Genomic DNA, 64,356 nt, shown 5'->3' on the forward strand with positions numbered 1-64,356 from the left:
GAAGTACTGAGTACACCGTGCTACACACATCGGTGTATATGGGTAAAAACCAAAAATTAATATAATAACAAAATAGTTAAAGTTGTTGGGGGGTTGTCTCCGTCTACCCCTTTTGTGACGTCAATCGAGGCAGACTGTGTATTGATGCGTATAGTAAACACACGTGCAAAGTACATGCAAGTCCAAGTCATTGAGTTTGTACGTTTCGAAAAAGTTGTTTTCTTGCATTTGTATTGCTGCTGGATGCAGCAAAACAACTAAAGATGGGGTCAGTCTGCATGGCTGGTCAGACTCACAAGAGCAATAGTGCCTAGTGGTCCGGTCTGACGTCTTTTTCAGCACTGTGCAGCATTTTCTCTTCAAATATCGCGCCTCGATTGACGTCACGAACAGCGCCTTTTCGGGTCAGACCTCTTAAATTTGTTAATAATATAAAAACTAATTTTTAGGTCAACTGTATATTTTTTTACAAAATACCACTTCCACGTGACTTTAAGATACGTAGTAAATACGTTTTACATGCTAAAACTGACGACACAAAAAGGATTTGTATGACTTATTTTAAGCACCCCAGGAAGTAATATTCTGAGGGAAAACTGTCTACTATCATTATCTTAAAACTGTGTGACTGAGTTTAAAGGCAGTGGACACTATGGTAATTAATTACTCAAAATAATTATCAGCATAAAACCTCACTTGGTAATGAGTGATGGGGAGAGGTTGATAGTATAAAACATTGTGATAAACGGCTTCCTCTGAAGTAGCATAGTTTTAGAGAAAGAAGTAATTTTCCACGAATTTGATTTCGAGACCTCAAGTTTCTAATTTGAGGTCTCGAAATCAACCATCTGAAAGCACACAACGTCGTGTGACAAAGGGTAGTTATCTCGCAACTCCGACGACCAATTGAGCTCAAATTTTCACAGATTTGTTATTTTATGCATTAGTTGAGATACACCAAGTGAGACGACTGGTCTTTGACAATTACCAATAGTGTCCAGTGTCATTAGGGCAAGTATGTAGACATTGTGTTGTGTGTTTACAAAAGTACGCAAGACCCTTATTCACAGTCATTTAAATTATTATGTGCATTAATCGTATTCAGCTCATGGCAATCCTTAACTATATTATAAGCAACTCAGTGAAAATGACAGTTTTATTTCCTTCACCACACTTAATTTGTTTTGTAAAATGTAGGAAAATATAGTTTACCCATTAAGTCAGCTCTTACAGCAAGCAATTAAAACAAATTACACCAAAACATGTCGAACAAAAAAAGTATCTGCACTACTTACATGAGATTAAACATTGGTTAAGAAACTCCAACATACAATAATCATTACACTGAATACGCCCCACCCCCCCCCCCCCCCCCACAAAAAAAGTATATATCCTACGGGGCAGAAACATGGACAACAACTAAGAAATTGGAAAAGAAACTGAGAGTCACACAAAAAGCAATAGAGAGGATCATGGTTGGAATTACAAGAAAGGACAGGGTCAGAAATGAGGACTTATGAAAGAAAGCCTGCCATGGACATCATACAGGAAATAAAAATAAGGAAATGGAGGTGGGCAGGCCACCTTGCAAGACGCCATGACAAAAAAAGGACACATTGCATTACGGAATGGACCCCAAGCATACGTTGGATGGACGACATCATAGAACTCGGGAGAAGACACACAAACATGATTTAACCAGCAACACTAATTAAAGGCAGTGGACACTATTGGTAATTGTCAAAGACTATTCTTCACAGTTGGTGTATCTCATCATATGCATAAAATAACAAACCTGTGAAAATTTGAGCTCAATCAGTCATCGAACTTGCGAGATAATAATGAAAGAAAAAATACCCTTGTCACACGAAGTTGTGTGCTTCTAGCTTGAGACCTCAAGTTCTAAACTTGAGGTCTCGAAATCAAATTCGTGGAAAATTACTTCTTTCTCGAAAACTATGGCACTTCAGAGGGAGCCAATTCTCACCATGTTTTATACCATCAACCTCTCCCCATTACTCGTCACCAAGAAAGGTTTTACGCCAATAATTATTTTGAGTAATTACCAATAGTGTCCACTGCCTTTAAAATGTATAATACAAACAATATGTGTTCTACCAAACAATTTCAAAATCTAGGTGACAGAATATTTACATGCGTAGCTATTGTCTAACATTATTTGGGTGCTGTATTCTTTCTCTATTTAAGTCAAAAAAATTGCTTTTATTACATTATATTTACATACATTTATTATTCCTTTGATGTTCATATCCATATATTTTATTTATAGTACATTACTTTTAAACACACTGTGACATGAAAGTATGTCAATCCTAATTCAATCCTATTCAGCTGTTTTTGCTTATCCTGAAAATCACATGAAAATTTGGTTGGTAATCCTGTTTTTATCAAGGAAGAAATTTCATGTTTAACCATTTGTTTCTGCTTAGCAGCTCTATGACATTTAGGCCCTGTACTGTATTAATTGATTAGTCTGTGTGACTAAATGTGTGACTACATGTAGTTCTTTAAAACATGGTGTTTTTTGAACTGTAGCTAAACCTTTGTTTTGCAAATTGTGTTACTGCACTTTGTGCAATGGTCTAATAAATAAATAATAATAGAAATGATAATAATTTCCAAAGCTCAGCTCAACGGGCGTGACAATCCCGACCCCCGACTATCCCGACGATCAAAAAGGCCAAAGTTTCATACAAACCATCCAATACAAATATATAAATTAAATATTTACTCTCTTTTTTTCTTCTTCTTCTTTACATCGAAGTTACTTGTTAACATACCCAGCAATTGTCTAGAATTTGTTGACTCAGTAATTGATATGAGTTATGTAAACTCTTACGGCCATGGCAACACATAGACTTTGTACAACGAGCACAAGTTAAAGGAACACGTTGCCTTGGATCGCTCGAGTTGGTCTTTGAAAAGCGTTTGTAACCGTATGTTATAAAATGCATATAGTTAGAAAGATGTTTTAAAAGTAGAATACAATGATCAACACAAATATGCCTCGAATATGCGTGGTTTTCCTTTTAGTTTGCGAACTAACATTGTCGGCCAATTATGGGAGTCAAAAATTTGACTCCCATAAATGGCGACCGTGTTAGTCGACGAGGTAAAAAGAAAACCACGCAATTTCGAGTGATACTTGTGTGGATCATTATATTTTACTTTTAAAATATCTTACTAATCATAATTATTATGCGTTTTATAACAAACGGTTGCAAACGCTTTTCAAAGACCAACTCGACCGATCCAAGACAACGTGTTCCTTTAAAGTAAACTATACCAGACTTTCAAAATTATTTTGAAAAATTCTAATCATAAGTATGGATAAACTGGTACATCAACGGCCATACACAAACTTACACATCCCTGGTGCTACAATCACACTGAGACGTTGTGAAAGTGAAAATGTAGGTAGAATAACAACAACAACACCAACAACAAAAAGTTATCTCAACGGCCCGGTAATTTAACAGCTGTTCGCACTTGGATTAATTTGTGTCCGGTAACTTTAACATGGGCCTTTCTCAAACCTCGGCTTTTAATTCATGTCTATGTTTTAATCTGACATTTTCGGAGCAGCGCGTATTGCACGCGGTGGTTCGTACGTCAGCAGACATTTTAGACAGAAGTCACGTGACAGTATTGTCAAGTTACCGGAGTGGCGCGTTCGCATTGGAATTCTTGTCCCTGTTAAGTTAAAGGCACCTGGAAATAGGATTTTTTTTCTGTTAAAGTCACCTGGAAGTGGTATTTTTTTTAAATAAAGCTTTTGTCACTAAAATATGTGTTTTTACGAGAGGAATGTGAATAAAAAGTTAACTAAGGTTTAAAAATATTAGTTTTGATTGTATTTACAAATTTACGAGTAGGCTCCGACCCGAGAGGGCGCTGTTCGTGACGTAGTTCAAGGCGCGATATTTGAAGAGAAAATTTGTAGTCAGGCCCCCCGTACATTACGTCTTTCAGATACCTTCTTCGATTTCCCACTAGCTGGAAAAATTGTTGGGATGACGTCGTGTTTAAGAATGGCTCTTCTCGTCATGTCAAATGAGTGGTGTATCCCGGATTCGAAGCACGACGGCTCGAAGTGTTCGCTGCATAGCGCTGAAAAAGACGTCGGACCGGACCACTTTGCTCTAGTTAATCTGACTTTCGCAGCCCACAACCGCCTATACTTGGGATCTGCAGGAAATAGATGAAGACTGACCCCATCTTTAGTTGTTTTGCTGCATCCAGCAGCAATACACCTGGTCGGCATTGCCGGAAAAAATGACAGGAAAAAAACACTTTTTCGCAGCGTACAAACTCACGTCTTAGAATTACATGTACTTTTGCACGTGTGTTTATCTACGCATCGAGGCAAAGTCTTCCTTTTCCTACGTCACAAAAGGGGTAGGGCGGAGTCAACCCCCCAAGCACTTAATTAATTGTTTTAACATACAAATCGTGACAAACAATTACTCAACAAATTGTTTTATTGTTAGAAAAAACATATACTCTTATGTTTAAAAGGAAAAACATCCTATTTCCAGGTGCCTTTAAACATAAGAGTATATGTTTATTAACAATAAAACAATTTTTTTAGTAATTTTTTGTCACGATTTATATGTTAAAAAAATTAATTAAGTGACTGGGGGTTGACTCCGCCTACCCCTGTTATGACGTAGAAAAAGGAAGACTTTGCCTCGATCAAACATAGACCCACCTCGATGCGTAGATAAACACACGTGCAAAAGTACATGTAATTCTAAGACGTGAGTTTGTACGCTGCGAAAAAGGTTTTTTTTCTGACATTTTTCCGGCAATGCCGACCAGGTGTATTGCTGCTGGATGCAGCAAAACAACTAAAGATGGGGTCAGTCTTCATCTGTTTCCTGCAGATCCCAAGTATAGGCGGTTGTGGGCTGCGAAAGTCAGATTAACTAGAGCAAAGTGGTCCGGTCCGACGTCTTTTTCAGCGCTGCAGCGAACACTTTGAGCCGTCGTGCTTCGAATCCTGGATACACAACTCATTTGACATGACGAGAAGAGCCATTCTTAAACATGACGCCGTCCCAACAATTTTTCTAGCTAGTGGGAAGTCGAAGAAGGTATTTGAAAGACGTGACGAACTCAGAGGAGCATTTGCTAAACGTGAAAAAATTCGGGTAAGTTTGAACTTTGAGGGTATGTTTTTAGCTTTTGCCAAGTGACACGATTTTTTGTTGGTACCGCATGCGATTCACCGTGCGTGCAGGTCCTATGTGACCGTCCGCCCATTATACAGCAGCCATAGTGCGTGCGTGCAGTCTGCTCCGTGGCCGTATTTCTATAATAATACGTAGGCAGACCCACATCTTACAACCCATTTGGTCACTAAAACGTCGCATAGTTAAATAAAAATAGCAGCAATAGCTTTTGTAAAAACCACTAGGCGTTCAACATGTTTCAAGTTTCAATGTACGTATGTGTGTAAAATCGTGTCTAAGGCCGTGTCCGAAACGACGACTTCGGCTACAGCTACGTCTAGATCAGCGCGTCTACCAGTGTTGAAGAATAGCAGACGCGCGCGATCTAGCCGTAGCTGTAGCCGAAGTCGCCGTTTCGGACACGGCCTAAATTTGTTTTGATGTGCCATGTTCCCAGACGTAATGTACGGGGGCCCGACTACAAATTTTCTCTCCAAATATCGCGCCTTGAAATACGTCACGAACAGCGCCCTCTCGGGTCGGGGCCTACTCGTAAATTCAATCAAAACTAAGATATTTGAACCTTAGTTAATTTTTTATTCACATTCCTCTCATAAAAACACATATTTTAGTGACAAAAGCTTTAATTAAAAAAAAATACCACTTCCAGGTGACTTTAAATGGTAAGTAACCGCGGCTCAATTTCGGCCTGTTAAGTTAACAGCGCCGTGGCGGTAACTTACCAACAGTTTGTTGTCTGCGAAGATTTTGATATCCTTTTTACTTGTCTTCTTTTTGTTCAGACCACGCTATGTGTCTGACCGTGATTCACACTGAGTTTTATATGCAAGTTATGTACGTCGGGGGGCTAGACTCAGTTCCGGGCTCGATGACGAAGTTGCTTTCATGTATGGGCTCGATGTGATTTTCATATGTATGTGGGTTGGAGTTATGGTTATCATCGTAATGACTACTGGTGTTGGTGGTGTTGGAACTTTGCGGTCGCGACCTTTATTAAGAAGAAACAAAATACATTAATCAATATTATTGTTTGTACTGTTTTCATGAAGTATGAAAACAAATGTTTGAATTGAATAAGCACTCTATACAGTAGCCCCCTATTTCACACGTTTTTTTCCCATGAACTTTTCAACAGATGAACATAACAGATCTTAATAGATGACAGATCTTGTTAATAATCAATCAATAAATTAATTAATTCATAAAGTATTGTTTGTAGTTTTTTCATGAGGTATGAAAATAAATGCATTAAGTTTAAATTGAATATTGAAGCACTATCCGTGTATATATCATGTTAGGGTAAGCACTGTGAGAGTCAAATACTTTGGAGCTTACAAAATTCACCGCAAGATGTCGGCTACAAATTCTTCAGTGAGCAGTGCTCACCAAGTATGAATTACTTTCGGACTTTTTGGTATCATATTAAAGTTGAATCCATAGGCTGTCCAAACATCTAAACCTTTTCCCCCAGAATCATTTTTGTTTTTATTTGGCAGCCATTTCAAAAGTGTAGAGTTTTCTTTTAAACACACTGGTACAGTTCCGTCCTAAATCGAACGTTTTTCTGCTTGAACTTCTGAGCAGAAATCTTGTGAAAGTTACTGTCAGACGCAAACTCGGGTCTGCTTTTAATGGGTGAATTGCGAGATGTGTTACAAGTGTTTTGTTTGCTGTACTCAACTTTAATAATTATTTGGCGTCAACAATAAATGCACGCAGCAGCTTAACCTTTTTGTGCATGCGTGTACTTCATGCCTACTTATATCAAGAACACTGTTAGGAGTGATGGTTTTTTTAAGCTTACTTAGTGCAAAAAAAATCTTCATTTGCACACTAATTAAAATGTCCACATATTATGTGTACATCGGGTGCTTAAAGGAACACGTTGCCTTGGATCGGTCGAGTTGGTCGTTGAAAAGCGTTTGTAACCGTTTGTTAAAAATGCATATGGGTAGAAAGGTGTTGTAAAAGTAGTATACAATGATCCACACAAACATGCCTCGAAATTACACGGGTTTCCTTTTACCTAGTCGACTAACAGGGTCGGCCATTTATGGGAGTCAAATTTTTGACTCCCATAATGGACGACCGTGTTAGTTCGCAGAGTAAAAGGAAAACCACGCAATTTCGAGTATTGTATTCTACTCGTAAAACATTTTTCCAACCATATTATGCATTTTATAACAAACTGTTACTAACGCTTTTTATAATATAGCAACTCGTCCGATCCAAGGCAACGTGTTCCTTTAAGGTAGAGCCAAGATTGATCTTAACAGCAAATCAATTGGAGTTGCTAAGTAAAGTGTGATGTCACAATACACATCAGTTTGATAATACTGAAAATACTGCTTTGTGAAATCAACCCCAGGTTAGGCCTACTCAATGTAAACACACCCACTCAATAGAAATAGTGCATGCTTTATTACTGGGCCAAATTTCATAGAGCTGCTAAGCATATAACTTTGCTTAGCTTGAAAGTTCTTCCTTCGCTAAATATAGAATAACCAACCAAATTTCCATTTGTTGCATATTGCTTGTTACTGGTATTCTGCTGTTGTTTGCTTATCCTAAAAATCTCTTGGCAATTTGGTTGGTAATCCTGTTTTTATCAAGCAAGAAGTTTCATCCTAAGCAAATGTTTTATGCTTAGCAGATCTATGAATTTGTGCCCTGGTTTGTTTGTGCCAGAAACCCTAAGGAACAATTTTAATTTAGCTTTCCCGTAAATGCTGCCTGCCAAGCTAGCTATGTTCTTACAAATCCCAGCTTGTATTTTACATTATAACACCCCTTACCAATAGTCTGCCTTTTCATTGGTTTAGAGCGCGTCACATGATATGTCTTAGTTTTATTAGACGACGGCCGTGCGATGGTGCATCGGTTTGCCGTGTGATAGTGCATCGGTTTGCCATGCGCTAGTCCGAAGACTATCACACGGCGTGCAGTACCCAGTACAGACGTCCGTTGCGTGTACGAGGATGATAAATAAACAGTCAGTAACCATTTCGGATTACATGACACTACATGCAGCACAGTAAAAGTTTTCGCAATCTGTATTCGCGTCGTCCGTGGATTGTAGCATTCAGGTCTGTAACTTTTAAGCTACAGACCTGAATTAAAATAGTGCAGTATTTAGAAATGTTTGGGGTGTTATAAAAATATTGACTGCTTTAACTCGTGCAATGGTTAAAACTATGACTTCCTCGGTGATCCCCGGAGCGTTCTATTTTGCCTCGGCTTCGCCTCGGGAAAATAGAACTTTCGCCTCGGGAAAATAGAACGCTCCGGGGGTCACCTCGGGAGTCATAGTTTTAACCATAGCACTCGAAGCAGTCAATATTTGTATCTTATTAATTTGAAGCTTTTACGTACCTGCTTATACAAATGATGAAAACAACTATCAAGATGATGATGATGATGAACAACCCGGCACCTCCGCCGATAACGACAACCAAAGGAAATTCTAAAGAAACAATTTTAAAAGCAACAGCAGAAAGTTATAACTAGAATGCACAGTATCACTCTGGAGTCTAGGTCTAACCAAACTAACGTTATTAATTTTTGGTTTTTACCCTTACACCGATGTGTGTTAGCACTGCATACTCAGTACTTTCCCAATCCTGTGGAAAAAATATGATAGGCATTGTTGTTTTCTTACAACAATTGGCCTAATTTGTCTATATCGTGACCCTATATAGACTGTATCGAGTATGACGTCACCATTCAAATACCTGCTCTACAACATGGGCACTTTTTATAGCAACAAGGGGTTATTCGACGGTCTATAGTGAGTTAAAATTCTGATAAGAGTTGGGTCGTCTGTGAACAAGACAACAATGCGCTACAAATGGACCTAGTCTAGTGTGAACCTCGTCTGTTTGTACCCCGTCTATATAGCACAGTACTTCCGTTTAGTACGTCCTCGTTTTAAGTACTTTCTATTTTACTTCGAGTGCAATAGCAAGGCTACATAGACCGTCGGGCTTATACATGCATTGTATACAGAAACAGATTGAGAGAAATAACATCAGTTTGTATCTTGAATTAAAAAGTATTATAAGTATTATTAAGTATTATCAAAGGAACACGTTGCCTTGGATCGGTCGAGTTGGTAATAAAATGCATATGGTTAGAAAGATGTTGTAAAAGTAGAATACAAAGATTCACACAAAAATGCCTCAAAATTGCATGGTTTTACTTTTACCTCGTCGACTAACACGGTCGGCCATTTATGGGAGTCAAATTTTTGACTCCCATAAATGGCCGACCGTGTTAGTTCGCAAAGTGAAAGGAAAACCACGCAATTTCGAGGCAAATTTGTCTGGATCATTGTATTCTACTTTTACAACATCTTTCCACCCATATGATTTTATAACAAACGATTACAAACGCTTTTTATGGACCAACTCGTCCGATCCAAGGCAATGTGTTTAGATTTTCCCAAATAAAGTGAGAATGCTTGCTCCATAGCTTTGAGGACAGATAGGCATACATGTAACTTGCCTTCACCTTCACTTTCTGGATCTACAACACAGTGTGGTTGTTCTCCAGACCATGTCGAGTTCGAAAGACAAATCTGTTCGGCTGATGAGCTAAGCAGAAACCCGTTGGGGCAGCTAAACTTAACACGGTCGCCTGTTAAGTAACTATCCTTATTTGGTATGACTTCAATATCGCTTGAATCGTCACGAGGAATTATACATCCAGATTCTGCAGAACGGGAAACATGATCATGTTTAACTACAAGTTTCATGGTAAATGTGCCACCAGTGTGTCCGACCTAGTTCCTTCTATTAGAACGTGTGAGCGTGAAACGTAACTTGCTGGTTCTTCTCACCCAATTAACGCACTCTTAAGTTACAGAGAGAACGGGGAGTCATTCCAACAGTTTTACAATGTTAAACATTTCCGATGGAGGGGAACATGCACCAGGCAAAGAGTTCCAAAGAGATGCAGTACGTGGAATAACGTTAAAAATGTCCGTAAAGTTAATTTTCGCCTTGATTATAATGACTTTCCGTAAATACAAATATAAATTATGCTAATTAACGTATTAATTACAATCAACCACATTTTGCCCAAAAACCTACACATAACAAAGTACACAATTTTATAAATACTTTATTATTTCAGCCAAAACCGTCCTTGTGTACAAACCCACCACGAAGGACTTTATACTTTTCCGGTAATTTTGCTGTAGGAATACAAGTTACTGGAAAGTTTGTTTCAAAATAGGATCCCTTAAAGTAACACGTTGCCTTGGGTCGGTCGAGTTGGTCTTTGAAAAGCGTTATGTGACCGTTTGTTAAAAAAGGCATATGGTTAAAAAGATGTTGTAAAAGTAGAATACAATGATCTACACAAATATGCCTCGAAATTACGAGGTTTGCCTTTTACCTCGTCGGCTAACACGGTCGGCCTTTTATGGGAGTCAAATTTTTTACTCCCATAAATGGCCGACCGTGTTAGTTCGCAAAGTGAAAGGAAAACCACGCAATTTCGAGGCAAATTTGTCTGGATCATTGTATTCTACTTTTACAACATCTTTCCACCCATATGATTTTATAACAAACGATTACAAACGCTTTTTATGGACCAACTCGTCCGATCCAAGGCAATGTGTTCCTTTAAAATGGATAGATTTTCCCAAATAAAGTGAGAATGCTTGCTCCATAGCTTTGAGGACAGATAGACATACATGTAACTTACCTTCACCTTCACTTTCCGGATCTACAACACAGTGTGGTTGTTCTCCAGACCATGTCGAGTTCGAAAGACAAATCTGTTCGGCTGATGAGCTAAGCAGAAACCCGTTGGGGCAGCTAAACTTAACACGGTCGCCTGTTAAGTAATCATCCTTATCTGGTATGACGTCAATATCGCTTGAATCGTCCCGAGGACGTGTACATCCAGATTCTGCAGAGCGGGAAACATGATTATGAACTACAAGTTTCATGGTAAATGTGCCACCAGTGTGTCCGACCTAGTTCCTCCTATCAGAAAGTTTGAGCGTGAAACGAAACTTTCTGCTTTTTCGCACCCAATAAACACAGAGAGAAGAGGGAGCCATTCCAACAGTTTTACAATGTTAAAAATGTCCAATGGAGGGGAACATGCACCAGGCAAAGAGTTCCAAAGAGATGCAGTACGTGGAAAAACACTGTTAAAAAATGTCCGTAAATTTACGGATTCCGTAAAGTGAATTTTCACCTTGATTATAATGGCTTTCCGGCAAATATAAATTGTGCTAATTAACGTAATTACACTCAACCAAATTTTGCCCAAACACCTACACATAAAAAAGTACATATAAATACTTTGTTATTTCAGCCAAAACCGTCCGTGTACACCTATACAAACCCAAGTTGAAGAACTTTATACTTTTCCGGTAATTTTGCAGTAGAAATACGGGGTTTTGGTGTGTTTTTTTTTCGTGCAGCAAAGTTACTGTAAAGATTATTTCGTTCCGTAAAACTGAAGTCCTTTAAAGACACTGGACACTTTTGGTAAGTGTCAAAGACCAGTCGTCTCACTTGGTGTATCTCAACATATGCATAAAATAACAAACCTGTGAAAATTTGAGCTCAATCGTTCGTCGAAGTTGCGAGATAATAAAACACTAAAACACCCTTGTCACACGAAGTTATGTGCTTTCAGATGCTTGATTTCGAGACCTCAATGACCAATTATTGGTGAAAGCACATAACTTCGTGTGACAATGGTGTTGTTTTCTTCCATTATCTCGCAACTTCGATGACCAATTGAGTTCAAATGTTCACAGGTTTGTTGTTTTATGCATATGTTGAGATACGCCAAGTAAATAATAATAATAATAATGAACCATTTTTGTAGAGCGGATATCACAATCACAGAGAATTCTCTATGCGCCTTGAGATGAAAACAAAAGAGAAGTAAAAGTTAATAGAGATTTGAATGTAAATACAAAAGCAAAATTAAGTAAAGTGAGAAGACTGGTCTTCGACAATTACCTATAATTCCAGGGGCGCACCGCGGGGTCGACACAGGGAGGCTAATCGAACGCACCCCAAATGTTTAAAGAACAAATCTGTATCAGCCCAATGATTAGTCTTGGCCCAAGACTACGGTGCTTGATATTGGATAGTGTACGCGCAGTTGTAAATCGCTTGCCAGTATAGTCTAGATAACAAGCCGTCCAATAAACTAAATCATACCGTGGCGGGCGCGCTTTGGCCTATTACAACTGCGCGCAGTACACTATTCAGTATCAAGCACCATAATCTTGGGCCAAGACTACCCAAATATACGCGTTTGGAGTTTCATTTTACATGACAGATATTACTTTTATAGTGACACAGATTATCTGTGTTACAATATATTTGTTTTTGTATTGTAGCAATACCTTCAGCACTGCACATAGTTGCTTCTCCCGACCATGTCAAATCCGATCTGCAAATCCGTTCGATAGATCCACTGACTCTGTATCCACTTGGGCATGAGATCTGCACTTGGTCACCCGGTAGGTAGACATCTTTTTCCGGTACAACAGTTACAATACCTCGTTGGTCACTGATAAGCATACAACCAGAATCTGAAAGAAACAAAACAATTGATTTGGAAAGTGTCGTGGCTGAGCGGTTAAGAGCACCGAAGTCTGGTGTGTTTGATCAGTAGAGTTTTGGTTCGAGTCCAAGTCGTGACACACGTGTCCTTAAGCCAGACACTATTGATTCGTCCTTCGGATGGGACGTAAAATCGTTGGTCCTTGTTTTGTGTAACGCGCGTAAATGAACCACGAGCACTTATCGAACAGAGAGGGGGTTCACCCTGATGTTTTTTTGGCAGCATATTGCACCACAGCACCTTGCAAACAAATTATTACATGAACATCATGCAGAACAAAAGGAGTATATATCATAATCCAAACGTACTCCTACCTACCTTGCGGGAAAATACTGAATGTCAAAGGCAGTGTACACTGTTGGTAATTACTCAAAATAATGAATGGTATAAAACCTTACTTTGTAACGAGTAATGGGGAGAGGTTGATGGTATAAAACATTGTGAGAAACGGCTCCCCTGAAGTGACGTAGTTTTCGAGAAAGAAGTAATTTTCCACGAATTTGATTTCGAGACCTCAGAATTAGATTTTGAGGTCTCGAAATCAAACATATGAAAGCACACAACTTCGTGTAACAAGGGTGGGTTTTTTTTTCTTTCATAGTTATCCCGCGATTTCGACGACCGATTGAGCTCAAATTTTCACAGGTTTGTTATTGTTTGCATATGTTGAGATACACCAAGTGAGAAGACTGGTCTTTGACAATTACCAATAAGTGTCCAATGTTTTTAAAGCGCATTGAGCGTCACTGGGTGACGGCAGTGCGCGCTGCTTAAGAAGCTAGCCACTAATATTATCATAGTACTAGTATATCATATTACTCGTATATTGTAGCAATACCTTCGGCAATGCACATAGTTGCTGCTCCCGACCATGTCAAATCCGATCTGCAAATCCGTTCGATAGATCCACTGACTGTGTATCCACTTGGGCATGAGATCTCCACTTGTTCCCCGGGTTGATAGATATTCTTATCCGGTACAATAGTTACGCTATCTTTTTGGTCACTGGTAAACATACAGCCAGCATCTGAAGGATCTGTGACAAATAATAAAACCCATTCATTGATTGCGGAAGTGTCGTGGCCGAGCGGTTAAGAGCACCGATTTCACAATACTGTGTTTCTGATCGGCAGAGTGTGGGTTCGAGTCCAAGTTGTGACACTTATGTCCTTAAGCAAATCACTGAACTTTTGCTTCGTCCTTCGGATGGGACAGAAAACCGTCAGACCCGTGTGTTGTGTAACGCACGTAAAAGAACTCAACTGTTGTTTCGTACCATTGGGGAGGTTTTTCTGTCTGCTCTTCCTGGCAGGCTTCTGAAGGATGTTTCCCAAGCCTACATCCGTATGGACTTTGAAGGGGGTAACCAATACCCAATAAACACAGAGAGAAGAGGGAGCCATTCCAACAGTTTTACAATGTTAAAAATGTCCAATGGAGGGGAACATGCACCAGGCAAAGAGTTCCAAAGAGATGCAGTACGTGGAAAAACACTGTTAAAAAATGTCCGTAAATTTACGGATTCCGTAAAGTGAATTTTCACCTTGATTATAATGGCTTTCCGGCAAATATAAATTGTGCTAATTAACGTAATTACACTCAACCAAATTTTGCCCAAACACCTACACATAAAAAAGTACATATAAATACTTTGTTATTTCAGCCAAAACCGTCCGTGTACACCTATACAAACCCAAGTTGAAGAACTTTATACTTTTCCGGTAATTTTGCAGTAGAAATACGGGGTTTTGGTGTGTTTTTTTTTTCGTGCAGCAAAGTTACTGTAAAGATTATTTCGTTCCGTAAAACTGAAGTCCTTTAAAGACACTGGACACTTTTGGTAAGTGTCAAAGACCAGTCGTCTCACTTGGTGTATCTCAACATATGCATAAAATAACAAACCTGTGAAAATTTGAGCTCAATCGTTCGTCGAAGTTGCGAGATAATAAAACACTAAAACACCCTTGTCACACGAAGTTATGTGCTTTCAGATGCTTGATTTCGAGACCTCAATGACCAATTATTGGTGAAAGCACATAACTTCGTGTGACAATGGTGTTGTTTTCTTCCATTATCTCGCAACTTCGATGACCAATTGAGTTCAAATGTTCACAGGTTTGTTGTTTTATGCATATGTTGAGATACGCCAAGTAAATAATAATAATAATAATGAACCATTTTTGTAGAGCGGATATCACAATCACAGAGAATTCTCTATGCGCCTTGAGATGAAAACAAAAGAGAAGTAAAAGTTAATAGAGATTTGAATGTAAATACAAAAGCAAAATTAAGTAAAGTGAGAAGACTGGTCTTCGACAATTACCTATAATTCCAGGGGCGCACCGCGGGGTCGACACAGGGAGGCTAATCGAACGCACCCCAAATGTTTAAAGAACAAATCTGTATCAGCCCAATGATTAGTCTTGGCCCAAGACTACGGTGCTTGATATTGGATAGTGTACGCGCAGTTGTAAATCGCTTGCCAGTATAGTCTAGATAACAAGCCGTCCAATAAACTAAATCATACCGTGGCGGGCGCGCTTTGGCCTATTACAACTGCGCGCAGTACACTATTCAGTATCAAGCACCATAATCTTGGGCCAAGACTACCCAAATATACGCGTTTGGAGTTTCATTTTACATGACAGATATTACTTTTATAGTGACACAGATTATCTGTGTTACAATATATTTGTTTTTGTATTGTAGCAATACCTTCAGCACTGCACATAGTTGCTTCTCCCGACCATGTCAAATCCGATCTGCAAATCCGTTCGATAGATCCACTGACTCTGTATCCACTTGGGCATGAGATCTGCACTTGGTCACCCGGTAGGTAGACATCTTTTTCCGGTACAACAGTTACAATACCTCGTTGGTCACTGATAAGCATACAACCAGAATCTGAAAGAAACAAAACAATTGATTTGGAAAGTGTCGTGGCTGAGCGGTTAAGAGCACCGAAGTCTGGTGTGTTTGATCAGTAGAGTTTTGGTTCGAGTCCAAGTCGTGACACACGTGTCCTTAAGCCAGACACTATTGATTCGTCCTTCGGATGGGACGTAAAATCGTTGGTCCTTGTTTTGTGTAACGCGCGTAAATGAACCACGAGCACTTATCGAACAGAGAGGGGGGTTCACCCTGATGTTTTTTTGGCAGCATATTGCACCACAGCACCTTGCAAACAAATTATTACATGAACATCATGCAGAACAAAAGGAGTATATATCATAATCCAAACGTACTCCTACCTACCTTGCGGGAAAATACTGAATGTCAAAGGCAGTGTACACTGTTGGTAATTACTCAAAATAATGAATGGTATAAAACCTTACTTTGTAACGAGTAATGGGGAGAGGTTGATGGTATAAAACATTGTGAGAAACGGCTCCCCTGAAGTGACGTAGTTTTCGAGAAAGAAGTAATTTTCCACGAATTTGATTTCGAGACCTCAGAATTAGATTTTGAGGTCTCGAAATCAAACATATGAAAGCACACAACTTCGTGTAACAAGGGTGGGTTTTTTTTCTTTCATAGTTATCCCGCGATTTCGACGACCGATTGAGCTCAAATTTTCACAGGTTTGTTATTGTTTGCATATGTTGAGATACACCAAGTGAGAAGACTGGTCTTTGACAATTACCAATAAGTGTCCAATGTTTTTAAAGCGCATTGAGCGTCACTGTGTGACGGCAGTGCGCGCTGCTTAAGAAGCTAGCCACTAATATTATCATAGTACTAGTATATCATATTACTCGTATATTGTAGCAATACCTTCGGCAATGCACATAGTTGCTGCTCCCGACCATGTCAAATCCGATCTGCAAATCCGTTCGATAGATCCACTGACTCTGTATCCACTTGGGCATGAGATCTCCACTTGTTCCCCGGGTTGATAGATATTCTTATCCGGTACAATAGTTACGCTATCTTTTTGGTCACTGGTAAACATACAGCCAGCATCTGAAGGATCTGTGACAAATAATAAAACCCATTCATTGATTGCGGAAGTGTCGCGGCCGAGCGGTTAAGAGCACCGATTTCACAATACTGTGTTTCTGATCGGCAGAGTGTGGGTTCGAGTCCAAGTTGTGACACTTATGTCCTTAAGCAAATCACTGAACTTTTGCTTCGTCCTTCGGATGGGACAGAAAACCGTCAGACCCGTGTGTTGTGTAACGCACGTAAAAGAACTCAACTGTTGTTTCGTACCATTGGGGAGGTTTTTCTGTCTGCTCTTCCTGGCAGGCTTCTGAAGGATGTTTCCCAAGCCTACATCCGTATGGACTTTGAAGGGGGTAACCCTGTTTCAGCCCTACTGTATGTGGCAATGGCCACAAAAAGTGATTGTTGCCAACACCTTGAAGTGACTTTCAGGCCTTGTGTGTTTGGCGACTTGTAAAAAAAGGTAAAAATAATTATCAACGTTTACATACCTTGAGAACATATTGCAGATCCGGGAGGACACAAACATTGAAACCCGTTGATGATGTCCACACATGTCACTCCATTCTCACACGGGGAACTTTCACAATAGTCGGGTTCTAGTTATCACAAAATGAATCATTATTTTGAAAAAGTGAAAACCAATTTATAACAGCAATTTTATCTTAGATAGACAGCATCGGGCTAAGTGTGTTTTGTCAAATCACTGCAAGTCACTGACAAGATTTCAGTTATATCACTGCAAGATTTCAGCTAAATCACTGCAGGAATTCAGTCAAATCACTGCAAGGTTTCAGTCAAATCACTGCAAGTCTTTTGTCAAATCACTGCAAGATTTCAGCCAAATCACTGCAAGATTTCAATCAAATCGCTGCAAGATTACTGCCAAATCATTGCAAGATTACTGCCAAATCATTGCAAGATTTCAGTCAAATCACTGCAAGATTTCAGCTAAATTACTGCAATATGTCAGTCAAATCACTGCGAGATTTCAGTCAAATCACTGCAAGATTTCTGCCAAATATCGCAATAGTTCGTTCAAATCACTACAATATTTCAGTCATATCACTACAATATATCTGCCAAATTATTGTAAGATTTTTCTGCAAAAAAATGTCAAAGGTTTGTTATTTTACACATTATGCTAGGATACTTCAAGTGAAAATACTGGTCTTTGACAGTTTCCAAGTGTGTCAAGTGCCTCTAAAGAGTTGAACCAATGTTAACGGTCATCAAAACTCCTCGATAATTATGGGCAACTAACCTAATTGAATGTGTAGTCCTGCAGCCCGTTCGAATACGCGTGCCCCAAAGTGCTGCTCCCCTAGACCATTTATGTTCACCCTTAGAAGAGATACATAGTTCCAATCAGTCCAATATATTTCATCTTTGTAAACAGCCAAATCGAAAGGATGGAAAGGGAGATTAAGCTCCGTCAAATTTTTGACGAACTGCCGATTTTCTCCAAGAAGGTCACTTCGTTCTATCTTGTCGAGGCTGGCGTCGCACCAATACATCATGTTATCTGTAAGATGGCAAAGAAGAAACGAGGAACATTACAAAAGTGGTAATAAAAATCGCGTCTGTGGGATCACAGATTTACATAAAACTTACACGGTCTATAGTTGATGTTAGTAGAAAACATCCCTTGAAGTATTGCTGTCTGGAACGTCATATTTGAGGAGCAGCGCTTTTTGTTTTTAATCGGTGTCATCCAAAATATGGAATCGTTTTTTTCACTATTTTCTCGTGACCCAGATGGCCGATCTCAAACTTCACCAGGTTTGTGAGTTTATGTACATGTTGGACTACAGTAAGTGCTCACACTGCCAGCAACTGTTTTGTGAGCAAAGAAAAAAAATGTAATGTTTATATAATGAGATATCAAAGACGGGGTAAAAATCCTTACTTTCGTGATCGACTAATATTCCGTTTGGCCAGCCCAACTCTCCTTCAATCAGGGTTATCCTATTTCCCCCGTCTAGATCTGCCCTCTCAATCTTAGGGAAATCCCCCCAGTCGGTCCAGTAGATGAACCTGATGAGGATAAAACAATATACTGGTAGTTATTCTAATTGGTGTAAAACTTATACTTAAAGGGCGCAGTGGACACTATTAATAATAACTCAAAATATTTGTTGGGCATATTATATAAAACCTTACTTGATTACGAGTAATGGGAAGAGGTTGAAAGTAAAAAAAAAACATTGTGAGAAATAGCTCCCTCTGAGGTGACTTTTCGAGAAAGAAGTAATTTTCCACGAACTTCATTTCGAAACCTCAGATTTAGAAATAGTGAAGGTACACTATTGGTAATTGGTAAAGACCTGTCTTCTCACTTGGTGTATCCCATCATAAGCATAAAATAACAAACCTGTGAAAATTTGGGCTCATCAATCGGTCTTTTATTATTTTAATGAGGAATTACCTCTTTCTCAAAAACTACGTTACTTCAGAGGGAGTTGTTACCCACAATGTTTTTACTATCAACAGCTCTCCAATGCTCGTTACAAAGTCAGTTTTTAAGTTAATATTTGTTTTAATATAATAATAATAATAATAATAATAATAATAATAATAATAATAATAATAATAATAATAATAATAATAATAATAATAATAATAATAATAATAATAATAATAATAATAATACTAATACTAATACTAATAATAATAATAATAATAATAATAATAATAATAATAATAATAATAATAATAATAATAATAATAATAATAATAATAATAATAATAATAATAATAATAATAATAATACTAATACTAATAATAATACTAATAATAATAATAATAATAATAACAATAATAATAACAATAATAATAATAATAATAATAATAATAATAATAATAATAATAATAATAATAATAATAATAATAATAATAATAATAATAATAATAATAATAATAATAATAATAACAACAATAACAACAATAACAATAACAATAACAATAACAATAACAATAACCATAACCATAACCTTAACCATAACCATAACCATAACCATAACCATAACCATAACCATAACCATAACCATAACCATAACCATAACCATAACCATAACCATAACCATAACCATAACCATAACCATAACCATAACCATAACCATAACCATAACCATAACCATAACCATAACCATAACCATAACCATAACCATAACCATAACCATAACACTAACCATAACCATACTACTACTACTACTACTACTACTACTACTACTACTACTACTACTACTACTACTACTACTACTACTACTACTACTACTACTACTACTACTACTACTACTACTACTACTACTACTACTACTACTACTACTACTACTACTACTACTACTACTACTACTACTACTACTACTACTACTACTACTACTACTACTACTACTACTACTACTACTACTACTACTACTACTACTACTACTACTACTACTACTACTACTACTACTACTACTACTACTACTACTACTACTACTACTACTACTACTACTACTACTACTACTACTACTACTACTACTACTACTACTACTACTACTACTACTACTACTACTACTACTACTACTACTACTACTACTACTACTACTACTACTACTACTACTACTACTACTACTACTACTACTACTACTACTACTACTACTACTACTACTACTACTACTACTACTACTACTACTACTACTACTACTACTACTACTACTACTACTACTACTACTACTACTACTACTACTACTACTACTACTACTACTACTACTACTACTACTACTACTACTACTACTACTACTACTACTACTACTACTACTACTACTACTACTACTACTACTACTACTACTACTACTACTACTACTACTACTACTACTACTACTACTACTACTACTACTACTACTACTACTACTACTACTACTACTACTACTACTACTACTACTACTACTACTACTACTACTACTACTACTACTACTACTACTACTACTACTACTACTACTACTACTACTACTACTACTACTACTACTACTACTACTACTACTACTACTACTACTACTACTACTACTACTACTACTACTACTACTACTACTACTACTACTACTACTACTACTACTACTACTACTACTACTACTACTACTACTACTACTACTACTACTACTACTACTACTACTACTACTACTACTACTACTACTACTACTACTACTACTACTACTACTACTACTACTACTACTACTACTACTACTACTACTACTACTACTACTACTACTACTACTACTACTACTACTACTACTACTACTACTACTACTACTACTACTACTACTACTACTACTACTACTACTACTACTACTACTACTACTACTACTACTACTACTACTACTACTACTACTACTACTACTACTACTACTACTACTACTACTACTACTACTACTACTACTACTACTACTACTACTACTACTACTACTACTACTACTACTACTACTACTACTACTACTACTACTACTACTACTACTACTACTACTACTACTACTACTACTACTACTACTACTACTACTACTACTACTACTACTACTACTACTACTACTACTACTACTACTACTACTACTACTACTACTACTACTACTACTACTACTACTACTACTACTACTACTACTACTACTACTACTACTACTACTACTACTACTACTACTACTACTACTACTACTACTACTACTACTACTACTACTACTACTACTACTACTACTACTACTACTACTACTACTACTACTACTACTACTACTACTACTACTACTACTACTACTACTACTACTACTACTACTACTACTACTACTACTACTACTACTACTACTACTACTACTACTACTACTACTACTACTACTACTACTACTACTACTACTACTACTACTACTACTACTACTACTACTACTACTACTACTACTACTACTACTACTACTACTACTACTACTACTACTACTACTACTACTACTACTACTACTACTACTACTACTACTACTACTACTACTACTACTACTACTACTACTACTACTACTACTACTACTACTACTACTACTACTACTACTACTACTACTACTACTACTACTACTACTACTACTACTACTACTACTACTACTACTACTACTACTACTACTACTACTACTACTACTACTACTACTACTACTACTACTACTACTACTACTACTACTACTACTACTACTACTACTACTACTACTACTACTACTACTACTACTACTACTACTACTACTACTACTACTACTACTACTACTACTACTACTACTACTACTACTACTACTACTACTACTACTACTACTACTACTACTACTACTACTACTACTACTACTACTACTACTACTACTACTACTACTACTACTACTACTACTACTACTACTACTACTACTACTACTACTACTACTACTACTACTACTACTACTACTACTACTACTACTACTACTACTACTACTACTACTACTACTACTACTACTACTACTACTACTACTACTACTACTACTACTACTACTACTACTACTACTACTACTACTACTACTACTACTACTACTACTACTACTACTACTACTACTACTACTACTACTACTACTACTACTACTACTACTACTACTACTACTACTACTACTACTACTACTACTACTACTACTACTACTACTACTACTACTACTACTACTACTACTACTACTACTACTACTACTACTACTACTACTACTACTACTACTACTACTACTACTACTACTACTACTACTACTACTACTACTACTACTACTACTACTACTACTACTACTACTACTACTACTACTACTACTACTACTACTACTACTACTACTACTACTACTACTACTACTACTACTACTACTACTACTACTACTACTACTACTACTACTACTACTACTACTACTACTACTACTACTACTACTACTACTACTACTACTACTACTACTACTACTACTACTACTACTACTACTACTACTACTACTACTACTACTACTACTACTACTACTACTACTACTACTACTACTACTACTACTACTACTACTACTACTACTACTACTACTACTACTACTACTACTACTACTACTACTACTACTACTACTACTACTACTACTACTACTACTACTACTACTACTACTACTACTACTACTACTACTACTACTACTACTACTACTACTACTACTACTACTACTACTACTACTACTACTACTACTACTACTACTACTACTACTACTACTACTACTACTACTACTACTACTACTACTACTACTACTACTACTACTACTACTACTACTACTACTACTACTACTACTACTACTACTACTACTACTACTACTACTACTACTACTACTACTACTACTACTACTACTACTACTACTACTACTACTACTACTACTACTACTACTACTACTACTACTACTACTACTACTACTACTACTACTACTACTACTACTACTACTACTACTACTACTACTACTACTACTACTACTACTACTACTACTACTACTACTACTACTACTACTACTACTACTACTACTACTACTACTACTACTACTACTACTACTACTACTACTACTACTACTACTACTACTACTACTACTACTACTACTACTACTACTACTACTACTACTACTACTACTACTACTACTACTACTACTACTACTACTACTACTACTACTACTACTACTACTACTACTACTACTACTACTACTACTACTACTACTACTACTACTACTACTACTACTACTACTACTACTACTACTACTACTACTACTACTACTACTACTACTACTACTACTACTACTACTACTACTACTACTACTACTACTACTACTACTACTACTACTACTACTACTACTACTACTACTACTACTACTACTACTACTACTACTACTACTACTACTACTACTACTACTACTACTACTACTACTACTACTACTACTACTACTACTACTACTACTACTACTACTACTACTACTACTACTACTACTACTACTACTACTACTACTACTACTACTACTACTACTACTACTACTACTACTACTACTACTACTACTACTACTACTACTACTACTACTACTACTACTACTACTACTACTACTACTACTACTACTACTACTACTACTACTACTACTACTACTACTACTAATAATAATAATAATAATAATAATAATAATAATAATAATAATAATAATAATATAAATGTCACTGACAGGAGGACAAGAAAACTAATGACCATGCATGGCATGCTACACCCGCGGTCAAATGTTAGTAGACTCTATCTTCCGAGGTCAGAGGGCGGAAGGGGGTTGTTTAGCATGGCGGACAGTGTTAACATCGAGCGCAGAAGCTTGCATTGTCATGTCAGGAGGACCGAGGAGAGCCTGTTGAAAGTTGGACAAAGGTACACGAGGGCAGACGAAGTTGGGCCGAAGGAATACAAGAGGGAAAGGAAGGAGGAAAGACATAAAGATTGGAGGAACAAACCACTTCATGGCCGGTTCTTGAGGTGTACTGAGGAAGTGGCCAGCAGCAAGTCATGGAATTGGTTAAAGAGTGGAGAACTAAAGATGGAAACAGAGGGCTTGATTACTGCGGCGCAAGACCAGTCTCTAAGGACAAATGTAATGAAGGCAAGGATAGAGAAAGCAAACGTCTCTCCTATGTGTAGAATGTGCAATAAAGCAGAGGAGACTGTATTTCATATTGTTAGCGAATGCAGTAAGATGGCCCAAACGGAGTACAAAGGAAGACATGACAAGCTGGCCAAGGTGATTCACTGGGATCTGTGTAAGAAGTATGGTGTCAAAGTGCTTGCGAAATTGCGAAAAAGTTGTAGAGACCGACCAGGTCAAGATCCTTTGGGACTTTAACATTCAGACCGATCACGTTATACCACATAGGCGTCCGGATGTTGTGCTATTAGATAAGACGAAGAAGATGTGTCATCTCATTGACATAGCTGTGCCAGGTGATATAAGGGTAGCTTCGAGGGAGACGGAAAAGATCGAGAAGTACCAGGACCTGGCTAGGGAACTTCGTAAGATTTGGCAGGTAAAGGTAAAAGTAGTCCCCGTGGTGGTTGGAGCACTTGGCACCATTCCCAAAGCACTGGGGAAACATCTAGATGAAATAGGGACAAATGTGAGGGTAGATCTGTTACAGAAGGCAGCGCTTTTGGGAACAGCGAGGATCCTGAGAAAGACTCTTGAGATCTAAGGCTACGGGACGTAGCCCGACTCGAGGAGTTACCGGCACAAAGGAATATGACATCTTTCTTTTGCATGCTGTGATAAAATGAAATAATAATAATAATAATAATAATAATAATAATAATAATAATAATAATAATAATAATAATAATAATAATAATAATAATAATAATAATAATAATAATAATAATAATAATAATAATAATAATAATAATAATAATAATAATAATAATAATAATAATAATAATAATAATAATAATCATAATCATAATCATAATCATAATAATAATAGTAATAGTAATAATAATAATAATAATAATAATAATAATAATAATAATAATAATAATAATAATAATAATAATAATAATAATAATAATAATAATAATAATAATAATAATAATAATAATAATAATAATAATAATAATAATAATAATAATAATAATAATAATAATAATAATAATAATAATAATAATAATAATAATAATAATAATAATAATAATAATAATAATAATAATAATAATAATAATACTATTTAAAATTTACATTGCGCCCCTTACATACAAAATTATCAGAGGCGCAGAACATATTTTGAGTAACTACCAAACGTGTACCTTCCCTTTAAAGGCGATAGCTCAGTGTAAAGTAAACCCTTACCCCGATAGATGGTGAACAAAGATGGCTCTAAGGGATCCAATATTTTCAACGATAACTTCTTTGTTTTCTCCATCCATAGTGGCTCGCATAATGTGCATAAAAACATTATCCGTCCAGTACATCATGCGAGAAGTCAGGTCCAAACTCAAACCATCCGGTTCTGTAAGGGGGAGGAGATACAGATTATTGTCTTAGAAAACAACAAAGTACCACAAAGGCGCGGTCACACAGGCCTTGATTAACGGGAACGAAAACGAAAACGTTAAAAAAATGCACGCCCTCGTATTCCGAATGGAGCAATTCAACCAATCGAATGCGTTCTCTTTGCGCAGTATCGTTATCGTTTTCGTTACCGCTGAATTTTCTGAGTTTTTTCTCAGAACAACGTGCAAACCAATTGTGTTCACTTTTAACCAATGCATAATATAGTCTCACCTCTAAGGCTTTCAACTAGTGTCATTTGATTGCTGCCGTTCAGATGAGCTCTAGCTATCTTTGAAGACGGCACACCTTGAACCTCAGTCCAGTAAACCATTTCCATCACTGGGTCGTAGTCAACGGCCAATGGACCCTTTAAGCCACTGAGAGGGAGCGGTGTCAAATCGACAAGGGCCTTGCCCATGCTTCCCGCATAAATGCTGTTATTAAAAAGATCAGCGATCAATGCAAAATCACCTGCAAGTATAAGCACAGGACAAAAAAAGGGGGAAATGAAGAAATTAAAATTATGAGCTCCCATCATCGGGCCCTTTAACAAGCACAGTCAAAACCACAAAACAAACAAAAATATAATTGTGTTTTATGAAGTGCAGATATTGCGAGAATCATGTAAGTGCAGATGGCGTGTCATGGCTTAGTAGTTAAGAGCGCCGGATTCAAACTCGTGTGTTTCTGATCATCTGGAACCACTTTCATAGAGCTGCTAAGCACAACAATTTGCTTAGCATGAAATTTCTTCCTCGATTAAAACAGGATTACCAACCAAATTTCCATTTGTTGCATTAAGCTTGTTACTGGTATTCAGCTGTTGTTTGCTGATACTGAAAATCACGTGGAAGTTTGCTTGGTAATCCTTTTTTTTATCAAGGAAGACATTTCATGCTGAGCAAATTGTTTGTGCTTAGGCTGCAGCTCTATGAAATTAGGCCTAGGTCTTTACGCTTTGAAGAAATGTATAGCTTTATATTGGTCTTTGGATGATTGCTTTATTGCAGAGTTATGGTCATCAAACGCCTTTGTTTGAGTGTGTACTGCTATCAGTACACGTTGTTAAGGCAAAGTTTATTATTTTTTAATTTCGGAACCATTCTACCGTTTTATTTCTATATGTATGCTATGAAGCTAATACCAGAAATTTGCGTTACAAAAGGTGGTCGCGTTTTTCCTAAAATCCGTAGCTAATACTTTCACGCAGGAAAAGTATCCCTACTATCAATGAATAATCTCAGAAACGTTGTGACAGTAACGCTTTTCACATTCTTTTTTGTTTTTCGTTTTATAAGGACTGATATCTTGTTAAATAACCACATAGTTTCGAAAAGAAATGTTTTCTCAGAGTTTGCTTTATAATTATCGAAAGCTGAATATCAGAACTTGTTTTTGCCATAACTTTTAAGGGGTGCTTTGGAGTCATGGTATTTCTCGGATGCATTGCGCGTGAAGGCAGGGTGGCCCGAGGTTTTATGACACAAGTAATAAAGCAAAGGTGTAAGTTTGGTAACCAACCCTTAAAAGTTATGGCAAAAAAACTTATATATTTACAACTATCTACAAGAAAACAATCACAATAACTTTCACTATAACCACTGGCATAAAAATTATTACACTAAGTATTACACTATTACTAAATCCTTAATTATTTGATATATTGAGTCCTACCCGCCACCAATTAAGTTCTTTTGTTTCCGGCTGTGAGTAGAGTGGATTGGGACCGTCCGGTGTTGTGCCAGCTGAGGTATTATTGATATTGATATTGTTAATGTTAATATTGTTATTCTTATCATCGTTGTCTTTACCATTTCTGTCTTTGTTCTAATTGTCTGTCTGTGCGTTCTTGTTCCTGTTTAGGTTATGTTTGTCTGTCCCTAACTGTAAGCATATCAACACAGGCCTCGGCTTCAAAATTATGTTATTAATTTATTCCCAAAAGCAACAAAGGACATACATATACAACAAAAGATGATGCCTCCATACTTAAATAATCTCTGCCTTGTAAAATAGCATTGTTTAATGGGTACTCCTGTATAAATTATTGTTTGTACTGTTTTCATGAAGTATGGTAATAAATGTAAGTTTGAATGTGAATTTAAATACTTACCTGCTAATGTAAAATTGCAGGTAAAAAGCAAAATAACTAGCTTCATCACCTGGCACGTAGCCTGGTAGAGACCACTCATTATGAACAGCGCCCTCTATCCTCGAGCAACAAATGAGATTCGAGTACACTAAAAAAAAATACATAACAAATAATGATCAGTTTACTTTAAGTGAACGTTGCCTGTGATCGGGCGAGTTGGTCTATGAAAAGTGTTTGAAACCGTTTGTTATAAAATGCATATGGTTGGGAAGATGTTTTAAAGACACTGGACACTGTTGGTAATTGTAAAAGAATAGTCTTCACACATGGTGTATTTCAACATTTGCACAAAATAACAAACCTTTGAAAATTTGAGCTGAATCGGTCCTCGAAGTTGCGAGATATAACGAAAGAAAAAACACCCTTGTCGCACCATGGTCACACGAAGTTGTGTGCTTTCAGATGCTTGATTTCAAAACCTCAAGTTCTAAATCTGAGATCTCAAAATCAAATTCGTGGAAAATTTCTTCTTTCTCGAAAACTACGTTACTAGGTAGACTTGTGGACAAGTCGTTTAATCGGCCCACGTTCAGAAACGTGCCGCCCGCATTATTCTTGGCCTTCAATATCAGTCCTATACCATGGCACTTGAATTACTGGCCATCTCATCACTCAAGTATAGAAGAGAAGACCTTTTTATAAAGTTTGGTAAGAACTTACTTGGATCCTCTAAGTTTAGGAACATGCTCCCCCCTGAAAAAAAACTACTACCGGTGATAGGGTACTTCGAGCCAGCACAGTAACCGGGCTTCACATTCCCAAGTGTCGTACTGAAAGGTACAAAAGATCCACTATTCCTGCTCTTGCCCGCATTTTGTGAACTTCTGGCCAAAGCCCCTCAGCCTAAAAATATCTATCTTCTTTCTTTATAGTTATATATGGTTTAATTGTAAATAGCCTTTTTTTTTATTGTTATTACCAAATGTGTTCTTGCCAACTGTGATTTGCCATTTCTTTATTTTTTGCCATGTAGCGATTTCTAGTCTCCTTAGTAATCATTGCTGTAACTTTAATGACAATTATATTGGTTTTTCTAAGTGAGCCATGGTTGGTTTTCTAATCTTATCAAAAAATTGTTTTTGTGCTCTTCTAAAAGTTTTTTTCTTTTGTGGGATGCGTTGCCTTGGATCGAGTGGGTTGGTCTTGGGAGGGCATTTGAGACCCGTTTATTATGGAATGCTTTGCGGTTTGCGGTTGGATGGATGGTTTGGAAGTGGATTATGGTGGTCCGTGCGGGCATGCCTCGGGGTTGTATGGTTTTTCTTTATGCGTCGTGAGCTGGCGTGGTCTGCCATTTTGCGGAGTCAAAATTTTGACTCCGCGGAGTGGCCGACCGTGTTTGTTCGCGACGTGGGGGAAGACCGTGCAGTTTCGGGGGGTGTTTGTGTGGATTATTCTGCTCTACTCTCGAATTGTCTATCCGGCCGCATGCAGTTTAAAGTGGGGGACGATCTCGGGCGCTTTTTGGTGATCAACTCGACCGATCTGGGGCAACATGTCTCTTTAATGTGTTTCTGTGTGTGTTTATACATCAATATATATATATTTTTTTATATGGAATATATATATATATATATTTTTTTTTTATTTTTTAACTGTGCATTTCGGCTTTTTAGCCGCTGTATTGCAGTGTTTTAATAAATAAACCATGAATAAATAAATAAATAAAAGATAGTGCTCTCGCGAGATCACTGCTCTCGCGCGAAATGGTGGCTCCCCGATTTCGACTCCTCATTAGGAGTCGAAATCGGGGAGCCACCAGTTCGCGCGAGAGCAGTGATCTCGCGAGAGCACTATCTCAGCGCGTGGGGCCGATTTAACGACTTGTCCACAAGTCTACTTCAGAGGGAGCCGTTTCTCACAATGTTTAATGTAAAGAGAGAGAGACGGGAAGGTGAGAGACGGTCCTCTACTTAATAAAGGACGAGCATTCGCCAAAATACATGTCAATAAATGGAACAGTCAGTAAGCCAATGACGTTTTTATGAAAATCTCTACTATACAGGTTTTAATACTTCCAACCCATAGAAAACATACAAAAAGTTATAACACTACAGTATACACTACACGTAGCCTACATGATGCAGTGCACGAAGTTCACCAAAAGGTCAGCACACACAGAGGCTAATGGACGCACGTGTGTGACAGTGCTGCCTGGCATACACACATGGTTTAACAAATAAAACGATCCAAATAGAGAGCTACAAAATCACAATAATTTGGGCATTAATGAGGGTAAAACACAGAATAATACTCACAAATATCTCTATAACTCTATTGATCCCATATAAATAGGTTTTTGGAGCATGGCCAGAGCCATGCTCCCTATAAAAATAGAGAGAATCACAGACCCAATAAAATAATTTGCTCTTCCAAGTCGAAGCTAAATAAAAAGAGGGTGATTGTCACATGACAAAACCAAAAGTTAACTTTGAACAAATCCAACAATGAGGGCGCACTTTGGATTCCTACATGTTCCCTACTTTATAACCACGCGACCCGAGTGGTTTAAACAAAACAAACTAAGCTTTCAAGAAATTTAACTGTGTATCTTCAATTACCTGGGTCTTGCCACCCACGGCACATAAATCATTCGTTCCCATATCCATGCATAGGATAAAAAAACTACCAATATAACTTATTTTTACTATTATCCAGTGCAGTCACAAAGTTGGTAACAAAGGCAGCTTGAGCTGAGTCTTCGGCACACTGCCGAAATTCCTCTGGTTCCCAAACGCGAAACACTGTTTTTATGTAATATTGGGCCAACTGCCCGAACTTTCTGTCCATACATTGTTATACATTTTAATTGAGGTATTTTTGGCCACGTTTCTGTTTAGACATTGTTATACACTTTAAGGTCAACCAGAGTTGACTCCACATACTATAACACACATATATAAATGGTGATTCAAGACTCTCAACGTTCTTACGTGAGGCAATCTTACTACACTATACTCTTACTACTCTTTACTTTTACTACTCTTACTACTCAATTGGATTTCACAAGGCAGGCAAAACTATACTTATCTCAACTACCCACAGATATATGTGAATACAACAACTATTTTTAGCTCAAAAATACAAGCACAGTGATCTTTATACAACAAAGATGTCACAAATCAGAGGAACTGGAGAATAAAATGGCTTTACACAGCACTCAATATCAATCACATTATTACTCATTAAACTGTATAAGGCCAACCAATGTCTAGCAAATCCTTTTATTAGGAATAAAATGCTGACTAATCAAACATGCCTTTCAAACAGTATTTTAGGAGCAACGCCCGTCACTTAAAGTTCTTAGGGTCACAAAATATAGGAATTGGAAGTCAATGAAAATACACAACTTGATAACTTGCTAGATATTCATGCTGAACACAACCCGTCACTACACGTACTTAGGGTAACCATATACTCACATCGAAGTGTACATAAAATGACTTCAAACCAATAAATATAGTGATTGATACATAACAACAATAGCACTTAAAATTCTCCAAAAACACTCTAAGATCACAATATGAACATGTTCCAGAAAGTCAATTATCTGTTTTTCCACAGAAAGATCATACTTCAAAATATAAGACTCAATTACTCAATTACTTCCTTGGGCACAATGTAGATATATTAGTGAAAAAGGTTCACTTTTGAACACAAATAGGCCTAAACAACTCGTAGAGGTGCTACTCGCACGTTCCGTCACCTATAGTGAACAGACAGTCCTCTGCTATTTACACAAAGTTTAAGTAATGGCATTTGGCCACAGACCCAAGATAAAATGTACAGTGGGTCTACTGATGGTCACCGCTACGGCCCAGACAGGTACATGAATATGAAAATAAATTGCAATCCCTAAATACAAAGGAGACTTCCCTACTTTTTCCTTCGCTTTGCCATCTGGCAAACAAAATGAGGGGCGGTTGAAGCTGACATGGTGGCTATCGTTAAAAACACTCACAGCAGGAGAAACTAAAACTCCTCCTGCCACCTCTACATAACAAAAACTAGCAGCTTCAAAAACAACTGGCTTAATATTAAACGGCACAGCCTCCTCAAAAAATACATCATCATTCACATGAGAAATAGAAGGGGAAAAATCAATCGGGTCAGGTGACTGCAATTTATCAGTGTCTGCATTCAAATTTTCAAGACACTTGAAAATATTAGAAAATCTAGCATCTAATGCAGCTTTAATGCTATCGACGACCACAACATTTATATTAATAGGACACTCATCTTCGTCTTCGTCTTCACGTAAAAAACTAGTGAAGGAACTCACAATGGTTTCAGCTAAAGCACTGTTTGACTTTGAAACATCGTCTGGCACAGACATAGTTTGAATACTATTATTATCTTCTTATTTTTCTTCTCATTTCTACTTCTTCTTATTTCTGCTTCTTCTTATTTTTCTTCTTATTTCTACTTCTTCTTATTTCTATAGCAATGTACTTACAAAATTATGGCTTGTTGAAATATACTGAGGCCTAAATTATCGACCTTCAAAACAGTCTGCTCTTAACACAGACAAAAATACAAGTCCAAAACATGTCTCACCTACACGGTAGACAAAAAGTACTATTGCATTTCACGAACTCTCAATTGACAATACACACAGTCTTAGAAAGACTTAAACAGTTATTAGTTTGCCGAGACAAGTAGTCATAAGTATACACCATTCACACAAGTGCAACAAGAAATATGCAGTTAGCTGAAAACTCACAGTTACAATATTATGTGTGCAACAAGAAAATTATTTGACTAAAACACACTTTATCCAAAGCACTGGCCTACAACTGGCTCCAAAATCATCTGTTTCTTGAAATATTGAATCTCAAAAGACTCACATAGGACACAGCTGCCTTTAAACTACAACAGATCTAGAAAGCTTGGATTTAAATTGTCAAATTACAAACAGTTCTACAAACAGAATTTATACAATGAAAGTTGCACATCATAAAATGTAAACAAAATATGTATTCATAGAAGTCCTCTTGTCGATGCAGGGGGCAATTGCTAGATGACCATCACATCCATAGATCGCGACGAAAACGCGACATCGCTCACATTAACTCAGTTCTCTAAAGTCCGGGTTTACATAATCCACGGTAACTGACCGACATCATAAAATATAGCGAAAAGTTCTACTCCAACTTGAGAAAGGCGTAGACAAATCCAAAAGACATGAATAACGAAAACGAATTGGCGAATGCTCTATCCTGTCTACGACGCCATATTGTAAAGAGAGAGAGACGGGAAGGTGAGAGACGGTCCTCTACTTAATAAAGGACGAGCATTCGCCAAAATACATGTCAATAAATGGAACAGTCAGTAAGCCAATGACGTTTTTATGAAAATCTCTACTATACAGGTTTTAATACTTCCAACCCATAGAAAACATACAAAAAGTTATAACACTACAGTATACACTACACGTAGCCTACATGATGCAGTGCACGAAGTTCACCAAAAGGTCAGCACACACAGAGGCTAATGGACGCACGTGTGTGACAGTGCTGCCTGGCATACACACATGGTTTAACAAATAAAACGATCCAAATAGAGAGCTACAAAATCACAATAATTTGGGCATTAATGAGGGTAAAACACAAAATAATACTCACAAATATCTCTATAACTCTATTGATCCCATATAAATAGGTTTTTGGAGCATGGCCAGAGCCATGCTCCCTATAAAAATAGAGAGAATCACAGACCCAATAAAATAATTTGCTCTTCCAAGTCGAAGCTAAATAAAAAGAGGGTGATTGTCACATGACAAAACCAAAAGTTAACTTTGAACAAATCCAACAATGAGGGCGCACTTTGGATTCCTACATTAATATTATCAACCTCTCCCCATTACTCGTAATCAAGAAAGGTTTTATGATAATATTTATTTTGAGTAACTACCAATAGTGTCCACTGCGTTTAAAAGTATAATATAATGGCCCACACAAATATGCCTCCTTTTATTTTGCGAACTATTTTGTGTGGAATATTACATTCTATTTTTAAAACATCTTTCCAAACACATTATTTATAACAAACGGTTTCCAAACGCTTTTCATAGACCAACTCGCCCGATCAAAGGCAACGTTACCCTTTAACGTGTATCTTCTTTTACAATGCGACCCTGAACGGGTCGCATGACAAGAGCTAGCGATGACTAGAGCAAGCTAGTCGAAACGTAGTCTTGGTTCAAGACTCTCCTGGATTTGTCACAACAGGGCGCGCTATCACCCCCAACGCGCTATCAACCACGAACCGCTATAACCCGAGAACCGCTATCACCCGAGAACCGCTATCACAGGAGAGTCTTGGCACATTCGTTAAATCCCCCCCCCCCAAAAAAAAGGGGGCGGGCTCTGCGGGAAACCTACGCACGCGCATTATGTTTCCCCCGATTTTGGGGGGAGATTTAACGAATGTGCCAAGACTCTCCTGTGATAGCGGTTCTCGGGTGATAGCGGTTCGTGGTTGATAGCGCGTTGGGGGTGATAGCGCGCTCTCTTGTGACAAATCCAAGAGAGTCTTGAACCAAGACTAGTCGAAACGTTGAGACCAATAAATTGGAGAACTCACTTCGTAGTGCAGTTTATAACGATCAAAGCTAAAGTGGGGTGTCGTGGCCGAGTGGATAAGAGCACCGAACTCAAGCTCTGATGCTTCTGTTCATCAGAGTTTGGGTTCGAATCCCGGTCGTGACACTTGTGTCCCTGAGCAAGATACTTAACTATAATTGCTTCTCTCCACCCAGGGGTAAATGGGTTCATGTGAGGGCAGAGATGGTTCTTGTGATTGGATTAGCCGAGTAGCGCATATAATAATTATTGTCGCACAGGCTGTGTACTCCCCAGGGAGTTGAGATGGTTGAGGAATGATTTAAGACCTAGTGACCAGGGGTAATAATGTCGGAAGCGCTTTGAGATGCCCTCGGGTGTGAAAAGCGCTATTTAAAAACTCTGGTTTTTATTATTATTATTAAGTACTTAATAAGTAGTCGCCATTTTATTTATACCTTCCGCCCAGGTAGCAGTTAAAAAGCAGGACAGTTCTTTTCAAAACTGAGAAGTCTCCCGAACATCCGATAAATCTACTCTAATCCGCGGTAGTAGAATAAAGAAAGACAGTTCTCTATTAATAGTAAGGCAGATGTGTGAAAAAAATGTGGGTTTTGACGTACAAGCATGAAATTTTGCAGACATGTCGACCATGGCTCAGGGAATATTTTAAAATTGAGAGCCACCTGAAAAAGGTCACATGGTGGCCATGGCGGCCATTTTAAAAAATGGCCGCTAAAAGTGATATTTTGTATCAGATATGTGTAAAAAATATGGGTTTTGACGTCCAAACATGAAATTTTGCAGACATGTCGACCTTGGCTCAGGGAATATTTTAAAATTGAGAGCCACCTGAAAAGGTAAAATGTTGGCCATAGCGGCCATTTTGTTTAAAATGGCCGCCAAAAGTGATATTTTGTACGAGATTTGAAAAAAAAATGTGGGTTTTGACATCCAAACATGAAATTTTGCAGACATGTCGACCTTGGCTCAGGGAGTATTTTAAAACGGAGATCCACTTAAAAAAGTCACATGGTGGCCATGGCGGCCATTTAAAAAAATGGCCGCCAAAAATGATATTTTGTATCAGATAGGGCATTATGTGAACAAATGTGGGTTTTGACATCAACGCTTAAAATTTTGCAGACATATTGACCAGGGCTCAGGGAATATTTTAAAGTTGAGAGCCACCTGAAAAAAAAGTCACATGGTGGCCATGGCGGCCATTTATAAAAATTGGCCGCCAAAAGTGATATTTTGTCTCAGATAGGGCCTTATGTGAAAGAAATGTGGGTTTTGACGTCAACGCTTAAACATTTGCAGACATATTGACCAGGGCTCAGGGAATATTTTAAAACAACACAGTATTTTGCGAAATTATTTTGAAAATGCTGATTTTAGTTTGCACGCACAAGGGGTTGCATAATGTACAATATACTTTACAAAAGATAATACCTTTTGAGGAGTGGCTTCTGTCGATTCCCATGTAATATGCAAACAGTGATATAGATATGCCCTACACCTCACAATTTGTTCCACGGCATGGCTGACACAATCCAGTGCATTTTAAGGCAGCCTTCTTACAGCTGCATCCTGCGTATGAGTTCTCTTGCTGACTTGTTAGCCTCGGGTTGAGTGGTCCACAATGGTTTCCAGTTTGGCGGATCAGTCCATCCCCAGATCTCAGGTGATGGCAATGCAATCTTAACTTTGCAGGCGTTGCCCCAGCAGTGACCACCCTGATAGACAGTCCTCTTGATATGTTGCAACAAAGCTGCCCTGGTTGGTGGAATGGCATCCATGGCACGCCCTTTCCTTGCAAACATCTCTTGTCGAGCTTGATCTATGTTCACCAAAGTGCTAGTGCGGTCATATAACAAGATGGTAAACCGTTCAAGTACAGCGAAACTGTCATCACTTATCTGTGATGGTCCTTTGGACAAGGCAAGGAAAGTTGAAGTGACATCTTCATAGGTCTTCCAGGTTTCCCAGGCTGTCTTCTTTCCCTTGGTGTTGAAAGACGAGGCTGTATCACACCCAGTTTATGCGTGGAAGATTGGGAGAGCTTGGGACTTTGTGGGGCCCAGAGATGCTGCAATTTCATGGGCTGGAATGTATCTAAAGTGTTTTGCAGCCCCAAATGCCACCCACAGCTCCTGGATTTTAAGCTTGCTGGCTGCAGCTACGGCTAAAACTAAAACATCAGTGTCAACTGTGCGCAGCAGAATTTTCTGGAAACTGTCGTTGACTGCATCTGCTACATGCAGAATCATGCGGGTGTCCGCCTCTTCATGATCGCAAGGTGCTAGGTTAGTGGTGTCTCTTGGGGGGATGCACAAGACATCTGAACCATATGTGGTAACTACCTGCTTGTTAGTTTCCATATTTGCAATTTCCTTTGCCAGAAAAGCAAACAACTCTGTCTTATTTGCATCGATCCGCAGAAACTGTTGCCAGTTCTTTGGCAGATTGGTTGATCCAACGACTCTTCTTCTCAGGCCTTCACCACGCTTGCTTCTTGCGTGACATTTCAAGCTGCTGTCACTGTACTGGTCCCATACTATGTCAACTCGAGTAGCCTGTTGCAGCTGACGTTCAATGTAAGGCAGGAATACCTTGAGAGCGTAATCCTCAAAGGTCTTAGCAGTGATGGGTTCGAGAAGGTTAACCACCACAGCTCCATCAAGGATGGTCACATCAGTGTGCGGGGCATCCCCTTTTGATTCTGCAACTTTCTCCAAACACACCAGGAGGTCAGATTTGGATCCTAGTCTCAAGTTGCCAAACTGAGACAAAGATGGGGGACATGCTTGATTTTCGTGACGGAAGAAATCATCTAGGTCGCCTTCTCGTGACTGACAAGCGATATATAGCCTTGAAAATAATGAACAGTCACTTTTCAGGGAAGACACTTGCAGGACTGCGTTTGACTTTTTTCTAGGAGGAGCTTGGTTGAACAACGATAATTTGTTCTTCTTGATTGGCTCTGAAAGAGGTGTTTTTTGTTCAACAGGTCGATCTGTTAGGAAAGTATTGTATTGTTGCTGGCCTATCTCCTCTGCTTGACGAACTGAAGCCACAACAGCTGGGTCAATGATATCTCTTGTATCGAGTCTCAACAGGTCTTTGGTCTCCTCCAGAAATGGATTTCCCAATTCCTCAATCACTTCTACCATACTTTGCACTTGCTGGACAAACATCACCTGGTAACTTTTAGTTTGCTCATGATGCCGGGTTTCTGGGGTGGTCCTTCTGCCATTTCCCTCCATGGATGCTTCAAATTCTCTGTTCAATCTTGCCACTTCTGGCCCAGCAACCATCCAGCGTCTAAGAGCCTGTGGGTTTTGGGTGAGTCCAATAGCTCCACCGTCGCTCTTCACAGCACCATTATTTTATTCATGAGCCTGATCGATTGCCATACGTGAGAAAGGTCGCCTTGTCTTCCGAACTGTGAAGTTGCCTTTGTTGAATTCAGATGCAATCTCGGGGTGGGCCTTGCTTATATTTACCATGTCGCGTACATGAACTGGCACCCATCTTGCATAATTGGTATGGTCAAACGTGAAAAACCATGGTGTAAGCTGTGTCAGGCAGTCTACGTAAAGAGCAAAATTTGCTTCCCGCAGTGACCTTACATACATCAAGACAAGAAACTCCAACTGAAGAGTAGTATACCAGAACAGGAATTGGGGAATATCTTGTTTCTTTCGAGCACACCAGTCGTCAAATTCTTCATATTGAGAGCCTGGTTCTAATGACTCCTTGTAGCTGGCATATGACTTCTTAAGGAGGATGTGCAAGCTGCTAGCAGTTACTTGATGTGCATGTCTGGTTCTTGTGACATGAGATACCTTCAAATATGAGTCAGCAGTTCCTGCAGATGCCACCTTGGCCTGGACAAGTGCCTCCACCCAACCAGAGTCTTCCAGCCAGTCTCCTATGACCTTCAGTCATAAATTGTAGCTACATGTACATAAAGTTTGGTAATAAACTTTCTCAAGAAAACTCTTACCTGAGCTCTTCTTGCAATGCCTGCTGGATGACCAGACCATCACTCTTGACCGGACCGTCAATTTTGGGGATAGGCGCATCTTTCTTTGTTATTACCAGTGGATGTACATTTGTGTAAGACTCTGGCAGCTCTGCAAGGGTAGTTGATGTTTGCTCCATGGAGAAATCCTCTCTGCGATCAACTCCATAATTTCCATCAGTGGGATGCTGAAATAGTGATATCCCTGTGCCATGGAACGAATCGGTGGCAGTGGTTGCACTCGGGTTATGGTCGATGTTATCAACAGCTGCAGTGGTAAAGAGTCCTTGACGCAGATTAGGAGGGCAAACTGCTTGGTCACGACGGTACTGCTCACACACACTGTTGCCAACTTTTGTAGAGATATCCATTACTCGGTCATAGGAGATGGAGAGTCCGAGGTCAAACAGTGTCTCCACTAGCTCCCGCTTCCATGTCTTTGCATGGATTGTCAGTCCCACATACATGGGCAATGGAGTTTCTCTGGTCTTGGTGTGACGGACCACAATGCTTTCTGCCCGCCGACGAGAGCAGCTGTTAAACTGCAGCAGTTGGGCAATACTGAGGGCTGCCTGAGTCAAACTATCATTTGTCTGGGACTTGATGTTAGAACCATTGATGATCATTTTCACCATTGTCAACAGGGATTGAGGAACAGACTTGACCTGACAGTCCTCATCAAATGAGCACGAGAAAGTATTCTGCATTTGTAGCATGTCTCTCCTTACAATGTTGGCCGCCCTTGCTAGACAAATTGCATCTTCGTCATAGGTGTCACTGCAGGCCTTCCGCAGAGCAAGCCCAAGATCTTTATCAAAGGCTAGGAGTACGTCACGCCCTTCTTTATGTGCTGTTAGATCTGGAAAGTGGGCAAGTATGCGATTTTTAAGTTCGGTACTGTGTGGACGGACATGTTGCTCTATTCCTAGTTGTTCTAGTCGAGTGGAATAAAGTTTGACAATGTCTGCAAGTTTGAAGACGGGTGCAACATCTTCATCCATTTTTCTCTCCTCGATGTATGTCAGCAACTCAGCTAGAGCAGTGCCATGGAAAAACTTTTTCTGTTTGGTTTACATTGTGCTTGTCTTGCAGTGATGTAGATCTGTTGTAGAGTTTAACCAAACAACGTGGATGATACTTTGCATCTAGTGCTACCATGTCTCCAGCACTAAGTTTGGATAGTAGGTGCCCATCTTGCAAGTCTAATGCAGATTTACGAACGCGAGAGTCCAGGCGAAACGTTGATGCTTCACGGAGAGGTTCGGAAGTAGACAACTCGCAAAAGAAACAGACGTCAGTTGAGGTTGCTTTACTAGGGACACTTTGTCGTGTGCTCTTCTTGGACGAGGTGGAGCCAGCGTCGCTGTCATTGAAGTCGGATTTTCTCTTTTCTGCTCGCTTTAACTTTGTAGTATTGAATTTCATATGACAAGATTTGTGCCACTTGGCATTGTGCTCCAGCAGGGTTTGTTCTATACCATTTCCTTCATCCAGTCGGTTTAGATTCAATGATATAGGCAGTTCATTTAGCTCATTGAAACGCAGGATGTTCAAAGAGAGTGTGGAATACCCACCAGCAACAACGTTAGGATGAGTTGAATCGGCCGGACATTTCAAAGATTCAGTTGTTATTGCTTGGCAAAGTATACACTTGTTCCAGTCAGTCTTTACCTCTATCTCTTTGTAAGGAGCAGGTTGCTGTGGACTCACAAGCTGAAGGCTGCGAGACATCATTTCTGTTACTAGATAATCTGGTCACATCAAAAACAGCCAGGCTTACAAAAGCATCTATGATTTTATCAAGTAAGGTTGGACAAGATAACACGCAAATAGTCAGCTAAAGCGAAGTCAAGAGCCCACTGGCAATGTCCATACTGACTGACAAATTACACAAGAATAGTAGAGAACAGCTGCAGTGTAGAGAGTGGTAAAATGTTGCACCTGGACCCGAATAATACAACTGCATACAAATGTAACAATTTAATATAAATGTATCAACTAAATGTAATACATGTAACAAACTTGGCCTCCGTACTTTTACACTGAGATTAACACCAGAATTCTCTATACAAATGTAGAGGTCATTACAGGTGACAAGATCAGTGAGTATTTATTTGGCTTCCTGGTTAAGGTTTAAATAAATGAGCAGTGCATGTTTTCTGCCAATTTCCAAGAATATTTTAAGCATTTACTGAAAATTGTCATGCAATATACACATACTTCCCGCAAATTCTGGGAAAAGTTACATTTTTCCACATATAAATCAAATTTATCAAAAATTGCGGATTTAACCATGCCCCTTTTTACCATTCTTGAGTTAATTCTGGGTTTTCTGATATATTTACAGTCCTAAGTTTCTTTGAATCTTAATCGTAAATGCAATTTTCTATGTTAAATTTGAGTTTTTGCGATTTTTTTTTAAACGGTCGCCATGGCAACCATTTCACCCTTTTCAGGTGGCTCCCAATTTTAAAATATTCCATGAGAGATGACCTACAACTGCACCAAATTTCATGCTTGTACGTCAAAATCCACAATTCTTTGCTCTAAATGCACATATCTGCCTAACTATAAAGAACAAACTCTACCTTGCAAGTAGCTACGCACATAGTGTTACCGCAAAGGGGATAACAAATGAATGTGCAAGGCTGGAACTTTGGTCATGAACATTCTATCCGACTAATGATTGTTGTAAAAACTTAATATTTTACTGTTTTATCTCCAAACAAAAATGCATGAATCAACACCTTTCAAATCGTGATTCGTGATTATGTATATTATTTTCATTGAAATGAAAACCTACTCTACCCGGGTTGACCAGGGTTAAGCTAATCGAACGCACCAGGGAGACCCGGGGTTGACCAGGGTTCAGCTCATCAAACGCACCAGGGAGACCCGGGTTGACAAGGGTTAAGCTAATAAAATGCAACAGGGAGACCCGGGTTGACCAGGGTTAAGCTAGTCGGATGCACTGGGGAGACCCGGGTTAACCAGAGATGAGCTAATCCAACGCATCGGGAGACCCGGGTTCACCAGGGTTCAGCTAATCGGCCGGATGCACCGGGGAGACCCGCGTTGACCAGAGATGAGCTAATAGTTCAGCTAATCGAACGCACATTGGAGACCCGGGTTGATCAGGGTTCAGCTAATCGGATGCACCAGGGAGACCCGGGTTGACCAGGGTTCAGCTAATCGGACGCTGCTAGAGTGTAAGGATATAGGCATGGGTATCATCCACTAGCTTGGAGCCTTGCTGGTAGAGTGTAAGGATGTAGGCATGGGTATCATCCACTTGGAGCCTTGCTGGTAGAGTGTAAGGATGTAGGCATGGGTATCATCCACTTGGAGCCTTGCTGGTAGAGTGTAAGGATATAGGCATGTGTATAATCCACTTGGAGCCTTGCTGGTAGAGTGTAAGGATGTAGGCATGGGTATCATCCACTTGGAGCCTTGCTGGTAGAGTGTAAGGATGTAGGCATGGGTATCATCCACTTGGAGCCTTGCTGGTAGAGTGTAAGGATGTAGGCATGGGTATCATCCACTTGGAGCCTTGCTGGTAGAGTGTAAGGATGTAGGCATGGGTATCATCCACTTGGAGCCTTGCTGGTAGAGTGTAAGGATGTAGGCATGGGTATCATCCACTTGGAGCCTTGCTGGTAGAGTGTAAGGATGTAGGCATGGGTATCATCCACTTGGAGCCTTGCTGGTAGAGTGTAAGGATGTAGGCATGGGTATCATCCACTTGGAGCCTTGCTGGTAGAGTGTAAGGATGTAGGCATGGGTATCATCCACTTGGATCCTTGCTGGTAGAGTGTAAGGATGTAGGCATGGGTATCATCCACTTGGAGCCTTGCTGGTAGAGTGTAAGGATGTAGGCATGGGTATCATCCACTTGGAGCCTTGCTGGTAGAGTGTAAGGATGTAGGCATGGGTATCATCCACTTGGAGCCTTGCTGGTAGAGTGTAAGGATGTAGGCATGGGTATCATCCACTTGGAGCCTTGCTGGTAGAGTGTAAGGATGTAGGCATGGGTATCATCCACTTGGGGCCTTGCTGGTAGAGCAGAATGCACTATCGTAGGGTCATACGTTATCGACCCTTATAATATGTTTTCGACCCCAACTTTGATTCCCGTTTACCGCGAGATTGTGCAAGCTCCACCGGTGACAGAAGCTCGGCCAGCTTATTCACGGTCTGTGTTTTCGTCAGGCTTAATCATGCTGAGATTTAAGTTTCTTGTCGTAGGTTATGCTCAAACATTTATAAAAAGAAGAATTCCGGTATAAATCACTCGTGCATTATTATTCCAACAATCAAAAGAGTCAAAGAAACAACATCCAACCTAAAATTTAAAAACAAAATTATCATCTGCTAGATTGAGTTTCATTTTCCTTCAGTCACTAGATAGATCACGTGATGTGGTTGCTATTTGGGATTCTATGGTGTGCCAATATGGAGACAAAATTAAAATATTTTAATTGAAAATGGGAAGAAAACAAAGGTTAACTGCAGAACTGTGATAAATTCTCATAAACGTAAAAATAATATGTCTACAATAAATAGAAAATATAACAGATTGGTTTCTTATCTCCTGAAATCAAACATTGACGGTCTGAAATGGGGGAAAACGTATTGTTTTGAAGTGTTTGTGCTTTAAGGGGGTTGGGGTGTTTTACTGTCATGCCTTGTGATATCTCCGGATTATGTCTTAGGACAACAATGTAATTAAATTTGTTAAATATTAATTGAATGAGATTTTTTATTTGTTTTGCACGTCATACTAGCTTCTGAATATTCAATAAAATACCAACCAATGAAAGTAATGTAAACATATGACGTCGCTCCAATGTCGTGCATGCATTAGCACTGTAAATGGCGGACTATCTCTCGCATCAAAACTTGTAAGATTTCAACACCTGTTGAAGTACAAGTGTCATTGGATAGATGATTTAAACAAAAAAAACTTATTTAGTTTTTGATTGTGAACAATTTTCTTGATATCCTACTGAAAACCCATGACACCAGGATACCTCTCAACTTGTCACAAAGCATCATTGTGATTAAATCCATGCGGCCAGATCAATTTCTGAGACAGGGTGACCCTAAACTGATTAAAAATTGTATGTTTAGGGTGACCCTAAACTGATTAAAAATTGTATGTTTACCACGCAGGATTTTTGTGTCAGTTTCTATTGGGAGCAAGTGTCTATGGTTGTTAGAACGAGTCTGACACAAACGGTCAACCGTCACTACAATAGCCCTGTGTTATGATTATGCGGAGGGCATTCAGACCACTTATTCAAAGTTTTCTTTTGTTCAATTTATGTTTACTAGCGGGATGCCGCGCTTCGCGCGGCACCCCGCTAGATGATGAAGCCCCTTTACACAAATGTTTTGAAATGTAATGTGGGTGAGGGTGTTATACGCCTCTCTTAATATTTATGCATTACGTCATAATTCTACCCCAAAATGATCGGCTATGGCGCACGTCCGCCACTACTTGCAGTGGCTGCGCCCATAGCTCTGTTTTGGGGTGACGTACCTTATGCATACATATTAAGAGAGGCGTATTCGGAGGGACAGAGAGGTTATACTCACTTTGTATAGTTGGATTGGGAATTGTATTTAAAATGAATGAGGATCTTAAGCTCCAAAGATTCATAACACTTATAAGATTCTATACTTTTATTATTTTGATTATTTTTTCTTTGAGTCTTTATTTGTTTTTTTTCCTCCTTTTATTTGTGTCTCAATTTGTTTTATATATCTGTGTTTCGCCATTTGTTTCTTTTTGTCCATGCACTTTAAACTTCTTTTAAGTGTAATTATTTCGACTTGTTTGTTTGTTGATGTTTTGGTGTATAGTTTGGTAATTCCCCACAAGGGAGCGAATTATGTCAATCTATCCTGGATGAATACAAAGTAAACTTACTATCCGCATAATGTGGATTATTTTGTCCCCGACTTTTGAGCATTATTGTCATTGTAGTAATTTTGTTAACTCAACTGCACAAGTATTTCCCCGCTAAGCCGAATGTAATGGTAATTACCTAGTCGACTAAAATATAACGCACTGCTATACACACTTATTGTATTGTACTGAGCGCATATAAATCACGTGCTCGCGGATAATAGTCAAGTGTCTCCACATTGCCTACCAATCAGGAGGTCTTTGTCAAAGAGCAAATCAGACAAAAACATTTTTATAACCTGATGAATTTGGCATTAGTGGTATTTTGGTTCCCTTCTCAACAAATCAGGTACCTCCACGAACCAATGGCTGGTAAGAGGTTGGTATAATATAATATCCTCCTCAACAATAATCATCGGTACTAAATAGCAGAGGAGATATCCGACTAAAAAGGCTTGAATAGTCTCAGCCAATATCAGAGTTTATCCGACTGGAAAAGGAAGAAAGTAAACAGCTTTGCTTTATTGAATTATTGGTTGCTTCGTTTCCAATAACGCTACGATTTTAGAATCTTGGACCCTTTACTTATTGATCGCGATTTATTGAGCGTCACGTCCCACGATACTTAGCGTTGTTGTAGCACTAAACACTAAATAAAGCGAGTTTTTGGAACATGCTGTGAGCCACAACTCTATCTACTTTTTTTTAACCACCGCTTTTTTTCGGGGGGGGGGGGGGGTAAGAGCGTCGGCCTCTTTTTAGATTTATTTGAAGTACGAGGTCGCAACCCACTTTCAACCTAAAGTGATCCCACGGGGACCTCCTTCACCAAGCAACAGGTGGCCTGTCTCCACCACTCATACACTGACCAGAGGCTTGGCTCGATTTCACATGCTTTATACAGCACGGTGACTTACTTCATACAATGCAAATTTGTTTCGGTTTTGTCCTGGCACCCAGCCTCTACGACCCTGCACGGCAATAAATGAACCGATCCGGAGAACCATGCTCAGTACAACACGAAAGTAACCCGACCAAAAAGGGCGGATCAAATGGCGGGTGGGCAGGCAAGGGGCAATGAGTGAACCAATCCGGAGAACCATCTGCGGAACACTGTCCAATGAGTCACCTGTCAGAAAGATTTCTAGGAAGTCTTGTAACAACATCGACCAGTGGTTGACACACGGTCACCGCCCAAACTTCCTCCAATCAGATGGCTCGTAAGTGGGAGTTTGGGTCGGGGTTTTGTAGACTTGCAACCCGACGTCTGAAACTACACAAACGTGTTGAATTACACACACACAACTGTGTTGATTTCCACAAGGATGCCATGCCACTGGACCTTCTAATTTCAATCCAAGATGGCGCAGGTTACGCTTTTAATAGTATAGATTACGCTCCCGGACTTATTACTTTGAATCAATTTATTGGCCTTCGCCAACACTTGATGTAGATCTATAAAGTGCGCCGGTGGTTCGGGCTTTCCATCCACTATTGCGAAACCGTCACCATCTGTAGTCATTTATGAGTAATTATTTTGATGTGGATCGAGTTGCATTTGTGTTTGTGTGGGAATTTGAGTCCGTCGCTGTATTCAAATCCAAATTTCTTAACTTAAAGGAACATTACAAAATTGGTAAGAAAACAAATCGTCTAAGACCACTTACATTTACTTTAAAAATACACGGTCTAATGATGATGATGATGATGAAGATGATAGAAGAAAACATCCCTCGAAATATGTTTGTCGGAAATGTTATATTTGATGAGAAGTAAATAAAGCTAATTTCCCTGGAGTTATCACTCAGTGAGCATTTTATTCATTTTTTTTTTTAACCGATGTCATGCAAATAATGTGTAATAATCGGTTTTTTTTTCACTCGTGACCTAGGTGGATGCTCGATCTCCACAGGTTTGTCAGTTTATGCATGGTTGATTATATAAAGTACTTATCCCTACACCTGGTTTTTGTTAGCAAAACAAATTAAATGTGGTTTTCCTGACCAATTTCAAACGAAAATCCATTCGTTTTTAAACATGGCTTATATCAAGTTCGATTGAAAATTAATGCTCTTGAATTACCATTCAACAGTCAAAATTAGTAATTCACCTCTTCAACAATAAACGGTTTAAATATTCTTCAGTTCCACTAGGCCAAAAGACTCATTTAGTTCCACTAGGCCAAAAGACTCATTCAATCTTATGACATGTTTGCTGCAATGCATGTTCTAGAATGTGTTGTACTTATTCTGTTGTTGGTTGTGAGGCGTTGTCTTCTTTATATTATTTGTAGTATTATTATTAATTAACATGTGCTTCTATAACTTGTTGACGAAAGTTTTGATTTCAATTCAATGCATTAAATTCAAATACACATTTTATGTCCATACTTCCATAGCAAAATATCAACAGTTAGTAATATCAACGGAGTAATGCAAAAAATTATATCATTAAAGGAAAACGTTACAGAATTGATAAGAAACAAAAATTGTGAAGATCACAGATTTACATAAAACTTACATGATCCAATGATGATGATAGTAGAAAACATCCCTTGAAATATTACTGTCTGAAATTTCATATTTGACGAGAAATAAATAATCTAATTTTGCGTTTGGATGTTTTTCTCTCAGGGAGTGTTTTAATATTATTCTTATCTTTTTTTTCATCGATGCAACGCAAAATTTGTAATCGGTTTTTCACTATTCTCTCGTGAGCCAGATGGCCGATCGATCTCCAACTTCTACAGGTTTGTCAATATATGTATATAGTGGATTACATAAAATGCTTACACTGCCAGCAATTTTTTGGCTAGCAAAACCAAATAGAGTATGGGCCGTTTTGAAAAGCAGAAGCTTGTAAAAGGGAAAACAACTCAGACAGACAATGAAACAAAACACAGACATACATGTTTTCATGTTTTTATAGAACTTGTAATGTAATAATTTCTGCTAATGATGTTCCCCTAATTTAGATGTTTCTTAATGTATTCCATTGTCTGTATGTGACATTTATAAATACGTCACCAAGAACAACTGTTGATAATGTACACTGCAAATCCCGTTGGTCAAAAATTTCCCAACTTTTTTGCCCAACGTTGGTTCAAATATCAACTGACTACATAATTGGGCATAACTTAACAGTGGTTGGGCAATAACGTTTATCCAATAGTTGGGCAAACAGTTTAACAAAACAAGTTGGTCAAATCATTTTACCCAACAGTTGGGCAATAACTTTTGACCAATATTTGGGCAGGTTTGTTTACCATTATGTTGGTTAAGATGTTGCCCAATAATGTAGTCAGTTGATATTTGAACCAACGTTGGGCAACCGTGTTGGGCAAAGGTAGTTACCCAACAAAAGTAGCAATGATTGAGCATTTTTGTTGGTTACTCCTTTATTCAATTGTTGGTTAGGCCAAAAAAAAAAAACGTTGATCGTCCGGATTTTTCCAAAAAGAGGAAGATGAGGGCCCTTTTTTTAACGTATAATATGATGCAACAAAAACTTCAATTCGGAAAGGGCATCTAATTTGCGGTACTCTTTCAACACTGGATTCATCTGATATGTGCAGTCTATAATGTTTCAGCCAGTCATTCCTCTTTACTTCTGCTTCAACTTCTGCTCTGTTGTATCTGCTGGAAGCTTGGCAACTGTTGGGTAAAATGATTTGACCAACTTGTTTTGCAGTGCAGGCGGCCAGCATTATCATAATGTGCTATGCCCATTTTGTGTGTGCGCATGGTCGGCCTGCCAGTGGTCGACCCAATGTCTACATGAAATGGCTGTTACAATGTAGACGACAAAATTCTAGGTCACCGAAAGCGTCAAATGCTCGGACTGACTAATTACTATAACAAAATAAACTAAGGTTAAATAATATCATCGCCACAAATATTTGACAAGCAATCTTTGAAAGGAAAATTAAATTTGATCTATCGAAACCCTTAAAAACTAATTGTGTTCATCCTTTTATAAAAAATAAATAAAAAAAGTCATCCATACAATTCCTGGTAGCCGTTAACGAGACGCACTTATCACTCCTACGGGGATTATCGTTGGTTACAATTTCCTGCCCTTTGTGTTGAACATGGAGGTTTGAGTTAATTTATACTCTTGCTCAGGGCAGCCTGCTTCCGAGTAAAAGTTATTGAGTTTACTTTTGTTGGCCCCGAGCCGCATGACTTGTCCTTGTTTTCCCCGTGTTACAATAATAACAATAATAATAACAATACCTTTGTACGGGTTGTATGTAGTCTTGAAATCAAGTCGGTAACTGTTGTGCGGTAAAATGCCCTTGGTGTGATAATAAATGCATTTTGAAAGAATAAATGCCCTTGGTGTGATAATAAATGCATTTTGAAAGAATCTAATTCTGACTATATACTGCGTTGCAAAAATTATTTTATTTCTTGACTTAATACTGCATTATGTCTTGTAATGGATTATTCCTCAAATCCCAAAGGCCCAAATTATACAGCTCACAATTTAAAGGAACACGTTGCCTTGGATCGGTCGAGTTGGTCTTTGAAAAGCGTATGTAATCGTTTGTAATAGAATGCATATGATTAGAAAGATATTTTAAAAGTAGAATAAGTTTCACTCGAAATTGCGTGGTTTTCCTTTTACCTCGTCAACAAACACGGTCGGCCATTTATGGGAGTCAAAATTTTGACTCCCATAAATGGCCGACCGTGTTCGTTCGCAAAATAAAAGGAAAACCACGCAATTTCGAGGCAAATGTGTGTGGATTACTGTATTCTACTTTTTAAACATCTTTCTAACCATATGCATTTTATAACAAACGGTTACATACGCTTTTCAAAGACCAACTCGACCGATCCAAGGCAACGTGTTCCTTTAAAGGTAAATAAATTTATCGTGTCAGAAGTAACCTGGTAAAAGAGTCAGCAATCAACAGTGTTCATTGCCCTTTTTTTTTTTTTTTTTTTTTTTTTTTTTGCTGTTTTAAAATAACAATTTCCGAATTGTATTGGGTCTATATAATTTTGTCGAGATAACTGAGCCCGATCAAAAAGTCCGGAACACAACGGATTTAATCTAACCCTTGCCTTTCGATCGTTAACGACAACGGACTGTTCAGCCTTTTCCCCAACACGGGAGTAAACATCAAACTATTCACGGTGAGCTCCGTCCTGCTTTACTTCTGAAAACTAAACTGTGTCCCTACACATTAATCAGTGTATTCTATGGGTAAACCTTTAAATATTGGTTGTTTTTGCATCTAACCTATAACGTTTCAGAGAAGCACTCCATTCCCCAATCTCGAAGAGTATTTTTGACAGCCAGCCGCCATGATGTTGCTTGTGTGTGTGTGTGTAGGCCATAGAGCTATATAATAAGACCTAGAGGGCGCACTCGGCTGTATGCTGTGCCGACAAGGACGTCGCGTCGACATTTGGAAACAGGGCATAAAATTCAATCGCGTGTGTTTTGCCCGTATCTGTTGTGCATGTAAACCATTGATTGAACGTAGGAAAGCCACTAATTTTTTCCCGCACAGTCTAACAAATCGTTAGTAAAATGCCTGAAAGTTGTGCAGCTTATGACTGCACCAACCGTCGAGTCATGGGAGGTGTTGTCTCATTTAATAAGTGAGTATTTCAAGGTACTTTTCACAATAATTAATAAGAATAAAATATGAACGTTTTTTCCCCGTGTCCGAAAACTGGACAGAATTGCCGTAATGAAAATGTACTAGGCCTATCATGACTATATGTAACTTTCTTGTTGAGAAAGTTCGCGGATGATGGGTGCTTCCTCCATGGTTAAATATGACATATTTTCACTAGAGTTATAAACTATGTGGTACATTTTTAACGTTTTGGGCTAAGTTTAATTGTTGATGGCAAACAAAGAGTGGCAAGTTCTATTCAAATCAATTCTGAAGTGCTGAACAATGTTGTTGTACAGAAACAGATAAACATGTAGATCCTTCGCACGGAAATCATGGCCATGCATGCATATGGGGAGGACTAAAGACAAATTATGTTGACAAATCCTGCCTTGGTTGGTCGTTTTTATTTATCCGAGTTCATATACTCATCATACAAATAAAATAAAACAAGAAAGCTCTCCCGAGAGTACTGTTACTGTTGAAAAAGGATTTTGTCAAATTTAATTGAATAGCGTTTTCTTGACCAAAAACCCATCTGCAATCTCAGGATCTGACTGGGTGCTACTTTTCGTGAATGTTGTCTTCAACTTCCAATGTTCCAATCACAAAAGGGGTTTATGGAATTCATGCCTGCAGTAAGATGCAATCTATCCCAGGATTATAAGATGCCTTCATTAAAACATGGTTAATTTATTGTGGGATTTTCTTTTTAATTCAGATTTCCTCTTTGAAAGCAGGCTATACTCACTAAAGTGGGTGACGGCAATCAGGTTGTGCATTGAGCACTTCAAGAAGGATGACTACATGAGAGGTTTGTATTTACTTGTACTTATTTAATTTACAGGGTCATTCCTTGTCAACTTAACATGCTTTGGAATCTGATTATCCCCAGACTAAAATATTACAACGAAAAAGAACACATGTTACAACTGTGGTTTTGTTTTAACAAATGAAGGCTTTTTCAAGAGCTTTAAAATTATGTTTAAAGGCATTGACACTATAGTACTCAAATTACATATTAGCATAAAACCTTTCTTGATTACGAGTAATGGGGAGAATTGATAGTATAAAATATTGTGAGAAACAGCTCCCCCTGAAGTGACATAGTTTTCGAGACAGAAGTAATTTTCCACCAATTCCACGAATCTGATTTTGAGACCTCAGATTTTGAATTTGAGGTCTAGAAATCAAGCATATGAAAGCACACAACTTCGTGTGACCAGGGTGCGACAAGGGTGTTTTTTTCTTTTCATTAATATCTCGCAACTTTGCCGACCGATTGAGCTCAAATTTTCACAGGTTTGCTATTTTATGCATACGTTGAGATACACCAAGTGTGAAGACTAGTCTTTATAGTGTTCAGTGTCTTTAAGTGTATTTCTGATTCGCTTTCGGAGAATGCTGCAGGTCATGCTGGTTAGTCAAAAGTTCTTGGAGTTTCTTTAGGGAGTCCAAGATCCACATCAGAATGTTGATCAGGTTACAAAGGGTGATTTGACGGTCATGTTACAAAGGTTGAATTGACACGGAATGACCCTACAGAAGTGTTGTTGGCCATTCCTACTGTGATTTACAAAAATAAATCAATTGAAAGCAAGAATTTGCTATATTATTTCAAAACCTATAAAATATGTTATAAACAACCAAGTTTACATTTACAGGTAATCATCCCAGAGATGACCGAGAAAATATTCAACATGGAATCAGGAGTCTGCTGTACCCTCCATCTTTCCAGCTTACCACCACATAAACAACAGAAGCAAGCGAGTAAGAGGCCTCCACCTGAAAGAAAAATGCTGACAGCGGATCCTGGCTCACAACCTCCTCCATTAAAAACTGTTAATGTTGCAGAAGAGCACATGTATGCAAAGATCAAAACATGATAAACCAGGGACAGTTGGAGCTGTTGAAGCTGAACTTCGGATCGAATACTTTCACGCTGATTGAAAATAAGCTGAAGTCAATGAAGAAAGACAAACATGGTCACATGTTCTCTGAGGAAATCAAGCAGTTCGCGTCACACTACATGTCTATAGTGCCCAGGGTATGATTTTGTTAGACAGTATTTACATCTCCCACAAGGATGTCATTATGACATCATCACCTGTCCTGTGACATCATCTTAAAGGTGTTTTATTTTAAATTATGCGATTAATTTGAAACTTGGTGGAATGTTAGATACATGGCAAGTTCTTGTAAATTCTCTATTTGTGCACAAATGACATTGTGTGTAGTTTGTCATTATTATCATAATTATTATTTATTTATTTTTTATTTTTTGGGGGGGGGCAGGAATACTCTTTTTTTTCTTTGAGTCAGGCTTTCATTGGTTGATGTACATCTGTACAATATATTATCTGCGAACACATTGAATTATTTCAAATTTTTAGTTGAATGCAGGGACCAGTCTTCAGATTTGAAAAAATGGAAAGTTTGTGTTGCATGTTTTGATTTACATATAAGAACAGGTTTTTTTCTGTTGGATTTACCAAGTTTTATTTTAATTAACTTTCATATAACATTTTGTTTATGTTTGAATAAGGTTTTTTATTTAACCTAATAAAATAATTGGAAATATGAATTCCATAGCGTTTGTTGTGTTATGCTTTCGTTTTCTTGCAATATCAAGTCCTTCAACGGGATGTCAGGGTGCTAACTGATAAGCCCAAAGGATGTACATGTTTACCACCAGGTGGGTAAGATTTAAAGTCTCTTCAAGAAAGTTCACAAAATTTGACTTTTACATGTAGGCCTAAACAAAAAGTATACATGTAGTTGTGGTCATCACTATTCCGTACATGTAGTTTTTTCTTTTAACCCTACAACCAAATTTTTTTCGTCGCCAAAGTTCATTTGGATTGTGGTAGAGCAAAATGTTATTGGATGTATTCAGTCCTAGATTTCGTATCCTTAAGCCCTCTCTTGTGACCCTGTTGGCACACGTTTTCTGTTTGTAACTTGCAAGTTGGATCCTAAAAATTCCAAGTTTGGGTACGACACTACAAAGGCTAAACGCCGAAACAATGTATTTTTTTATTTTTATTTGCACACTGACTACTACTTATCCGAGAAGAACGTCCCCAGCCCTCATAAAGTCCGTCCAGCATGACCTAAACAAGAGTTTGCGGCTCGGTTTTCGACGATCTAGAAGAGCATTTCCTAGACCTGACAGAGGAAGACGATCACTGCACACAACTTGTCAAGAAAATCAGTGGCTTGCCGCTGTTCATAAGAACTGTCCTGCATCACCGTGACCATGGAATACTGTTTACCGAGCGGTTAGAGACATCGACTTACAAAAAACATCTTGTTTTTAGGCCAGTAACTGGACTTTCCCTGATCAACCTCTTCAATCTGTTCTGTGGATTATCTATTCCTCTTCACAAAGGTATTGTAAATATCCTTTCAGTAAAAGCCTGGTCAAAAACTATTAATTTTCCGTTCAGAATCAATCGCACAGATCGGGAACTTCACCCGTCAATTTGTTTTGTTTACGTTTTGTATAATAATACCTAGCGTTATAACATCCGGGTACTTTCCGCGCTGTTTGCCCGGTCTCACCATGCCCGACGGTGCTCCGTGTGCGCACAGCGGTAAAGCGTTGATGCCAATGGCCAGTGCGCCCTCTAGTTCTTTTATATAGCTCTATGGTGTAGGCCTACCACTACTACATACAGTACGAACGGTGTACATGTACATGTACACTAATACTAAATCATTACAGTTTTGTTACAATATTGCGCACCGGTAACTTTGCCCAACAACCAAAAAGCTTTGTGCACAACACCATTGGTTACTGTGGTAATTTTGACCAACTTCTCGGGCAAATCTTGCCCAACTACAATAATATATACATTGGACCAAACAGTTAACCAATAATTTGGTCAACTTTGCCCAAGCGTGTTGGGCAACGGTTTTGTTTAACCAACGTCCATTATTTGTGACCAACAAATTAGTAATGCAATTACCCAACACATTTTTTGACCAACAAATTTGCAGTGTATAGCCGTCTTTGCTGCCACTACAGGCACTTGACACATTTGGTAAAGACCAGTATTTTCACTTTGTGTGTGAACGTTTTGGTAATCGAATTTAAAGGGACACACCGGCTCACCGTGTACAGTACGCAGTTTAGGGCTGTAGAATCATAAATAATTTTTTTATAGATGGTTGCTGTAAAATAAAATCATCAAAATGTCACGTAATTAGAGAAAAATGATTAAAAAACCCAAAAGCGGTAAGAGGCCAGCGTAAACGTGTTTCCAGCCGTTGCAACTGTCAAGTCTTCGTGACATCGTCGCACAATATTGCAAGTAGACTGGTGCTTTGTTTATAGCAACGTTTTACTACGACGCAGCATAAGGATCCAGTCTATCCATAAAGTATAAACAACCAGCATATATACGGATCAGGCAAATCCTTCGACGATGGAGGTAGTCGTGCTTCGACGTACATCCAAAGATCGTCACGAAGAACACAAAAAACTAACCCAGAATATGATAGGACAGTGACAAGTAAATAAAGCATTCCTGGCACCAACTTCCTGGTGAACTTGTGGCTGGTGGCCGACTAAATTTTTGAATAGTAAAGAAATTTTGTGAGCAGTACTTTCTGCTAAACAGGTGAAACTGAGGGGCCCTGTTATTCACAGCATAGAGTAAGGACAGTGAAACATTTTATAATCTCGGGGGGGTGTGGGGGTTGGGGGTTGGGGTGGGGGGAGGGAATCGTGAGGGATTCAAAAGCGTCCTTGTGAGAATGTATTTTGAAATGTAAGCGTAGCTGCAAATCTTGAAACGTAAGCCTAGCTTGACTCGGGATTGAAAGCGTAATTTTTTTATTTTAGCGTAACAAACCTAAATGATGTATATGGATTGTATGGATATGGAGTAGCTGCGTAGCTTGGAACGTAACCATATCTTTTGGAACGTAAGCATATCTTGGAACGTAAGCATAGTTGGGTATCTTGGAACGTAAACGTAGATGCGTATGGATCGTAAGCATAGCTGAGAAGCTGTGTAGCTTAGAACGTAATCTTATCTTTTGGAACGTAAGCATATCTTGGAACGTAAGCGTAGCTGGGTATTTTGGAACGTAAACGTAGCTGCGTATGGAACGTAAGCGTAACTTGACTCAGGATTGAAAGCGTACCTTTTGTATATATAGCGTAACTTGAGAAGGAACGTAAGCAAAACTTGGAATGTAAGCGTAGCTTGGAACGTCATATTTTGGAAGGTATAAGCGTAGCTGGATATCTTGGAACGTAAACATAGCTGCATATGGGACGTAAGCGTAGCTTGACTCGGGCTTGAAAAACGTACCTTTTTATATTATAGCGTAACTTGAAGGAACGTAAGCATAGCTGAGTAGCTTCGTAGCTTGGAGCGTAACCAAATAATACCTCAACAATCTCAAAAATAACACTTCATTCACAGAATTAAAAAATATTTTTTTATTTCTGATTAAAAAATATTTTTTTGACAAAATTATGCTTTGAGGGATTTTTTTATCATATTTTTTTCAACCTTTTATACAAAATTATTTTTCACCTGTTCTTTTTTCGATCGGGGGCTCCGGTTTTTTTAATCCTTTTTTTCTTCTTCATAAAACATTTTTTAAGCTACTCACACAATAACACTGTCAATATAACAAAATGCGGTATTCTTACGTTTTGACATCATCAATCTTTTTTTATTGTTTCCTGAAAACTCCTAGCAAAAAGAAATTAGGAGCCATGAAACAAAACAGAGTATAATATTGGAACGTTGCGATCATAAGAAATAACGGATTTGACACGAGGTGTACCGACTGACAAACCCACGATGACAAACATGTACTCTGATGTCTTGCTCCCAACCCCTCCCAAGCTCACGGCGAGACCTGCAAGCTGGGAGTTCATAGCGCCCGGGATTACACCTCCAGCCCCCCACGAGACACGGCGTGTGCGGTACGTGATATGCCCCGAGGCTTACGTTCCGAATGCTCCACGCTGTGGGGCCATATAACAAGCTTCCGTTACACGGACTCTTTGAATGCGAATCTTACGTTAGATTTTTCACCATTATTTACATTTTGTAGCGATAATTTGAATACATGATCTTTTTCGTAAATTACTTGTTAATAATTTTGTAAAAAAAAAATTTAAATTTGGTTTGGTAAGTTACTTTTAGACGGCTGGAAGTAAAACTAGCCCGGAAGGTCACGTGATTGTTTGTACCACTTTTTGGTTAGAACAATCACGCGACCTTCGTTTTTGTTTTAAAATGCTCAAACACGGCCAAATTTGATGATTCTTTTTAAGGACCGTTCTTCTTCATTCCTGGAAACCCGTTGAATACATTTCTTAGTCTATTTTGTAGCCCAAATAGCCCAATTCGGCCGGTGTGTCCCTTTAAAAGAGAATAATAGAGAAAAAACACCTGTGTGCACAACTGTGTGGGTTTTTGGATGCATAATAAAAATAAAACACTCTTGTTGCACTTGCTCTGTATGCTTCTAGATGCATAATAAAAATAAAACACTCTTGTCGCATTTGCTCTGTATGCTTCTAGATGCATAATAAAAATAAAACACTCTTGTCGCACTTGCTCTGTATGCTTCTAGATGCATAATAAAAATAAAACACTCTTGTTGCACTTGCTCTGTATGCTTGTAGATGCATAATAAAAATAAAACACTCTCGTTGCACTTGCTCTGTATGCTTCTAGATGCATAATAAAATGCTTCAGCTGAAGTACGTTATTCATTGGGTGATAATTTACCCCTTTATCAAAAGCTACGTTACTTCAGGACAAGCCATTTCCTAGAATGTTGTAACCAAGTCAGTTTCTTAGCTAACAACTTTTTTGAGTTATTACCAATAGTGTCAACTGTCTTTAAAATAAATAATATAAATACCAATTGCAAACTAAGGGTGTTAAACGTGACACAATTTTTTTGTTCGTATACGGATACCCAAACACCACAGGATATTAAGTTAACACCAAGGTAGTTGGATTTAAAGAAGGGTTCATTTTAACACACTCTTTATTTTGTTAACTCTGATGCTTTTTAACAACACACAGGTCGTCAATTTTAACACTCCAGTTTTTGCAGCGTGGTGATTCTATGACTATGTATGTTCACAAACAAAAGTGCTGTTCGTTTAAAAATACTCTTTATTGGTAGTTGCCTCCACACGAACAACCGAGAACCAATCGCAAGCACTAATAATAACCGTATTTATAACGCGCCTTTTGCCAAAGTATACAAAGCGCCAGGTATTACTACTGCAAGGAGTGGGGTGAATTTTGAGATATAGAAGACCTAATCCTTAGCACCATGTAATGGTTTAACAAGGTGCTGTGGCACAATATGCAGCCAACCCAGCCAGGAACACCGGGGCGAACATGGGACCAACGGCTTTACGTCCCATCCGAAGGACGAAGCAATGGTTATGTGTATTGCTTAAGTACACAAGTGTCACAGCTGGGTTCGTATCCCCATGGGGATACGAACCCACACTCTGCTGATCAGAAACACCAGAGTTTGAATCCGGTGCTCTTAACCGCTCGGCCACGATACTCCCAAATCATAATATTATTAACAAAATCTATAAAACATTGAACGACCGTCGAAAAGGGGTATTGTACATTGCCATAAGTGACACCTCGACAATATATTTAAGAAAAGGTTACAAAAAACAAAAGCCAAGCATTCAAGGCAGTAGACACTAACATTATTGGTAATTACTCAAAGTAATTATTAGCATAAAACCTAACTTGGTAACGAGTAATGGGGAGAGGTTGTGATAGTGCACAACATTGTGAGAAACAGCTCCCTCTGAAGTGACGTAGTTTTCGAGAAAGAACTAATTTCCCGCACGAATTTGATTTCGAGACCTCAGAATTAGATTTTAAGGTCTCAAAATCAAGCATCTGAAAGCACACAACTTCCTGTGACAAGGGTGTTTTTTTCTTTCATATGTTATCTCGCAACATCGACGATCAATTTAGCCTTGCTCAAGGCAGTCGAATTATTCACTCCGAAAAAAGAACGCCGCTGTATAAAAACCCACCCGTATTCACTGTGCGTAACATCGCACGACACGATGCCCCCGTACACTATCCGCATGCGTCGGCCTCCGCATGCGGTTAGTAGTTCGCGTGCGGATGACTTATGTGCACAGTAGTAGTACGATGTAACAGTGTGTTTACGGGTGGATCATGCGGTGTGATCGCACGCACCACGCACAGGGTATACGGGTGGGTTTACAGCGGCGTCTTTTCGGAGCGAATAATGCGACTGCCTTGAGCAAGGCTACGATCAATTGAGCTCAAATTTTCACAATTTTGTTTATGCACATGTTGAGATACACCAAGTGGGACGAATGGTCTTTGACAAGTACCAAGTGCCCAGTGTCTTTAAGGAACCCCGGCTGAAGTAATCTCATCTGCAGCTATACGCGCGACCTTACATACCTCTAACTGCATCTGACAAAATATTCATGTTGTTTCAAGCCATCCAATTAATGCACACACGCAGTGCGTACATCTTCAATCATTCGAGGTATGCACTTAATTAAAAAATAATTTAATCAACAACAAAATATATAAGTAATTGTTTACCTTCTTAATCCCAATTTGGAAACAATTACCGTCACGTATCGATAAAGCAAGTTCAAAACGTCAACGTAATGAAATATCTTCAGTTGTTGGTTGTTCAAACAAGGTGGTCATCAAGCAAACTTACTCTATGCTCCGTGGACGCCAAAATGTATAATTCCTTCCTCCTCTCAAATAAATATGACTCATGCACAATGAGGTCACTAATACGGTTTTAGATGTATTGGTAAAGCTCAGGGGAATTCCCTTTCTCTCCTGCTTTGTAACACGTTCCAGTTGACTGCGTCTGCACTTGGTGTATCTTTTGTTGTGGCGTATAAGGTCGTGCATGTTTGGCACGTCGTTACAAATATAACGGTTAATATGGTCCCTTTTCGAATACACGGCTTCGGCTTTTGGTTCAGCTTCAGGCTCCATCCATTCTCTCTTCTGAAGCCCTGAGCACGTACGCAAAGCACGCGCAATATTATCGAAACATGATCACGGGTCCAAGCTAGCCCGACGCCGAGGTTTCGAAAAGGCCCGCAAAAATAATGCTCTTCCTTACTGACTCCGCTCTAACTCTCACCCCTAGACCAATGACATCTCTGGGTGCACCACATGTACCCAAGGCTTGGAGTGCTAAGCATACACCCCCCCCCCCCCAAATAAAAGTCAAAAATATGTTTACAGTCTAGAGAAAACTGACCATTGACTCATTGTCATGCAGCCGATTTCACGAAACGCTTTGATTAATCCTATATCTCGAGTTAAGACGAGTAACTCGGTCTTTTAACTTACGATGGGTTTAATGCGTCCTAACGTCTATGGATACGAAAGATAAATCCAAGTTAGAAAGAGTTTGGTGAAATCGACGGTTAAACTGTTATCCCCTGCTCAGTTTGATATGGGGAATTCTAAAGGCCTGATGACGAGTTGTTCCATCCAAATAAAACACCCCATTTAAAAGTGTAAAGGGCTGTGAACTATGCTGTTTTGGACAGGTTGGGTATATACAAATTCACCATTCAATGAATATCCATATGAATCGATATGAAGTCAATACTTTGAGCTACACACAATGTATTGCCACTAGACAGTCTGGTGGGTTACCCGGGGACTTTGGAAGTTTGCTTCGTGGTTGATTGTTCTCGGTAATGTGCGCATGCCCAGAACTACGTAAACAATGGAAATTTACCTGGTAAGTCTACTGCCATCTAGCGCCTCAAAGTCTCCCATTATAGCTGTGTATCTATACTATTAAAAGCGTAACCCGCGCCATCTTGGATTGAAAATTAGAAGGTCCAGTGGCATGGCATCCTTGTGGAATCCAACACGGTTGTATCGTTACAGACGTCGGGTTGCAAGTCTACAAAACCCTGAACCGAACTCCCTCTTACGAGTTGTCTGATTGGCTGGAGTCACGAGCGATATCTCCTTACATGTGTGGTTGTCTGGTTTTGATATGGGCCACCTGTTGGTCGAAGGGGGAAGCCGTAGGCTGCGCACAGAGTCACCTCAGTGGTTGTCTGGTTTTGATATGGGCCACCTGTTGGTCTCAGGGGGGAGCTGTAGGCTGCACACAGAGCCACCTCTTTAGGTTTGAAGTGGGTGGCAACCTCGGACTCCCATTAACATTCCAGAGTGACTCATTGATGTTTCGCAGAGTGGTAAATGGCATTGTGTATATACCATTTTGTACAGGGGGTTTAATTTCGCATGTTAAATAAAAAACATTAGGCTTTAATACATGCATCTGTTACATATGTGTTTATTACAATTAAGTCACTCATGTAGGCCTACCCAACTTTCCAGCATTTTTTAAACGCATCAAACAGCAACCCGTTGTTGTGAAACTTTATTTGTTCCATTTAACTCTGCACCATTATGGTACAGTCCATGTCATCCCCACACACAGAACGTATACACGCAAAAGTTGAAACATTTTCAAAAAGAAAGTAAATGCATTACTGATTCTTTTCATACACATTGTATAGGTTTTTCCAGTTAAACCTACAAAAGAGTACATGAAATCACCGTTTAAGAATAGTATGCTTTCATGGTTACGATCTTTGTGAAACATCAACGGCTGTTTTGAAGCTGTAAACGAACATTCCATTCAAAGTTCTGAAGCAACAAAATTGTTAGAACGCAGTTTGGTCAGGACTCAGGATGTAGATTTTGCCAAATCCTTTTTGTATTAAGCAATCGGCCGTCGGGTTTTGTTATCGAAAGAGCTCTCATGTGCAGCTGACTCGCTTTATTTGGTGCTCAGACAACTTTGTATGTGTCGTTGGACGTACGCTCAATAAATCACGATGAATGGGGCCTTAGACTAAAATCATGTACACGTCATTGGAAACAAAGCAAAAATCATTCAACAGTTATAGCAACCACTCATTAAATATATTTATTTTCAATACAATTTGCAGAAATTGACTTTGTCGTTAAAGTCCATACCAACTGGCGCGGTTTTTTTTTATCTGCTGTATACCAGAACTTCTTCGAAGCTTCCTTTTCAGTCAGATAAACTCCGCGGCTATTAGTGGCTGTGATTATGAGTTTGTTTTAAAAGAGGGTACCACTTTCCTACAAGCCTTTTTAGTCGGTTTTCTCCTGTGCTATTAGCAGCGGTGATTATTGTTGAGGGGGGAGACCAGACTTAGACTACTCAAACCGTGTAACTGAATTATACCAAATGTGCTCAACACAATAAAATAAGTGTGTCATTGGAGCAGTGTACGTGCTATATTTTTAGTCGACTAAGCATTATTACCCTTACAGTCATCTTAGCTGGGAAATACTCAGTGCAGTGGATAAAATTGACACAATGACAAAAGCCGATTGAATTAAAACTATGCGTAAATAAGGCGAAACATAATCCACATTACGGATAATCATTACGCTCGATCAACACTAAAATATTACGAAATACCCTACATATCATGCCAAGTACCATCATTGCCAAGTATACCCATCCCCAATATTAAAGCTCAATTCCAGAAACGAACACCAATTCCTTGAGTTGGAGAACGCAAGAGAGAAGGTGAGGAGGGGAGGCGACGCGTCTCGACGTTTCACAACTAAGTTGTGCACGCTCAACAATCAATTTTTTTATCAAAATACAACATTAATGACAAATTTCCATACCGATTATAAATACAATTTCTAATCCAATCCTACGAAATGATTATTACCTGTAAGAATACCTCCCTTGCCCCCACATTACCTTTTACAACATTTGTATACTAGAATCCTCCTCATCTAGCGGGGTGCCGCGCGAAGCGCGGCATCCCGCTAGTCCTTATTATTTCTGCATGTATAGACAAATCCAGGCGCGCAACGGGTGAGGCGTGGGGTCTGGGCCCACTCAAGGGCTCGGGGAAATTTTGCATCTGGATGCTCTGGCAATCTTAAGCCAGTAACAGGCGCAATCTTAAGCCATTAACAGACATAATGAATGAAACAAAACATGAAGACTTTAAAATGTGAGCAGCAGTAGAACCTTTTTGAGGATGTTTATATGACACAAATTTTAGGGGGCAAATCTGTCAAAGAGTGAGTATGCGAGTGAGTTTTAAAAGCCTTTACGGCGTTGGTCCGGGCCCACTTAAGGGCCCGGGAACATTTTGCATTCTAGATGCTCTGTGGTGCAATAGGTCATTCAGAGGCCAAGTTGTCGTACGAAACAATACAATAAACTTTAAGCAGAACAATGTGGGCCCTTGTGGATTTTCGAAATTCTTGACTTTTTATTGAAAAGGGTGTGCGTAGTTGATTGCTTGCAGTGTTTGTATGCAAGGTTTACGAAAAAAGAAAACAATCTCTGAAACGTCTCAATGAATTTGATATTAAAGAAACAGAAATAGCAACATCGGGTGACCAATATCGCTCGAACTAGCCATGGAGATCAGACTCATGAATGCACTAGTCTTCAGCATTGCATTATATGGGTCTGAGACATGGACATTGACACAGAATGAGAAAACAACAATTTCTAGTTTCAAGCTTTGGTGCTGGAGGCGAATGCTAAACCTCAAACGGCAAGACCACATAACTATCATCAGTGTGCTGGAGAGAGTACATAACCCCAAAAGCCTAGTAAATACCATGCTACAGACAAAATATTTGTATTTTGGGCACATTGCAATTAGAAGAGAAGGAGATAACCTGGAGAAGCAATATATAGACGGACGTGTTGCTGGTCGCGCCAGAGGAAGGCCAAAGGCGAGGTGGACAGATAACATTCGTGCACCGCAGGAGACAGGTACGCGTAGAATGCATAGAATGAATTCACTTCTCGGATCACCACGGGACGGACGCCCTAATGGACTAAAGAAGAAGAAGCCATGCCGCAGAACAGCAATTGCAGACAGGGACAGCGCTTCACACAGGAAAGTAAACATACCATTACTACAAGAGAACTAAAAAGTATGGAGATGACACGTACGTACGTGCCCTTATATTATAAGACACACGAGTTAAAAAAAATCCCCAACTCCCTCCGGATTGATGCTTATAATGGGAAACATGGTTTGGTTTCCTTTAACACAATGCAAAAGTTGAGCCTGATGATAAAGATGGTCAAAAACATGAAGGAACATTTGATATTGTGTCCCCGACCCATCAAAAAGTGGTCCCCGTCCCCTGACTACCGAGGCTCAGTACGTGGGACAAATGGTTTAGTCTTTTACACAGTGCAATATTTGAGTTTCATGATAAAGACGGTCAGACACATGGGGGACATTTTATATTGTGTCCCCCACCTTAAAAAAGGGACAGCACGTCCATCCCACTCTTTCGGGTGTTAAGCTTTTACGGCGTAAGGTCCGGGCCCGCCGAAGGGCCCAGGAATTTTTTTTATTTTAGATGCTTTGTGGTGCAATCTTAAGCCAATTTTGAGGGGGACACTTGATATAGTGTCCCCCACCCTTTAGAAAGTGGTGTCACCCGTCTCCCCAGGATTGATGCACATGGCGAGATACAGTGCATAGTTGAGCAGGTCAAATCATGTGGGGGAACATTTGATATTGTGTTCCCCACCCTCCAAAAGTTGGGTGGAGGCAATGTCCCCCTGCCCCCCCCCCCCCCCACTACCCCCCCCCCCCATCCCCCCCCCCCCCGACTGATTGACGCCCACGACGAGGATAATATCAATCAACAAATACACATCACACACACAGATAATTTTTTAGACCGAAAGTGTAACATGAGAATTGTAATTAGGTGTTCGGGCCAACAGCCCGGAACACCTCTTATTTTTGTTCGTTTTTTTTTTATTCATACACTTCTTCTTCTTCTTCTTCTTCTTCTTCTTCTTCTTCTCTACGTCCCTTGTCCCCTAACAAAAACATCTTTTCAAAATTTGTATAAACTTGAAACTTCACACATAGTTAGATGTTCATTAGGAGAAGAAAAATGTGTAGTTACGTCATGATGACGTCATCCATTCTTGAGTTATGAAAATTCAAAGTTTATTATTTCAAAAAATCATAACTTTTGATCTACATAACGAATTCTTACAATCGAAACATCATCGGAATTGTCATTGAAAACTCCGTAAACGCTCCACAGACATAACCCCATTTTGATGTTGTCTTCCGGCTCAAAAGAGAGGTTGAAAATTTCAAAATTCACGTCTAAAGAACA

At 38.9% G+C, this 64,356-nt stretch overlaps 2 protein-coding genes and 1 long non-coding RNA gene across 3 annotated transcripts; 1 reads left to right on the forward strand and 2 right to left on the reverse strand.

Moving 5' to 3' along the window:
* Positions 1-5,882: 5,882 nt before the first annotated feature.
* On the reverse strand, positions 5,883-58,851 carry LOC139953845 (vitellogenin receptor Yl-like). The gene is made up of 11 exons (XM_071953423.1): positions 58,732-58,851; positions 27,945-28,071; positions 26,063-26,302; positions 25,628-25,787; positions 18,673-18,800; positions 18,028-18,288; positions 17,255-17,362; positions 16,593-16,790; positions 9,726-9,926; positions 8,589-8,679; positions 5,883-6,204 (listed from the first exon to the last, which is right to left on the reverse strand). Exons 2-11 carry the CDS (start codon positions 28,021-28,023, stop codon positions 6,036-6,038), a joined length of 1,635 nt encoding a protein of 544 aa, XP_071809524.1. The 5' UTR covers positions 28,024-28,071; positions 58,732-58,851; the 3' UTR covers positions 5,883-6,035.
* LOC139954059 (uncharacterized) lies at positions 36,159-37,866 on the reverse strand. Its single transcript, XM_071953721.1, has one exon. It carries the CDS (start codon positions 37,864-37,866, stop codon positions 36,589-36,591), a length of 1,278 nt encoding a protein of 425 aa, XP_071809822.1. The 3' UTR covers positions 36,159-36,588.
* On the forward strand, positions 49,889-52,129 carry LOC139953811 (uncharacterized). The gene is made up of 3 exons (XR_011788013.1): positions 49,889-50,102; positions 50,844-50,936; positions 51,787-52,129. It is a non-coding gene; the product is annotated as an uncharacterized lncRNA (long non-coding RNA).
* Positions 58,852-64,356: the final 5,505 nt, after the last annotated feature.

The sequence above is a fragment of the Asterias amurensis genome, chromosome 22 (assembly GCF_032118995.1).
Source record: "Asterias amurensis chromosome 22, ASM3211899v1".
Taxonomy (NCBI): Eukaryota; Metazoa; Echinodermata; class Asteroidea; order Forcipulatida; family Asteriidae; genus Asterias; species Asterias amurensis.

Bases quoted from the DNA above. Each gene is read 5' to 3' on its own strand.
- LOC139954059 (XM_071953721.1), bottom strand. From the start codon at position 37,866: ATGGTTGCTGGGCCAGAAGTGGCAAGATTGAACAGAGAATTTGAAGCA.
- LOC139953845 (XM_071953423.1), bottom strand. From the start codon at position 28,023: ATGAGTGGTCTCTACCAGGCTACGTGCCAGGTGATGAAGCTAGTTATT. The intron at 17,363-18,027 runs GTTAGTTGCCCA...TGTGATAACTAG, and splicing joins AGGACTACACATTCAATTAG to AACCCGACTATTGTGAAAGT. The intron at 16,791-17,254 runs GTATGTAAACGT...TATTTGTCACAG, and splicing joins ATCTGCAATATGTTCTCAAG to ATCCTTCAGATGCTGGCTGT.